The 53,111-nt window shown below is 36.9% G+C and overlaps 8 protein-coding genes across 10 annotated transcripts; 5 read left to right on the top strand and 3 right to left on the bottom strand.

Annotated features, from left to right (window-relative positions):
• Positions 1 to 871: 871 nt before the first annotated feature.
• LOC147287781 (Putative AT-hook DNA-binding family protein) lies at positions 872 to 2,016 on the top strand. The gene is made up of 2 exons (XM_086241408.1): positions 872 to 1,030; positions 1,186 to 2,016. The coding sequence occupies exon 2, from the start codon at positions 1,194 to 1,196 to the stop codon at positions 1,995 to 1,997; it is 804 nt and encodes a 267-aa protein (XP_086097534.1). The 5' UTR covers positions 872 to 1,030; positions 1,186 to 1,193; the 3' UTR covers positions 1,998 to 2,016.
• Positions 2,017 to 2,122: 106 nt separating this feature from the next.
• Positions 2,123 to 3,958, bottom strand: LOC147287780 (Pentatricopeptide repeat (PPR-like) superfamily protein). The gene has a single exon (XM_086241407.1). It carries the CDS (start codon positions 3,901 to 3,903, stop codon positions 2,302 to 2,304), a length of 1,602 nt encoding a protein of 533 aa, XP_086097533.1. The 5' UTR covers positions 3,904 to 3,958; the 3' UTR covers positions 2,123 to 2,301.
• A 3,618-nt stretch (positions 3,959 to 7,576) lies between these two features.
• LOC147287779 (uncharacterized) lies at positions 7,577 to 10,299 on the top strand. 2 transcript variants are annotated; one of them, XM_086241523.1, is made up of 4 exons: positions 7,577 to 8,053; positions 8,998 to 9,510; positions 9,600 to 9,630; positions 9,724 to 10,299. In XM_086241523.1, exons 1-4 carry the CDS (start codon positions 7,975 to 7,977, stop codon positions 9,899 to 9,901), a joined length of 801 nt encoding a protein of 266 aa, XP_086097649.1. In that variant the 5' UTR covers positions 7,577 to 7,974; the 3' UTR covers positions 9,902 to 10,299. The 2 variants fall into 2 exon arrangements, with proteins under 2 accessions (XP_086097649.1, XP_086097650.1); XM_086241524.1 differs by having other exon boundaries at positions 8,993 to 9,510.
• A 1,216-nt stretch (positions 10,300 to 11,515) lies between these two features.
• Positions 11,516 to 12,506, top strand: LOC147287778 (Plant basic secretory protein (BSP) family protein). Its single transcript, XM_086242458.1, is given in 2 exon segments — positions 11,516 to 12,196; positions 12,199 to 12,506. Coding segments are annotated over 2 exon segments (897 nt in total). The 5' UTR covers positions 11,516 to 11,595; the 3' UTR covers positions 12,495 to 12,506.
• A 3,963-nt stretch (positions 12,507 to 16,469) lies between these two features.
• GPAT1 (glycerol-3-phosphate acyltransferase 1) lies at positions 16,470 to 18,859 on the bottom strand. Its single transcript, XM_086238937.1, has 2 exons — positions 18,104 to 18,859; positions 16,470 to 17,503 (listed from the first exon to the last, which is right to left on the bottom strand). The coding sequence occupies exons 1-2, from the start codon at positions 18,857 to 18,859 to the stop codon at positions 16,613 to 16,615; spliced, it is 1,647 nt and encodes a 548-aa protein (XP_086095063.1). The 3' UTR covers positions 16,470 to 16,612.
• A 2,660-nt stretch (positions 18,860 to 21,519) lies between these two features.
• On the top strand, positions 21,520 to 25,634 carry LOC147287776 (Phosphoribosyltransferase family protein). The gene is made up of 7 exons (XM_086238938.1): positions 21,520 to 21,726; positions 22,706 to 23,021; positions 23,345 to 23,440; positions 23,602 to 23,670; positions 23,760 to 23,888; positions 25,103 to 25,199; positions 25,288 to 25,634. Exons 1-7 carry the CDS (start codon positions 21,614 to 21,616, stop codon positions 25,419 to 25,421), a joined length of 954 nt encoding a protein of 317 aa, XP_086095064.1. The 5' UTR covers positions 21,520 to 21,613; the 3' UTR covers positions 25,422 to 25,634.
• A 597-nt stretch (positions 25,635 to 26,231) lies between these two features.
• LOC147287775 (protein MEI2-like 2) lies at positions 26,232 to 34,218 on the bottom strand. Of its 2 annotated transcripts, XM_086238935.1 has the most exons (13): positions 33,818 to 34,218; positions 32,535 to 32,588; positions 32,270 to 32,413; positions 31,711 to 32,180; positions 30,441 to 30,599; positions 30,232 to 30,348; positions 29,949 to 30,100; positions 28,873 to 28,964; positions 27,811 to 28,744; positions 27,608 to 27,692; positions 27,451 to 27,519; positions 27,122 to 27,301; positions 26,232 to 26,902 (listed from the first exon to the last, which is right to left on the bottom strand). In XM_086238935.1, exons 2-13 carry the CDS (start codon positions 32,575 to 32,577, stop codon positions 26,786 to 26,788), a joined length of 2,562 nt encoding a protein of 853 aa, XP_086095061.1. In that variant the 5' UTR covers positions 32,578 to 32,588; positions 33,818 to 34,218; the 3' UTR covers positions 26,232 to 26,785. The 2 variants fall into 2 exon arrangements, with proteins under 2 accessions (XP_086095061.1, XP_086095060.1); XM_086238934.1 differs by having other exon boundaries at positions 32,535 to 34,218.
• A 12,983-nt stretch (positions 34,219 to 47,201) lies between these two features.
• MPK20 (MAP kinase 20) lies at positions 47,202 to 53,058 on the top strand. The gene is made up of 10 exons (XM_086242671.1): positions 47,202 to 47,752; positions 49,213 to 49,621; positions 49,953 to 50,080; positions 50,198 to 50,257; positions 50,685 to 50,834; positions 50,971 to 51,126; positions 51,335 to 51,546; positions 51,653 to 51,754; positions 52,095 to 52,258; positions 52,351 to 53,058. The coding sequence occupies exons 1-10, from the start codon at positions 47,729 to 47,731 to the stop codon at positions 52,803 to 52,805; spliced, it is 1,860 nt and encodes a 619-aa protein (XP_086098797.1). The 5' UTR covers positions 47,202 to 47,728; the 3' UTR covers positions 52,806 to 53,058.
• Positions 53,059 to 53,111: the final 53 nt, after the last annotated feature.

Below are 53,111 nucleotides of genomic sequence, written 5' to 3'. Positions count from 1 at the left end.
GGGGGGGGGGGGGCTGTTGAGACCACCCTAACCTACTAAGTTGACCACCCTATTCAATTTTTGTCTCTTTTTGCCCATTTTGCCCCTGCATAAAAAAAAACTCACCCCCTCAATTTTGGCCCGCCACCTCTTGCCGCCGCTAGCGCAACCCCACCCCCTCCTTCCCGCCGGCGCAACCCCACCCCCTCCCTCCCGCCGGCGCGACCCCACCCCTCCCCTTCGTCGGTCGACCCCGCCCCTCCCCATCGCCGGCGCGACCCACCCAGCCCTCCCCTGGCCCGATCTCCCTTCTCTCTCTCTTCCCTCTCTCTGCCATCTTCTCTCTCCCCTCTGTCTGCCTCCCTCCCTCACTGGACCACCATGGGTGGCCGGCGTGACCCAATAGACCTCCAGATCGGGGGTCGCGCCGGCCACCCATGGTGGTCCGGTGAGGGAGGGAGGCAAACAGAGGGGAGAGAGAGAAGATGGCAGAGAGAGAGAAGGGAGATCGGGGGTGGGGGGGTTGCGCCGGCCATGGGGAGGGGTAGGGTTGACCGGCGATGGGAGGGTTGGGGTCGCGCTGGCGACTGGGAGGGGTGGGGTTGCGCCGGCCACCCATGGTGATTCGGTGAGGGAGGGAGGTAGAGAGAGGGGAGAGATAGGGAAGAGAGAGAGGGGAGATGGGGTGGGTGGGTGGGTCGCGCCGGCGGTGGGGAGGGGGTGGGGTCGCGCCGACAGTGGGGAAGGGGTGGGGTTGCGCAGGCGGCGGGGGGGAAGTGGTGGCTGGCCAAACTTGGAGGGGTGAGTTTTTTTTTTTTATGCAGGGGCAAAATGGGCAAAAATTGAATGGGGTGGTCAACTTAGTAGGTTAGGGTGGTCTGAACAGCCCCCCCCTTAACTGAGTTGTATGGTTTGTGAATGATTTAAAGTATAATACATGTGACATATGGGTATCTGTTGGAGAGGGCAATTAACATGAAGGAAAAGTCAGTTGGGAGGTAGGCAGTGAGAGTGATAATTGGGGTTTGATAAAACTAGTGATAATTTTGAGGTTGGTATCACTTAAACATCTCCTAATTTTGGATCATTCTTTCTGGTTTGTATGATAAAACAATTGGCACAAATGTAGCTATTTAAACCCACATTCTGAATACAGCTTATGGTGAATATCTGGTCACTCACTGCAAAGGGTGTGTGCTCCAACAGGTGTAGGAATGGCTGGAGGTGCAGATCTAGCAGTGCCTTCTGTTGTGTCCAAAACTGCAATTGATCGTAGCCAAGATGCAGATAAAAGTAATCAACACCACCACAGGCCTGGCTTTGATGCAATACTCATGGCACCCAAATTACCAAAGGCAGTGCCACCAGTTTCTTCAGCAGCTGAGGGGGAGACTATCAGGCGCCCTCGTGGCAGGCCGGCGGGTTCTAAAAACAAGCCGAAGCCACCCATCATTGTCACCCGCGACAGTGCTAACGCTCTTCGTGCACATGCAATGGAAGTAAGCTCAGGCTGTGATGTGAGTGAAAGTTTGACCAACTTTGCAAGGAGGAAGCAGCGTGGCATATGCATACTGAGTGGAAGTGGGTGTGTAACCAATGTCACACTGCGGCAACCAGCTTCCTCTGGCGCAATTGTGACTCTCCACGGCCGGTTTGAGATTCTCTCGTTGCTCGGGTCAATCCTGCCCCCTCCAGCCCCGCCCGGGATTACAGGCCTGACCATCTATCTAGCAGGGGCTCAGGGGCAGGTTGTGGGTGGGGTGGTAGTTGGTGCACTCATTGCTTCAGGCCCTGTTGTGATCATGGCTGCATCTTTCATGAATGCCACTTTTGATCGCCTGCCACTGGATGAAGATGAAGTAGCTGCAGCTTTGCAAAATCAGCAGTACCAAACTGGTCGTCACCACCACCTGGATATCTCAGATTTATATGGACTTCCACCAAACCTGCTCACTAATGGTAATGTGCCCCCTGAGGTGTACTCCTGGGCATCAGGCCGAACCATGTCAAAAACTTAAAAGCATGGTTTGCTGCAATTCATGTCTCTATTATTATGTGGTGATTAATATTCTCCAGATGTGTGTTATCTCCCCTGTAGCATTAAGCTTTATTGAAAGAGTATGTATCTTCACAATCAAATGCCTTTAGATTACTGCTTGTTCTTCTTGTTAATGTATTACTTCATGAAGTATATAAATCATGTAACGAGTGCAAGAGCAGCTATATAAAATACAGTGGGGTTACTTCACCTCTGTTAATGATTCTATATGTACCCCTATACCTCAATGTGTATTAGTTTGTGCACTAGTACAAAAATTTAACCTATCTCATTTCTGGTACCATAAATCCCAACTCATTCAATAGAGAGTATATCTCCGGGGCTTTGTGATGTAGCCTTCCACCAGCTATAAACTCATGAACCTCGCCATCCACTTCGATCAAACTACATCCTGGTTCTTTCTCTATCTTCTTCTCCTTCATGGAAAGCCTTTCCTTCATTGCTTCCTGAAATTGACTAGAGGCAGCATAAACGTTTGACATAAGCACATAACCACAGCTGTCATTTGGATCCAATTCAATCACATGCTTCGCTGCCCGTTTAGCCATCTCAATGTTTCTGTGCTTCCTACAAGATGAGAGCAAAGACCCCCAAATAATGGCATCTGCTTTTATTGGCATACTATCTATAAGCTCTTCTGCTTCTTCAAGTAGTCCAGCTCTGCCCAACACATCAACCATGCAACTATAGTGCTTTATTGATGGTTCAATCTTATATGTTGTTGTCATTACTGAGAAATAATCCTTAGCTTTACCCACCATGCCCGAGTGATTACACGCTGTTAGGACACCAAGAAAACTGACACCATCCGGTACAAAATTTGAAGATTCAAGCTTTGAGAAGAGCTCAATTGCCTCTTCCTCACAACCATTAGTGGCTAGGCCCATGATCATAGAGTTCCAACAAGACAACCCGGGCTTAGGGGCTGCCTCAAACACATAAACAGCTTTCTCAATGCTTCCACACTTGCAGTACATATTTATAATTGCTGTGGTAACAATGGCATTCAGTTCAATATCATTTTTCCTTATATATTCATGAATCCACTCCCCTTGTCTAATTGCTCCTAAGTGAGCTGAAGCATTCAACAGGCTCACCATTGTAAACTCACTAGGCTTAATCCTTTCCTTCTGCATTCCACCAAATAAATCCAATGCCTCTGCACACTTACCATTCCTAACAAACCCACTAATCATAGAATTCCAGGAAACTGAATTCCTCATAGGCATCTTATCAAACAGCCTTTTCGATTCACTGACTTCACCACATTTGGAAAGGCCCATTATCATAGAATTCCATGTCACAGGGTCACATTCCAAGTCTTCATCAAAGAGTTTTCTTGCTTCACCCAATAACCCACAATTTGCATACATGTGTATGATTGTGTTTCGTATAAACCGATCATTTTCAAGACCCAATTTTATAATCCTTCCATGAAGCTGAGCTCCATCATGGGCCAGACCAACTTGAGCATAAGCCTTAAAGACTGAAGGGTAAGTCAATCTTTGTGGCTCAATAGTTGAAGTGACCAACATGTCAATGAAAAGAGAGATTGCAGTTTGTGGGGTTGGGCTTTGAGAGAAGCCTCTAATGATGGTGTTCCAAATGAAGAGGTTTGGATTCTGGATGTGTCTGAAAACCATGAAAGCATAGTTCATGTTTCCAGCTGGGGAGGCACAGAAGGCCAAGACACGGCTGGCGGCAACAGTGTCATTGGCTAGGCCAGTTTTGATGAGGTGGGCATGGATCTTTTGGAGGTCTTTCATGGTGGAGCATTGTTTTTCTAGCATGGACAGGTGTGGTCTGTCTGAGATGAATTTGGATATGGAGGTTGAAGAAGTGAAAGAGCAACAACATGGTGTCATTTCTTTGTGGCTCTTTTCCGAGTTCTATCTAATCTAATCCTCTCGTGGGGGGATGTAGAGTAGCAAAGACTGAACTGTGAAAGAGGGGACAAGGGGTCGAATTTTGTAGGGAATGTTGGTGGAACAAAATGGGTATGGTACTTGTGGTCACGGGCTCACAGCCCAAATTTCCACCATGGATTTTGTTTGCAAGGAACTGTAGTTCTGGCCCATAACCCGTTTTTTTTTTTTTTTTTGGGTATAAAGGAATCCCGAAGCATACGAGAAAGTTCAAATTTGGTACGGGTAAAATGTTCTCTACCACTTCTATCACTGGAGCTACAAAGCTTACTATTTTTACTAAAAATGAAATTACGTGTGTATATATATTACATTATTGACCGTATTTCTCAGTGAAATTCATACAAAACTCACTTATATTATTGAATTTTGTATGAAAACATTACATTTTACCATGCTCGTATGCTATTAATAAGAGAAATTCATGCTATTTGCTAGGAAAAATATAAATACTTTTTAGAGGGCAAAATATAAAAAGAATAATGCTATACTTACCACATTTCTTATACCACATTCTTATACCATCTCACGTGTCATTACTTTATTGGACAGAGTTTTTCTTTTTCATTTTGGGTTTTTATTTTTATTTTTTAGTATCCAATGTATGAATGCCATGTAAGTTGCCACATAAGGTGGTATAAAATTATGGTATAAAAATGTGGTATATCTAGCACTACTGATATAAAAAAGCAAGTTGAGGGGGGGGGGGGGGAGAGGTTTTCTTTTTGTTGAGGTGAGAAAAAACAACTAGATATGAAAATGAAGGTTAATAATTAAACACCCAAGAGATTATTGGACAAAGTTTTTCTTTTTCTTTTTGGGTTTTTATTTTTATTTTTTAGTATCCAATGTATGAATGCCATGTAAGTTGCCACATAAGGTGGTATGAAATTATGGTATAAAAATGTGGTATTTCTAGCACTACGGATTAATAAATTATACACATAGGTATATTTCGAATTCAATTGGTCAAAAGTGCAAGCGTAGGATAGGTTTTTAGACGGTCCGCTTTATAAGGACTCATTGCACCAATTCAAATCACTTTCTTCATATATGGTGCCCCACATAAAGATCTATGATACATATATATTTATCCTAATTAAAACTCAATCTGTGACTAAGGATCAATGCTTTATACTAGGTCTCGGTATTCAAGAAAGAAAATAGACTAAAACTTGAAGAAAATCATTTTAACGAGTTTGTCTGAGTATAATGTATGACATTCAAACATATTTAATAACGAAAAATTTATATCTTATTAGTCGAAAGGCCAAGTCTTCGTGGTTGGTTGACAAGCCTTGTAGCTATATTATGGAATCATTACCTACCAGCTCATGACTACAAACATGTTAAAGTGAAAAATTTCACAAGCTAGCATCACCAAAATAAATAACTAAAGAATGTATTGCACATTTGCACCCAAAAAAATGAAAGGAAAAATATGCAAAGAAAATCAATATGCTTATGCAGTAGGTAGTCACAGTTATGTAACAACCCAACCACACAAAGCCTTGCCAAAAAAGCATCCCCATCACAATCATCAAAAACTGAGAGAGAGAGAGAGAGAGAGAGAGAGAGAGAGAGAGAGAGAGAGAGAGCTTTACTAACACTTAATTGCCACTTTTAATAAGTTGCAGAGCATTCAAATTAACCCAGATATAAATTGTACAAGTACTCATGGTAGCTAAGCTTAGAAGAGACTTGTAAGTTGTAAATGTAGAAACCTGCTGTGGAAGATGGAATATGGCATATGGTTGGTTAATGGCTACTAGATTAAGTCGTATCAAACAGCAGCAAAAAGGGAGAGGCAGAAAAAAAGAGAAAGGCAAAATGCACACATCACGACCATCATTACAATCATCACTTACCAGCCCACAGACCAAACCTAAATTCCAAACAATTCTCTCTCTCTTTACCTTTTTCTTCAACCTTCTTCTCTATAGCTACCTTTTCCCTCCTTTTTGCACCCTCCCTTGCTTGCACCTCCCTACACTACACCCCCCCCCCCCTCTCTCTCTCTCTCTCTCTCTCTCTCTCTCTCTCTCTCTCTGGGGTGCACTTATTTTTTAAAACATATAGAGCAAATTACATATAGGTACCTCAAGTATGCACCATATTTCAAGTTCGTACCTCAAGTTCAAAAAGTTGCATGTCAGTACCTCAACTTTCATTTCGTGACAACCACGTACCTCCGTCATCTTTTTCGTCTGTCAGACTGTTAAGCGCCTACGTGTTACATTGACATGGCTTACAAAAAGTGTCACATAGACAAAAAAATAATAAAAAAATCAATAAACTAAAAAAAAAAAGAAATAATTGAAAAAAAAAAAACCAAATTTTTTTTTTTCCCAAGTTCACCCCCAACCCGCAGCCCACCTCCCTCCCCACCATTTCCACCCTACCTACAAAAAAAGAAAAACACAAACCCAGATTCAACCTCAACCCACAACCCTCCCTTCCTTCCCAGCCACCCACCCCGCTGTCGAACCCACCACCGACGGCGAGACCATCCCGATTCGTCTTCCTCTCTCTCTCTCTTAGCCGCCCACCTAGATTCTCTCTCTTATCTCTCTCCCCGATCTCTGCCCACCTCAGTGCAGTTCTGGCACAACAGGAAGGTGATCCTCGTATAGGGGTTCATCTAGTGGTTATGGTAATGATAATACTTGATTTTGTGAAGGATGAACATTTGGGTTTTCCAATGATATAGCATCGACCACCTGGTTGGGGTTGAATTTGTCTAGGTGCGAACTGGGTTAGGTTGATTTTGGGTTAATTTTGTTACATTTTGGTTTTTCTGAGTCTTTTAGGTGCGAATTGGGATGGGTGGCTGTCAGATTAGCCGTCGGTGGTGGGGTCGGCGGCAAGGTGGGTGGTTGGGAAGGAGGGGACGGTTGTGGGTTGAGGTGGGTCTCGGGTGGTGGGGTTAGGGGTTGAATTTGGGTTCTTTTTTTTTCTTCTTAGTTTTCTTAGTTTTTTTTTTTTTGCAAGTGAGGAGTTGCCATGAATAGTGGGTTGGGGTTTTCGTCGGTGGTGGGTTCGGCGGCGGGGAGGGTTAAATCTGGGTTTGTTTCTTTTTTTGCAGGTGAGGAGTTGCCATCGATAGTGGGTTGGGGTTGTCGTCGGTGGTGGGTTCGGCGGCGGGGTGGGTGGCTGGAAGGGAGGGGAGGGTTGAATCTGGGTTTGTTTCTTTTTTTGCAGGTGAGAAGTTGCCATCGATAGTGGGTTGGGGTTGTCGTCGGTGGTGGGTGGAGATGGCAAGGAGGGAGGTGTTGCGGGTTGGGGGTGAATTTGCAGAAATTTATTTGGTTTTTTTTTTCAATTATTTCATTTTTTAAGGTTAATTGATTTTTTTATTATTTTTTGTCTATGTAGCACTTTTTGTAAGCCATGTCAGTGTGCCACGTAGACGCTTAACGGTCTGACAGACGGAAAAGCTAACGGAGGTATGCAATTGCAACAAAATGAAAGTTGAGGTACCAACTTGCAACTTTTTAAACTTAAGGTATTAAGTTAAAATATAGGGTAAACTTGAGGTACCTACATGTAATTTGCTCAAACATATATATGGATATTTTAAGTGCATGACAATTGACAAAGGGGTACAGAAACCTCTTCTTTTCAACAACATCATTGATGCTTCTCTAGTTTAGATATATCTGCTGCTCTTTTCTTCCTTTCAAACCAAAGAAAAAGTATAACTAGATTGGAGACAACCCAACAAGAAGAAGGCACCAAAAGAGAAGTCACCAAGAGAAGAAGAGAAGTAGAAGAAGAAGAAGAAGAAGAAGAAGAAGAAGAAGAAGAAGAAGAAGAAGAAGAAGAAGAAGAAGAAGAAGAAGAAGAAGAAGAAGAAGAAGAAGAAGAAGAAGAAGAAGAGGAAAAAGAAGAAGGCACCAAAGAGAAGAAGTAGAAGTCACAAAGACCAGAAGAGAAGAAGAAGAAGCAGAAGAGGAAAAAGAAGAACCAAGGAGAAGAAGGAGAAGGCACACCAAAGAGAAGAAAAAGAGGATGGTGGCGATGGGTGGAAGGTTTATTAATGGTTTAATCATAGGATTCCTGATCCTATTGGGTCATTTCCTCTGTTCAGGTGACTTCCTTTGTCTTGTTTTGAACTTTGAGTTTGCTTCTATTAGAATTTTATATTTGGTTTTCTTATAATCTAATACGACTGCATCTTAATTATTTTTCTTTAGTTAATATATATATATATGTGTGATAATAATCCCACTAGCTTCTTTTTCTTTTTCTTTATTTTTTTTCTGTCTTTGACAAGTAATTGTTTATTTCTTCCTCTTCCCATTAACTTTCACTAAGAATCTATGTGTTCATTGAGAATCTTTCTTGTGGGTCAGAGTTTGGATATTGAGATATGAATGTGTAATCTTCTTGCTCTGAATTCAAATGTGGATTGCCCTGTTCAGACTATTTATTTTTCAAACCTTATAATGATGGTTCTCAGGTTCATGCTCATCATAGGTCCTTTATGGAATCAGATATATATGAACTAGCTCAGTTCAACATTCATTATCTTTTTACCGATCCAGTTCTTCAAGCAGTTACATGATTACATTTTGAAATCTGCAACCTTTCCTCTTGGTAAGACCCCAACTGGGGTACACCCTATATTGGGCTAAGCTTTTAAGTACTATTTTCTTTAAAGTTCAAAAAGAAAACTTTGTTGCTTGAGCTGTAGCTCAACTCACATTGAGGTATGATGAGAGAATGGTAGCTCCTAAGTTTGAATTCTGTTGTATATAAAAAAATTAAAGAAAAAAGAAAAGGAAATTTTGTCTTCCTATTACCAATAAGGGATCAATTGTTCAACTAGTCTTGGGTACCCTCTACTTGCTTAACTTGCCCACCTAATTGTGAAATATGATAACTTTGTGGCTTTTGAAACTATTTATGGGGTTTCTGTCAATTTTAATTCAGGAACCATTACCCAGTTCAGATTTGGCACCATTACTGCCAATGTTCAAAAGTGCCAAATAGGATAAGTAAAGCTTACTTTAGTTTTCATTTCTAGTACAGGTTTGAAGTTGACAAAGAAGGAAATGAAAACTGGACATATCAAAGAACAAGACCATGAAGAGAAACAGCTACAATTTACTAGTTCAATTTCCACTACTCAAAAGGACATCACCACTCCAATAACAACAGTTCCTACAATAACTCCCACCACTCCCACTTCATCAACACCAATTGTAAACCCAACTTCCACCCCAGCAGATTCAACCTCTCCAGTCACAGCAACCCCTAGTATCACCCCCTCTACTACTACCACATCATCCCCTGCATCCACTGCTGCAAGTTGGTGTGTTGCTAGCCAAAGTGCATCACAATTAGCCTTACAAGTTGCTTTAGACTATGCTTGTGGCTATGGTGGCACTGACTGCTCAGCAATTCAGCCCGGCCGAAGTTGTTACAATCCAAACACTATCCGGGACCATGCTTCTTATGCATTCAATAGCTATTATCAGAAGAACCCAGTTCCAACTAGCTGCAATTTTGGGGGAACTGCTGTAACTACTAGCACTGACCCAAGTAGGATACCATCTCTTCTTTTTTTTTTTTTCTTTTTTTTAATTTGATGTCACACGCTCTATATCTTATTTTTGCAACATTGTTTTCAGGTACTGGGACATGTCAATTTCCATCCACTAGGTAACTCTCTTATCCACCTCTGCTTTCTTATGTTTTCCTATCACCTTTTTGGGGAGAAAGAACTTATTTGTATAATATACATTGGGTTTGCAGCACAAGTTCATCCGTCTTAAACACAACAAATTCAAGCGGCTCAACTGTTTTTGGTGCAGTACCTTCTGGCCCTTCTGGCCCTTCTGGCCCTTCTACCTCAACAGCAGCAGCTACAAACTCACATAGCCTGCAAAATTTGTTCATCATGATGTGTCTGATGGTGTTGTTAATCCCATAAAATCTCTATACAAGGATGGGAATTGCATTCAGTTCCAGGTTCAGGTCGACTTCCCCATCTATTGGTGTTTTGGGGGATGGAATGAAGCATATATATTAATACGCGGCCTTAGGTCTAAATTGAGAATCTGAGCTCTTGTACTTGATAAGTCAATGAGTTCTTATTGATGAGAGAGACATTAAAGAAAGAAAAAGAGACAAAGCAATATGATAGGTTCTTGTAGTTGTAGAGGTAGCAACCCTAAGGTTCTTTTCTTTTTTTGTAGTACTTCAGAGCAATAACATACATATCTTGAAACAAACAACCCAATTAGGCTGTTGAACTATATGTACTTAATAATGCCTTTCAAAAAACTATATTTACTTAATGGGAATGAAAATTTTGATTGGAACTTGGAAGATTGTGCATTTCCTTTTTAAATGTAGCAGCATATATAGAAATCATTTATGGCAGTGTCCTCATATGTAAATCAAATTGCATAAGCATGGAATTGATCAGGCAATAAAAGCTACCTGAAGATGTACTAGAACTACAGCACCAATTGTTGGCTTTGATCTAGACCTTGAAAAAATTATTTGAGCTTGAGCCGACCTTTTTTTTTTTTGGCCAAGCTTGAGCCGACCTTAAACTTGATAAAAAATACAGGCCGAGCTTGACCATCTTGGTATTCGGTTCGGCTCAGCTCCATTTACACTCCTACTCGAGTCAAATGAACCAAGTTGCTTGAGCTCATTTAAAGAACGAGCCAAGTTCGAGATTATAAAAAATCAAATGAGCCAAGTTAGGTTTGAGCCTAAAAAAAATCATTTGAGATTGAATAGAGCTTGAGATCAATAGAAAATATACAAGCCGAAGTTGACCACCTTGGTATTTGGCTCGACTCGGCTTATTTGTGCCCCTCCTCGAGCTCATTTGAAAAACAAGCCAAATTCGAGCTTGCGAAGAATTAAATGAGCTGAGCTGACCTTGAGCCCAATAATATATTAATATTCATTCGAGTTTGAGCTCAATAGAAAATATACGAGTCAAGCTTGAAAATCTTGGTATTGGAATCGGCTTATTTTTACACCCATATCTGTAGAGTTAATTACACTTACACCTCCTTCTGAGATTTATGAACTTTTTGCATACATTCTCTGGGGTTTTAATAATTATACATACACCCCTTGAGGTTTTAAAACTGTTACATATAACCCCCTATAGTGAGACAAAAATGATGAGAAATTATGCAAAAAAACATGCTAAGGGATTAAATAGCCTAATAAGATTATTCAAGGTGTAAGGTCCAACCTGAATACAAATATTTTTATTTATTTATTTATTTATTTTCTTTTGTAAGGGGTTATATGCAACAGTTTTAAAACTTCAGGGGTGTATGTGTAATTATTGAAATCTCAGGGATGTAAATGTAATTAAACATCAAAACAAAAAGAAATTAAAATAGGAATTTCCATTCCTGCTCTGCCGTTAATAACGAAATGGCAAAATAAACCCATAAGTTATATAAATGGTGCAGCACTTTGAATTATAATAGAATATTAGCACATGGGATGGGGGCCAAAGCATTTAGAAGCCACACAATTGATCTGATCAATTTGCTTCATTGCATAAATTGAAAATTCTTGGTGCTTTTGTTTCTTATATATCCATCAATCACTTGCCCTGTTTCATGCTCATACAGTCATACTCTGCATATGGAGCACCACCAATCCATCCTCATCCAACCCCTCATCCATGGAGGACAACCCAAAACAAAAACAACCCATCTCTCACCAAACAACGATGACCCTCATGACCACCAGCACAGCGGTAATGGCATCACCATACGTTTTCTTTCACTTATTTTCATCGGAGTAATCTCATTGTGGGCAAACCAGGAAGCCTCCAAAGGCTTCGACATTACCATCATAAACGACGCCAAACGCTCTCCCGCCGGCAAACGCTTCAACCTCTTCTACATCTCCAACGACAAAGCCACCCGCATAATCCTCAACACCAGCAATTTCATCGAACACCTTCTATACCCTGTTGACAGCGACCACCCCAAGAAGCACGTCAAACATGTCGCTCTCAGGCTTCTCAGCCTCAACTTGTCCGACGACAACATGGGGGTCGTCGTTCACTCCTCCAGCGAAGAACCTGACAATTTTACCGTTAACATAAGCCCTTCGGTGATGGAAGAGGCCAATGTGAACCGCGCATTGGTCTCGGCGATCGAACGGGGCATGTCACGCGTGCGGCTCTGGGGAGGCGAGTCTGGTGCTCCGCCAGAGCTCGTGGCCGGCATGGTCGAGTACTAATGGCGGCCGCTGGGTTCGGTCGCATGAAAAGTTATGGCGGAGGTGGCGCCGCCGCCAAGTTGGCGGAGTGTGAGGGGGTTTGGTGGGAGGACAAGGACCCTAAAGTGGTGGCGCGGTTGTTGAATTATTATGAGGGGTATAACAAGGGGTTCATCCAACGACTTAATGGGGCCATGAAAGACAAGTGGCACGATCGAACGGTGGATGATGCATTAGGCATGCCGTCACAAAATTTGTGTCGATCATATGACTTTTCAATGTACAACTCAGAGTTAGGGACTGTTTCACACTGATTCATAACCGGCAGTGTTTTTGTTGAAAACGTTTATGCTCGTAAGAACTTACAAATTTAAAAAAAAAAATTCAAGTACTTCATGCAAAAGTATTTGGACGTGATTTTTGAGGAAGCACCTGATAAGTGTTTCTCAAAAAAAATTTAAAATGATTTTATAATGTAGAAGTATTTTTATTTATTTCTATCAAACGCAATTAAAAGTGTTTTTATCAATGTAAAAGTACTTTTATCAATTCTAAAAACAGTGTTCAACAGACCCTTAGTATGTACTTTTGTTGTTATTGCATGATTTATAGGTAGGCTTAATTATCAATTTACCACCCAAAATTGTAACTCATTCCCACTTTACCACCTGAAAGTTTTTTTGTCCCACATTACCACCTGTAACTTACATCCGTGTCCCATTTTACCTTATTCCGTCAACAATTCCGTTAAATTCCGTTAATGCTGACGTGGCGCGCTGGATGTGCGCCACGTGTCACATTTTTTTTTTTTCGCATTTTTTTAATTTTTATAAACTTTGAAAATTAATTAAAAATAGCTCCGAACTCAGAAAAATACACGAAAAATTCCTACGGACTCGTCTTGACTAGCACTAATTTACTATAAGGTTAAATTACCAATTTGCCCCCTAAAAATTTTCAAAAAAATTAGAAAGTCCAAATTTATTTCTAAAAAATTAAAATACTCTAGACTCTTTGAAAATTCATAGAATAATCTCCCGAACTCCAAAAAATATGAGGTCTGCACCGTTAGTCTTCTAAAAACTAACAAAACCTTTCTCGTGAACACATGCTACCCAAAAGACCTCTTGGTCTTAGAGAAAAATAAAATTCCCTATAAAATAAATTCTAGAAAAATTCTAAAATTTATGTAAAGTCTCGAAATAATTCTCTAAAACAAGCTTTTGGTAATTTTTCAAAATATTTTTGAGAATTTGTCCAAGAGTTTACAAAAATTCTAGAATTTATTTAATAGAGGAAAATTTATTTTAATTTTTTAGAAATAAATTTGGACTTTCTAATTTTTTTTTGAAAATTTTTAGAGGGCAAATTGGTAATTTAACCTTATAGTAAATTAGTGCTAGTCAAGACGAGTCCGTAGGAATTTTTCGTGTATTTTTCTGAGTTCGGAGCTATTTTTAATTAATTTTCAAAGTTTATAAAAATAAAAAAATAAAAAAATGCGAAAAAAAAAGTGACACGTGGCGCACATCCAGTGCGCCACGTCAGCATTAACGGAATTTAACAGAATTGTTGACGGAACAAGGTAAAATGGGACACGGATGTAAGTTACAGGTGGTAATCTGGGACAAAAAAACTTTCAGGTGGTAAAGTGGGAATGAGTTACAGTTTTGGGTGGTAAATCGATAATTAAGCCTTATAGGTATTAGTTTGTGGGATGTCACATTGTTAAGCCACGCACACACAGACAAAGGATCGATGTATAATAATGTCTTTGGTCCTTTCTTTTTCGAGCAATGCACGTGATGTCTTCTTCTTTTGTTTTTGTTTTTGTTTTTTCTATTTATGCATCTAAGAGATTTGATAATTGACTTGTTACACCTTCGTGCCATCTAATTTCATATTATAATAGCTGTCATTTTTAAGAAAATTGAGCTAGTTCTCTATGTTTTCCAACTTCCTTATCTATAAGGTAGGTAATTAATTAAGTTGGTATGGGTAAGAGTGCCTACATTCAGGTCAACAACTCTCAACCTCAGCCCAGCCAAGACTTGACCATTTGTTGCTGGCCCAACTTGATTATAATCATCTAATTTGATCCAATCCAATTCTCATTAGATTGGATTGCAAATTAAATCTACAAACCAATTAACGGATCAGATTCTTGATCTCTTATTGTAGGCAAATTCTTAAATTGGTTGTCTGATGTGTATGGTACAATTTTATTAGTGGTAGGACCTATGTGTACTATTTATTTTAAAAAATTGTAAATTTTATTTAAAATATACACACATATTATTATTTTATTTGATATCGTAACAAACCGTGACATGACCATCCTATTAAAAATCTATCTTTATTGTATCATCTCAACTAATCCTTTCATGTACCATATTCTCAAGAGAGGTGGGACTTATGTAGGTTATGTGTGTGTGCCGTAAATATTGTCACGAGAGACTTTCATTTATCTTTCAATTCATTATAAGAACACGACACTTGATAAGGTCAAAAAAACTTATCTATCTCATACATTTGTTTCTTTTATTATAAAAACCTAACACGTAATGAAAAATATAGACATAATCAAGACTGCTCTAAGACTAATTACTTAATAAGTTAATACAAAACTAACCACAATGTTGGGCCCACCACACAATGTAATCTCAAAATCCGAATTATTTATTTTTTAGGCCCTACTTCAAAGATTATTCCTGTAAAAAATCTTCAAATTCGGAAATAATTTAGTCATTTGATTATAACAACAATTATTTATATGTTTTTATCGAAAACATTGATCGTCTATATTTAATCTCAATTAAATGACTAAATGATTTTCGATTTAATTGATTTTTTGTAATGATAATCTTTAAAGTATGACCTAAATAATTGACGGTTCGGATTATAAGATAAGTTATATGGTGGTCCGAAAAGCATGGTAGCTTTGTATTAACTTACTAACTAGTTAGTTTTAGAGCACTCCTCTAGACATAATATATAATATATATATATATATATACATATAAATGATCACCCATTTACCATAGAGTGAAGAATTCTCCACTCATCTAACCACTTGCTCATCACAGAGCGGGAAATTCAATGACCATGATTGTCTATTTTTTTCGTTCCTCCTTAAAGGTCGTCATTGTAAAAAATCAGTCAAATCGATAATTATTTGGTCATCTAAATTGTGCAGACAAATACAATTTGTCAGATAAAATTAAAATAATATTGACAGTTTTAAACTAACTAAACAATTTCTGATTTGATTAATTTTTTGTAAAAATAATCTTTGAATGGTATCCTAAAATATGAACAATTTCGATCATTCAAATTTATTGCGAGGTAATTAAGTGAGCGACAAAATTCTTGATTGAATGGTGAGCGGACGAACATTTACATAGAAATCCTACTCAAGAACATCCCGAGGCAATGCCACAGACAATGAACGGTCATAAATTCTTTCTTAAAATATAAAAAGAGGATAAGAAAAAGGCTACTCATAAATTGTTTCTCGGATTCAAAAAGTTGCAGACTGCAGAGGATAAAATTCCAACTAAGAAAAGCAGCTTAATTGGTCAGACAATTAAATACTTCTTAGTTCCTACACCGACTACAAACTCCATTATCCTTCAACTGCCTATACTTCAAGCCTAAGGGGTGTCCCCAACTCAAATTTTAAAGGAGTTTAATGAATTTTAAAATTCATAGAATCTATCAAAATCCAAAAAAATTAGGTGAAATTCTTATAGAATTTGTTATGTGTAAAAGTTGAGGACACCCTTAAGTAAGATTCACTACTTTTTTCTTTCCTCGTACATCAATTTTCAAGCTCATGGGTATGTGAAGTGAAACACAAGCTTGTGCAATTAATAATTTCTTTTATTATCAGGAAGAAATTAGAAAATTGTTCATGAAATAACTTCGATGTGTAATGCATGTTGCAAGTTGCAACCATGGTACACTTGCTTCCATATGTTAAATTTGTGGCCAAATCTTATCTTTACAATTGTTGTTTATGTGCTTAATTATATACTATATATTCCAAATTAATGGCCAAATCAGTTTTGAAAAAAATGGAGTTCATTTGCTTATATACTATATATATTCCAAATTAATTCATGCAATGTGAGACTATACTAACAATCTCATCTACGAATGCATAAATGCATAATTTGTAATTTGAACACATGCATGATTAATTTCATTTAATTTGTGAACAAGAACGATAATAACATCTATATCAAACGGCAATAACAACAACAACAATAATAACAAATGCATCCGATTAGAGCCACAAGTGGGATCTAACAAAAATAAAGACCATATATAATATATATGGTTAATTTCCTGACCTTACCAAAAAAAAAAAATATACATATAGAAATCTCATAAGATGGGTGAACTAAGGGGGTTGTAAACCAATTAAGGTTTATTTCTTTCTCTTATTTTTATCCTGGACAATTCCTTCATTCCCAGCTAGCATCAAGTACTTGTCCTTCCTTGTAAGAGTGGTGCACTCAAACCCCAAAGCATCAGCCAGTTTTCTCTGTATATAGTTAGCCACTTCACAGCTAGACTTGCCCCCAGCACAAGTTAACTGTTTTGGGAGCTTCCCTAGCACCTCAACATAGTAGCCAGGCCTGGGGTTCATCAAGAAGAATATGGGGTCCAAGCATTTTAGCCCACTGGCTGTAGTCCCATAGAACATGGTCACATGTGTGTTGATAGCCACAGGCACAATCTCATCAGCCAATTCAGCAAACAGTGAGCTGAACCTCAACAGATATGGCTCTCTGCAAGTTGTTCCTTCAGGGCACACCACCAAATCACCCTCACTCAGCAGCCTCTGCATGGTCTCTCCATCTTGGTTTCTGTCCCTTATTAGCCTCACTGTCCTAATTGGGGCTATGATCTCAGACATTTTGCTTAGGCTGTATGTGACTGCAGTCAAGGGCTTGCCCAAAGCTGTGCTGAGGAAAACTGGGTCTAAAAGTGTTCTGTGGGTGCACACATAGAGGACTCCAGTTCTGTTTTTGTGATCTGATTTTGAAGAAGTGCGCCCTTTGACAGTTAGGTTCACACCAGTCCAAGAGGCCAATGCAAGTGCTAACTGGTAGGGAAGGAATATGCCCACAGAGATTCTGAATATGGCTAGGATTATTCCAAGAGGGAGCCACATGAACATGGTGAGAGTTGCAGATGGGGTGGGCAGGAAAGCTAGCCTTCCATCATGAAATATTAGAGGCTTTGGGTATTTTTCCCTTGGCAACACTGAACTTGAACCAATCTTGTTGTCTTCCTTGTTCACTACATAAGCTTCCTGTACAATCAAAACCATAGAAATTAATAAGAATTAATTAATTGATAAGAAATTTCACTACCACATGGCCCACATCTATATTCTACACATAAATATGTAATAGCTAGACTCATGCATCAATGAAACATTATATAATATAACCTGTACATAATATTTGTCAGGTTGTTGACCAAGGCCAAAATAATATAGATTATATAGATGTGATGTCTTAGATTAATTTAATTGTTTTATTGTATTTATACCCAACAGAAATTAATTGACAAGTCAGAGTGTGCATGCAAGAAAAACAAGATAGAAAAGTGTGCAAGAAACTTTTCCTTAATAATTAATTAATTAATTCAAGGAAGGGAATTCTTGTGCGTTTACTTATAAATTATATGATTAGTGAAAATGGTTATATGATGCAATTAGTGTTAACTTATAGCCCAATATCTTCTGGACTACTCTAAACCATAAAAGTTGATATGTATAAGAACCAAACTATAGGTAGCTATGGGGTTAAGTATATAGGATTAACCATAAAACTTCACTAATATGATATTAATTTCACATTATAAATTTAAGGAGATATTTTGAAACCAGCTAGTGTTGTATGTATACCTTGCAAAGGGAGATAAAGAGACTGTCATGGAGGCTTGAAGTTCCAAGTCCAATATCTGGCTTTTTGTCTCCAAAGTGCTCCTTTACAGCTCTGTGCTTCACAAGAAAACCAGATTTTGATAACAGACCAGTGAAGTAGTGCCCAACTGTTTGCAACTCAGTCCCCATAACATCACCAACATCCAAATATTCCTTGAGAAATCCTTCAACCATGACTCTAGGGACACTTGTGAAGACAACTCTAGACCCTGTTGAAGCCAAAACCTCATAGGCTTGACGGTTGAGATTTTCAAGATAAAACTTGGGCAGGACAGCCCTGCCAACACTCTCCATGTCCTTAATCCTAAGCCCACAAAAGGTGATGAAAATCATGACCCTCAGTTTAAGCTCATAGTCCAAAACCCACAAAATGGGGGATGATAAGAGCAAGAGGAATGCTCTGAAAATGCTACCACCTTCAAAGGCAACCAACATGAAGTAGGGGAAGAAAGAGTAGTGGGATCTCAAAAGGGCTCCATGAATGTCACAAACAAGTGTGTCAGAGCCTCTGCCCTCCAGTCCACACTTGGTCACACTAGGGAATAAAGGAGTAGCAGTAGTAGGTTGCTGTGAGGACCTAAGAGGTGGTGATGATGATGAGTTGCTTAAAAGGAAACCATAGTTTCTCACTTTCCTTGCAGCTCTGTGACATGAATTTGCCAACAGCTGGTACCAAACCCAGTCTGTGAGCTTGAGAAGTACCATTGGAAGGACCATAGTTTTTTGTCCTGCCTATACCAAAGATGTTATTTATGGGAACTCTTAATATGACAAAGAAAAGAGAGAGAGAGAGAGATGTAAATGGGAAGGGATGTGAAAAAGAGAAAGGGTTGCAGTGGGTATTTATAGGAGTCACTAAAGAGAGAAAGAGAGAGAGAGAGAGAGAGAGAGGAAGGTTGACCAGAGCATTTGGTTAGCCACACAGTTAGCATTAATTGCCACCTCAACATTTCTATTTCTACTATTTGTTCTTGTATATTTTCTTATTTGATCATCTTTGCAAGTGCCTGATCAACATGCTGCCAGGCAACATCCTTGGATTGCTTGCAACAACAGTAGGTTGGATTGTTGGTGACCGCCTTAATTGGCAATTTCTCTATTTCTCTCTCTCTCTACCATTCCGATGGCATTGGAATGTGAGCACATTTTTAAGGATGCAAATATTGATGAGGCTTTTTATTGTTTATCCACATGAGCTTCATCAATGAATCACATTTTCAATCTTATTTTATTCCAGGAGGACCAATCCTGAGTTAGATCACCCGTATCCATCTGATTTATTGACTTTTATAACCATTTAAGAGATTGCAGAAAGTCAAATGCCATCAGTAATTTGCAACTACTATTTGTCCTTTGACTTTCTTTGGTAATAACAAATTTTGGTTTTCCCAACAGGCCAACAGTACTGCCATTGATATTCTGAGTCCTTATAGCATCATATGATCACTGCTATTGAATTTGGTTGATTAGGAAAATATATGACCATCATATAGTTTGAAGATTTTAGGTTCCAATCAAATTATGAAACTTCATGGGTTAGTTAATTTAATTTTGTGACTACAAAGTCACTCTTTTAGAATTTTTATGAGTCAGTACAAAAATTCTTAATTTACAGATTCTTGTCTGCATAATAAGTATATAAATTGACAGCATTGTATGTGTGAAGTCATCCACACAATTATTCTTTATGTTATACCCTCAAAGGTAGTTGACACCTCAACAGCATTTTTCCTCTTTTTTTTTTTTTTGTAAATAATTAAACAAACAAAACATTTATATGAAATTAGTCAGAGATTTCAGTATGCATGATTCTTTACTTGATAATAATATATGCATGATTCTGCCACAAAATCTATGAAAACCCAATGGTTTTATTTTCCTTTTTCTTTTTTTTTTTCGGGTATGGCAGTTAGGATCATGCAATTCTGATTAGCAGGTTGGTGAAGTCTTAATCATTTGATATGGATGTTTGAATATTATCATGCATGTTGTTTGCATGGAGTTAACACTAGAAGATATATTCCATGGCCAAAAAAAAAAAACACTAGAAGATATATTCACAAATCTAAAGGCGAGTTTGGTGTTCTGTTTTTCTTAGTGTTTTTCTCTCTGTTCCTGACCAATGAAATAGAAATCATTCCATATGGATGTTTGACAGATAGCTAGCAGCTATAACACATGACATGCTTTCCAATCTATCAAGGCCAAGTTTGGAAAGAGAGATATGCGAATTGGCCCAAAGCAATAACATAGTGACTCACCTAAAATAAATTGGGCTTCAAAATTAGATTATCTGGATCATGAATTGGCCCAAAGCAATGACATAGTGACCTTCAATGGTTTTTTTGTGTTTTTTTTCATTTTTTTATAGAAAAAAGACTTCATCAATGAGAAATATTCGAAAATAGTAGATGAGGGCCATGAGGCTAAAGAAAGTCATCCTCCACCAAAACATGAAAATCAAGAAATAGAAGGTGCCTGCTTGTGTAATACTGTAATGTGTATCACCCAAAAATCAAATGATCACATACACATAGGACCCACCATAAATAAAGAGCACACTTTATTCTAAAGAGGCATCATTCATTAACAAGACAACAAGGGTGGGGAGTGAACCAAAGTTTGAGATCGATGCTATTCCTTCCACAAATACACAGCACTTTCTATTTTCTCACTAAATAAATGTAGGGATGGTTGGGAATTTATTCTCTGCACACACACCCCCACATGCATCTTAATAAGTAGGTCAACGTACAGAAAAGATTTTACACGTGGAAATGTGGCATGCACTGCACATCAGAATTGGACAGTCAACACTGTTCTTATCATGATGACTCTTTTGAAATTTGAGTCTTCTCTTGAGATCATTTTAACACCATCACAATAATTTAATACTTGAAAGTTGAAACCAAGTGTTCAAAGTTCAAACCAAATCCAAGATTGCGCATGTCCTATCCGATGTTTGGCCTTGGATTCGTTCAACTTAATGGATGATTTAAGATAAGAGTAATTCCAAGGGTTTCAAAAATGTTAAATCGCATGTTAGTAGAGTTTAAATAGGCATTTAAGTTAATTAAAATGTTTGAAATGTCATTTATGTGTAAAATACAGGTTTTTATATTCAATTTTTTGCTAATAATTTAAATAATGTTAATTAATATCATATAGTCATATAAAAAGTATATAATTAAAATCATCAAAAGTAAAAGTATAGTGTCAAAGTAAAAATTTCGAAAAATATAAGGATCAAAAGTGTCATTTCGTCGAGATAAAATCTATTACATAGTTGGATTGTGGACCTATGGTTGAGCACGGGTGGAGCCAACTAATAAGAGTAGCCAAACAGGTCTTTCAAGTTAGTACCAAAAAAACAGGTCTTTCTCAAGTTACAACATACTCTCTCTCCCTAAACCCTCTCTCTGTGTGTGTCTGCGTGAGTTTGTGGGCTCTGTTCCTCTTAGATAGACGGCAATGGACAAGTCACAGAAGCAAGTGTACCTATTCTACTGCGCCGAATGTGAAGACCTTGCTCGACAGGTCGCTTCTCAGTCTGACCAAATTACCCTCCAGACTATAAAGTGGAGGTTCTCTCTCCCTCTCTCTCTCTCTCTCTCTCTCTCTCTCAAGCATGTTTGTTATGTTTTTTTTTTTTTCTTTATTTGTTCTGCTTGCTAGTCTGCCTTATCACCCATTTGTGATTTCTGCTTGCTGTTCTGCTTTATTTTGTTTTTTGTCTTAAATTTTAGATGGGTACTTTTTATTTCAGCTCACTTTTTACAAAGAAAAAATGGGTACTTTTCTTGTCATTTGTTAATTTTTTGTATGCAGTATTGCAGTATTGCAGTGATACAATGAATAGAAACAGAATAAGAAACCAAAAGAGGGAAAGGTATGATTTTGTGTAAAGCTGTGCAGTGTGCACACAGGAGTGTTGAAAATTGGATGAACTTGAATGTTGCTTAGATTGATTAGTGGAGGCTAATAAGAAAAGAATCATTTACACTGGAGAAGGGTAATCGAGAAAGATTTATATCAGGGTTGCATTTTAGTAATTACTGAAAATTGGACTAGCCCATTGTGTTTTACATAAAAAATTTCATTGAATCCATTGTCAATTTGTCATATATGCTCTAGTCAAGACGGATGGCACTCACCACATCCTACACTAAGCGCTACATTGAATGTATATGCTCCACATTTTCTCTTGAAATAGAACTAGCATATATGCTAGGTACCTATCCTCTACCGTGACAGATTTAATGCATAGCAGACATGTATGTAATTACTAAGCTGTGATACAAGGTTTTTGTTCTGTCTAAAGTCTAACTTATCATTCTGGTTCTTTTGATCCAATGTATTGCAATTGAGGAAACTTGAATACAAGTCTCCATAATACCTATAGTAATATTAATTACATGTATGTGATGACAGCTATGTGATACAAGAACCTCACATGTACAACTAGCATATGTAATACATGAATATATCATGTCAGTTACAGGAGGACATGAATTTATTCTGTGTAAGATAAGTGCGAATACTTACTGGATTGTATTTATACAGGAATTTTGATGATGGATTTCCAAACATTTTTATAAACAATGCACAAGAGCTTCGAGGCCAACATGTTGCCTTTCTTGCATCCTTCAGCTCCCAAGGAGTAATATTTGAACAGTTGTCTGCAATATATGCACTCCCCCGGTTGTTTGTTGCGTCCTTCACATTAGTATTGCCTTTCTTTCCAACTGGTTCCTTTGAACGAATGGAAGAAGAAGGGGATGTAGCAACTGCATTTACCATGGCAAGAATGCTATCAAATATTCCCATATCAAAAGGTGGCCCCACCAGTTTAGTCATCTATGACATACATGCTTTACAGGTTTGTTTGCTTATTCTTTTTTCTTCTCTTTTTCTGATGCACGAGATTTTTAATATGTAAATTGGTCACTTTTTTTGATATTTTCTGATATGAATACTTTTATCATGTTATTTGTACATGATGCTACTGAGAAGTTTGTATTTGTAGTTCACTCCAGTTAATTTTTTCTTAATATTTATTCTTTTACAGTGTTTGACCTCTGTTTGAAATTCTCATTTTCTCTATTTTTAATCACGATGGGAGTAAGACTGTATATTGTTCTTTTTCATTACAGTTTTGGGTGAATATTTATGCGTTAATTACTTAATTTTCAATTTATACAGGAAAGGTTTTATTTTGGGGACCATGTTTTGCCTTTGTTCGAGACTGGAATTCCTCTCTTAAAGCAACGTCTCCACCAGCTTTGTGATTCTGATAAGGTGAGTCTGCTGCACCATCTTCCATGTGTCTCATAATGCTTTTTTCTATGCTCTTTATAATCATTTCTTCAGTTTCCATACCTTGTCTAGGAATGCTTGCTTGCTAACCTACAGTATTTTCTGTATTTATGATTTCCATTCTAATTATAGTTCCCTTCCAGATAGTTGTTGCATTTCCTGATGATGGAGCATGGAAGCGATTCCACAAGCAGTTGGATCATTTTCCCATGGTTGGTCTGAATTTTTGCTTAAAGTGGGAATTAGTTCTATTATCTATTTCAAATATAACCTTTGTGAATTGGTCGTTGTTTAATGGCAGGTGGTATGTAATAAGGTTCGTGAAGGCGATAAGAGGATAGTTCGGCTCAAGGAGGGAAATCCTGCAGGTTGTCATGTGGTCATTGTTGATGACTTGGTGCAATCTGGAGGTACTTTGATTGAGTGCCAGGTATTTTTTCAATGGGTGACCCCTATTTATCAATGTGTTTTGCCGTTGAACTTTACATATTTTTAAGCCTGTTGCTTTAGAATTTTGACATGTTTATGTTCTTTCAAGATTGCTATTCCTTAGTTATGAGAATATGGTATCATTTATTCTGGATGTAATAGAGCTAGCTTTTTATAGCTTGTCCTAGGTTGTGGACCTCTTGTCCACGACTAGGCAAAATTTTTGTTAACTATATTGACTTTTATTAATAAAGTCTTTGTTTTCTATCAAAAAAGGAAACAAAATGAATAAAAAAATTTAAATTAAGTCCTAACCTAATTCTTTTTCCTCATAATTCATGCAATCGCTCTACTCCCTAGTATTTCTAGCACATACACATGTGGGTTATGGACATGACATGATATAGAGAGACATAACTGGTGAACTGAAAATTATGGATATGAAATGTATAGCAGGGCCTTTTAATTGAGTTAATTACACTTACACCCCTTGAGGTTTATCGTCTTTTCACATACATCCCCCGAGGTGTCAAAACTGTTGCATATAACCCCCTGCAAGAGAATATTTCTATTGAGGTTGAACCTTACACCTCGAGTAATCTTATTAGGCCATTCCACCCCTTAGCATGCTTTTTTGCATACTTTGATCATTTTTCATGTCACTGTAAGGGGATTACATGCAATAGTTTTGAAACCTCAGGGGGTGTATGTGATAAGATGATAAACCTCAAGAGGTGTAAGTGTAATTAACTCATTTTTAATTACTATTATATGCCTATTGTCACCTAATGTTTGAGCTGCATTTGATATGAACACTTCACGTCAAGACAACATATATTTAATTTCATACTTTGGACATTTAGAAATTACGGAATATGTAACATTAACATGCTTCAAAGAGTGGGGCGTCAGATTGTTGAGTCTTAGAAGGCCATGTACTTGGTCATGTGGTGTGTTACAAAGTATATATGGTTCCCAAAAAAGTATCAAAAAATAGAATTTAAGTTTTCCTGTGATTGCTCTTTTTTCAATGACTTTGCTTTGTATTTTAATGACATCATGCTTCAGTTGGAATTTTATGGTCAGATCTCATAGCTTTGTACCGTGTGCATATCAGAATTCTAAAACCATTTCAAATATTTATGTTCTATGCTTGTGCAACCTAATTTCTTAAATTTGCCTTGATCATTCCTTTTGTCTTTTTGATTCTGGCAGAAAGTTTTGGCAGCTCATGGTGCAGCCAAGGTTAGCGCTTATGTCACCCATGGTGTATTTCCTAAACGCTCATGGGAGCGGTTCACTCACAAGGATGGTAAGTACTTGCATGCTATTTTATTGTATATATGTCGTCTCCGTATTCTCGTGGTCTTTATTGCCAATTGATTTTAATTGATTTTCAGAAGGATCAGAGAAGGCATTTGCCTACTTTTGGATCACAGACTCCTGCCCGCTTACTGTCAAAGCCATAGCAAATAAAGCTCCCTTTGAGGTGTTAAGTCTTGCAGGTTCTATTGCTGATGCTCTACAGATTTGAACGAATAGAAAGTAAAAATATAGTTTGAATATTATGCATAATTTATAACAGCATTGTTTTACTGGGCAAGGCCTGCGATTGAAGATGGCTACTTCACATTTTATGTTACTAATGAGTAATGACGCATGACTCAAATGCAATTTGCTATCTAAAGGTTCCCTATAATGTTAGAACTTATACTATGATAAGTTTATGATTCTGTGCTTTGTAATATGTCCACAAACACAATGATTTGGTGGAGTTCTGGAAAAGCGAATTATGGGTACGACCGTACAAGGTACATAATTATAGGATGCGGTTCCAAAAGAATTATTTTGCCCATTCATCAAAAACTACAGGAGCAAGAGCAAGACAATTGCATATGCCCCCCAAACTTCAATCAAGTTCTAAAGTTTTGGTTCCAAGGATGATGAAACCTTGTCCATCTGGTTCCATAACTTTAGCTAATGACAATCTTTTCTTTCCTTAAATTTCCCGAAATTGATGTACTTTGAAAACTTTATTCGCAACCAATCCGAAGATGTCAAACCAATCATGCTAAACCATGCATTAATTCTGCCCTTTCTTTTGGCTTGGTCTTCTTGAATTGAATTTAAGAAAAAAATCGTGTTACTAATGATGTCCAACATGCAACCGTGCCTCCCATGACTCATTAAACATGGGTCAACGCAGTGTCCATTTTTATGCGTGTTGGTGTTCGTGTCATGTTTGTGCAAGTTTCACCTCTTTTACACCTATGAACTTCCATAAAAATGTCATTTGAGACATGATTTTGTGTGTGTGTGTGTGAGAGAGAGAGAGAGAGATAGAGGGAGTTCAATATCTGTACATCCATATATTTAATCCAATACAAATTTTCTTCAGTACATGACAACCCAGATACACTATGAACAAGATGATTCTGTTTGTAGGTCCCTTCTATACAACTTTTTTTTTTTCGAACACCCCTGAATCCCTAAACCCAACAGGGCATTTAGCCATATAAACACGTAATCGTATTTGCAAATGGGATTTAAAAGACCCAGAACAAAAAAAACAAAAGGAGAAATTCTGCACAAACCGTGGAATGGAGTAATGCATATGGCTGCAGAGACTTCACAATTCAGCAATATGCTTCACCTTATTCTACTCCCTTGGTTGAATAACAATTTGCACTCTACAAATTAACAAAATGCTCTCTGCCGCTTTCCCTTCAATGATTCCTCAGGAAATATCATAAGTATCCAGCACTCAAAAGCGGACACTAGCCATAATGATTTATTATATGCCCCGTACTTTGACTTCTCTCTCTACTTTGTACACTTAACTATGCAGAAGTTAGCAGCCCTATCCCTGCTCAAGCAAGTAAGATTACCGATACATTGTTAACTGTTCTCTGGCTTCTCATCCAGATTCCCCTTTGGGCTGTCCAATGAGTCGCCCAAGTAAGAGCCATCTGGCTGCCGAATGCATATGTTTAAATTTCTCGAAAGGAAAGTTTCCTGGAGGATGCACAAACACATGGATATTCATCAGAGAACAATATGTGTTACAAGACAACTTCATTACAGAGGCTCCTAATGATCCTAAGGAATCTTATGCACCAATGCTACAGTATAAATCAGGATCATTTTTTTTTTAGAAACCCATTGTAACTCGAGAATTCTTGTATGACATAGCAGAGTCCATATTGAGATCAAAATTTTGAGAATCCATATTACCTGATCACCAGCCTCTTGGCCCTCTGAGTGGAAGAGAATAGGCCGGCAACGTTTGTCCTCATTCATTAGGCTTGAATTCTGAAAATGAGTCACAAGGGCAGCTTTTCCCTGGATTCGTGCATATGCCAGTGAAGCAACTTTTTCACTGTTAAACTTCTCCCACTTCTTCCCATTAAATGCCTGCACCAATTTTAATGGTATAAGTTCCCATTAGTTTGCACTCTGAGTCATATATCAGGATAATGTTCTTCAGTTCTTCCTAGAGAATAAAGCACTCAAATACAGAGAGACTAACAGCAAACAAGTGTTTCAAAGGGACCAAAACTAACCTCATAAAAGGCTACAATGTGGGAAGGTGACACCATATTGATGAAGGCATAGCCCACATTGCACTTATTCTGCAAAAAGAGACGAGTAAACATTAGCAATAGATCAACTTGAGGAAATTATAGAGTACTCGCAACAAATATTAGTACAAAGAATCACCTTAAAGTCAATTGGCAGGTAGAGAAAATCATATGTACCGCTGTGATTTTCATCAATAGCAGCCAGCAGCATTTTTGAAGTGTACCTAAAATGAGAGACAATATAGGGCAAAATGATAAAGGTATTCAAAACTGTAACCCAACAAAATTAGAAGATAAAAATTGCAAGCATCTACTTTCTAGAATGATTACGATTTGTCTTACTTATTCGGGATGTTTTTTATCATTAAAGTAGTCCTAGTATCTTCGCCACTGATAATTTTATCTAAATCAAGTTGAAACTGCCTTTTGCTATCTATTTGATTCCCAGTATTCTCAATCCGTCGACTTCTACCACGATCAGCCAATATCTCATTGATGGTTGCTGCTGGGCCAGTATAGGAACCATTCCCAAGGTACACAGGACCAGGCTTTGGCATTGGCATCATTCTGAAACTAGGCGAGCCATTTTCAGTAATATTTCCTGGAAGACCAACACCACCACTCAAAGTTCCACGACCACCCATGTTCATCATGTAATTCCCGTTGCTGTGACTTAAACCCATGCCCCCAAACACTGGATTCATGAAGGATGTTTCTGGTGACTCTGGGAAATAGCCAAAATGTCTATCCAGAGGAACACCAGATGGAGCAGATCCCACATGATGGTTATGTGAACTGAGGAAAGAGCCATGCCGGCTAGTCAATGAAAAACCTTGTCCCTGTCCACTGGAAAATGGATGCCCCACAGACGATGTTGGCCAGGCAGAAGAATTATGCTCAGCATAAGGAGTCGGACTTCCCCAGAGAAACTGAGGACCTGATAATGTTCCAATCCCTGATGAATTTGAATTCGACTCGCCAAATGAGATGGGACCTGGACTTGCACTTAATTTCTGCTCAGGAAAGGAATGAGGATGCTGATAGGCTGCTCCCTGTGTTGATGTAGAGTTACTATATATCTGATTTGTATGGTTTAACCTTCCTTGGTCCTTACCGATAGGTGCAATCTTTGCAGAGTTAGATACATGAGCTGGGAGAATGGAAGCTAACCCAGGCAAATGGTTGCTATCTACAGGACTGAGGCTTCCCAGACCTGGGGACTTACTAAAAGCATGCTGATTTTGTTCAACGGGGCTTCCAATTTGTGCCCAGGCACCTGTCACCATGGTAGCAAAGCCATAATTTAACTTCTAGCAGACCATGCATTCCCAATATCCAGGAATTGATGAAAATAAGCAGAGATAATTGAGTTCTCAGATCAATGAAGAATGCAAAGAGATCTACCTGGAGGAGAGTTGGTTATTGGTGAACCCACTGGATGTCGGAAACTCCGAGCCTCATCTTGCTCAAGCTCTTGACTTAATTGTTGCATCAAGCTAGACATAAAAGTACAATGATATAATTCCCTACTCAGCTTAATGAATTAATATAAAAAATATATATCTAAGGTTATGGGATTCAATAAAGGTTATAAAACATGAAAGTAGCGAAATCTATACGGCACACATAATGAAGGGCAGGAGACATGGGAAAAAAATTATAAAGTAAAAGGAACAGAAGGTAACAGCAGTTAAAGATAGAAGAAACTGAACAATTCATGAAATACATGTGTTGCAAACTCTCTATGAAATATGAGCTGGTATCTGCAGATTCTACACATAGTACAAGATATATGTATAAAATAGGTCAGTGAAATAGGCTCCAAGATCCTGGGATATGATTCCAACAGGAGAAAGGAAGCCCAGCCCAAATCAGAAGTGGGACAATTGTACATCTTTTCTATATTTCCTTAGTTTTCAGATCCTTCACTTAGGTTTGAAGTTCCAACTGCACATTCCACGTCAAGCAAACCATTTATTTCTCAAGGCTCCTTTTCACAGGATGGAAGTCACCTCGTGACAACACATTTATTTTCTGTGGATGTATATTTTTGAAGTCGCCAAACAATTAGCAGCCATATATTGTTTTATACAAAATATTTTTAAGATTATGTCCTGTAATCTGAAAATCATGAAGGAAGATCTCATAAACACCTAAAGTTGAACATCAGTACAACACTTTTATTTGAAGTGAACATGAACTTTTGTGTATGGTAATTGTCAGTGCTTCAATACAGTTATCCAACCAAAGAAAATAAAAAATTCTATTCACTGAATCAAGGCTTTGGAAATTTGATTTTTGTGTAAGACGTTTAAAGGAGAAAAATTAACAAATGAAAGCACCATTAATCAAATAGGCTTCGCCTCACGATTTGCTATATTCTTACGAAATTATTAAGATATTAAAATTCAGGGCAATGCAACCCTAAGCTTAAATTGTCAAATTGTTACAGAACCCACATCAAGTAAATTGATACTTACTTTCTACGTGCTCCACCAGGGCGGCTGGGTTCGAGCTTTATGCGCTTCCCAGCTATGTCACTCCTATTTAATGCCCTTAAAGCTGCCTCTGCAGCTCTAACATCATAAAACTCTATGAATTTATGGTGTCTCTTGTGTGGCGTTTCCCTGATCTGCATTTTGTGCTCAAGAAAATTTAGATTTTATACAATCAATCAAGATAGTGAAAAGGTGCACAACTGCACATACAAGGTGACAACAAAAAAAAAAATCATATATAACATATTTTTTAAAGAAGTTACACCTCTTTGACTTCTCCATAGGCCCCAAATATCTGTCGAAGGTCATCATTTGACACTGATGCATCCAAATTGAACACCACAAGAGTCCCTTGGTTAATATCCTTTTCTGACGGGTTATCCTGAATTCAGCAGTGAAAAAGATGCATTATGAAAGTGTTGATTGAATCACTAGTACCAAACCAAATTTTAATAGTAGACATTTTATTCAAACCTTGGGAATTGAAAAATGAATGTCAAGTTTTCTTCGTCTCAAGGGCTTGTTCTGTAATGCACGCATTGCAGTGCGAGCACCTCGGATATCATAGTAAGATATCATCACAAAGCCCCTATGCTTGCATGCAGTGTATAAAGTTCTGATATCCCCATATTGCTAAGAAAAAAGGGAGAGCTCCATAAATCAAACTAAGCATTAAGAGTATCAAAATAAAGATGAAAAGTTGGATACACACATACTTATAAAAACGTCAAAAAAAATCCCAAAAAACTGAAAAAGCACTGCCAATACCCAATTGCAAACTCTGTTTCTCAATTCTCACACACCGAGAGCAAGCTTTAAAAAAATGAAAGTCTTAGCAAGGGAAGGCAAACCAGTGCGCCAAATACATTATCTACCAAAACATTGTAGTTGGCAAAGAACATCCCAGTGATAAGAAGAATGTTAGCATAGGCTTAAAATTATCTTGAATGAGTACTGGGAGTACAGTACTACAAATTCGCTACAAAATGAGGTCTCTAACTTTAGAAGGATAGTTCCTAAAGTAGTAAACCTGAAACCTACCTATGTCTTTACACTGAGTTAGCCAATGCAAGTTGAAACAATAAAGGAACTTATAATTATATAGACCAACCCAAGAAAGAGAGCATGATGAAGTCCAACTCAATATCAACCAAATATGAAAATCCAAAATCCAAGGGAATGAGCTACATAACAAGTTGGGCTAGAACATTAACTTGCATGGGTGAAGTTACTAAAGAAGGGAAGGCCATCTCCATGATATCAAAAGTTCATTGTTTGATGTTCTCTGCAATAAGGACCTTGATGCACTTTAAGAGTCTTAATTTCTAATAAGGAATTTTAGTGGGGCAATAGACAATGCCATTGAATCAGAAAGCTACAATTCATTCTATAATTTCTATTCCATTTCATAGAAAAGTCTCACCTAGAATTTTTTTATATTCTTTTTTTATTTTTCTTATAAATAAGAATCCCACCTAAAACTTTCATCTGCAACCTAAAAACACAATGAAAATCTTTTTCCTTTTGAGAAAATCACCATGGTCTCAAATTTCATCTCACCCACCACCCCCACCCTAAAGTAAGAACTCTAAAGTAACCCCCACCCACCCACCGACCCGGGAAAAAAAAAAAAAAGGGTGAGCGTTAAACCGAATACATAGAAAACAAGGAGATCAACAAAATAAGCAAGGCACAGAGGCCAAGTAAAACAGACGATTGTAATGAAATAACCATTATAGAATACCTCAAACAGAGATCTCAATTCAGAGTCCTCAACATTACTATTGATATTTCTAACGAATAAGGTCCTTGATGGATGCTCTCCATAAGGATGTTCCCCGGCCACTGTTCCCGCACCATTTGGAAGAGCAAAATGACCAACCCCATTTGGAACAACCCCATCAGAAATGCTTAGTTTCGACATACCAATACCGAGGCTCTCTTGGGATTCAAAATCCAACTCCATTCCACCTCCACTGCCAAAGAGATCATAATCTTCCAAATCTTCCAGCTGACTAGGCAATCGACTTAGATCAAAATCATCCATTATGCCTGCTAAGAGCTCATCTTCATCATCAGGAAGCATGATTCCAAATGCATTTGACTCAGAATTTTCAAGTGGATCCTTAATCTCATTTTCTTGGTCAACTTTGTTTAAATTGGGCGAGCTATCATCAACAGACTGACCCAAATGCTCCAAATCAGAAAAATTCACTGCATATTGAGAAAACCGAGCCTCAACTCTCAACAACCATTCGACAGATAGGAATAACATTTATGTTACAAACAAAACTTAAACGTACACTTTTCATGTGGAAGGACAGGCAATGAGCTCGAAAACAAGCTAGCATCACTTGAAGCATGATATGCCTCAGTTGCACGAAGGATCCCCCATGCAGTATTCTCCAATTTTCTAGGAATGTTAACCGATGGAATCTTAAAGGCCCCTACAAAAAAGTTACAAATGGCTGATCAAGATAATGATCATGCATACACAAGCAAAAAAGTTACAAATGACTGATCAAGATAATGATCATGCTTCCATCAGTTAACAAAAAGAGAGGGAACCTTCAGAACGGCCCAATATAGTATCCTCTAAATGTTTCTCCATTGAATCAATTTCTGCAAACACAAGGACAATGAAAAATGGAAGTTAAACTATCAGAAAGCTCTTAAATGTATATTTCTTTTAAAGTTCAGAAAACATGCATATGTACACAAAGATACATCATATGCATCAATGAATATAATAAAGATAATAAATAAATAATATCAACAGAAATCAGCATGGTGCAAAGAAATGAAAAACAAAGGAATCAATTATTAATCCTGAAGCCCAATCATGTAGTGCTCTATACATTTCATAAGGGTTTTTAAAACATGATTTATAAATGAATTAAAACCCCAACAGTAAAAGACTTTAGCTGAGCTGCATAATGTTTCCCTATTTGTTCAGTCAGCCAATCAGGAATCAACTTAATGTGACTCAGCATGTACATAATTGGAAAGCATCAATAATTGCAATCTTCATTTTAACCAAAAAAAAAAAACCATCAATAATTGGAAAGGTGAACATCAAAATATGTACAAAAATGTCGGAAGTATCAAAATTGGAGAGGTACATTTGATCTCTTAAGTATACATACAAATTTATGATGTTCTTTTCCTTAAAAAAAAGTATGCATGCAAATTCAGATGCAGGCAGATAAGAATCTAATCAAGGGGGAAAAGTATCAATCAGGACTAAAGTAAAACATCCACCAGAATTACCAATGATCGGATTGATTGTTATGATAACAGTTTTGTATACCAATAACAGAAGGGTCTATCAAACTCAACACAAGTTTTCTAATTGATGGAGTAAAACAAAACCAGCTTGACATATTGCCTCATAAACAAAGTTCGGGCTGAAATCAAATGATGCCAAACCCATATGATGTGCAAACATAATCGACTGCGAATTCGGATGGAGAAAGTGCAACAGAACAACTCACTAGCTCATAAATCCAACTGGGTACCAAGTGAACAAAGCTCTGAACTCAAATTTAGCACGCAAATTTAACAAAGGGACTTCAATGTTAAAATACCCATGTACGCCTACCTACTTCAGAACCCAAATTAGCTTCAAATTATTCCACTTTCCCTCAAATCTCACTAGTCAAATGAATCTCACAAAACTAGAAAAACCCACATGCAATATCAACAATCACATGCAAAAAAACAAAACTTTATAATTAAAAAATTATAAGAAAAAAGCCCAAAAATCCTAAATTTGATTTACCTCAAATAATTCAGGAGCCTAGAGAAAAGGGGGAAAAATGGAGTAGAGAAAAGACATAGAGAGAGAGTACCTTATAGAGAGAGTAGTTAAAGCAAAGAGAGTAGTTAAAGAGAGTCCATTGAAGGTGCGTTATTTGGCATACTGAATTCAGAGTTGTTTGTCATGATCAAGAAAAAAAATTGTAGAGAGAGAGTTTCGTAGAAGCAGAGATGTTTGTTTCTTCTACTCCTCTACTTCCTCCACTCTCGCCGAGAAACGAGATAGAAAATGTAAGAAATTTTCTCAAACAAAAAGAAAATTGACAGAGAACCCAAAAAATAAACAAATAATAAAAACTGAAACAGACGCAATGATTGGAGCCAAGGACCAAGCAGTAGCAGTACATCAAAATAATTTTTTCTTTTTTTCTTTTTTATTTCAGACACTCGCACACATGCACTGATACACACAAACCATAACACAAAGCCCTCTCTCTAAAACTAGAAATTCGGCTGCATTTGAATTTCCTTTCGCGTCCGTTGACACAGAGCATATAAGATATGATCATATGACACACCACAATCCAAAACTCAAATGAAAATTCAGATAATTTCGCGGGAGTCTTTGACCCTTGTTGTTGTTGGAATTACGCAACTGCCATGCTTCCCTCGCTTTCTCTGCTACGTGGCCGCTGATGAGTGGTTGAGAGGGTCTGGTGGGGCCAAAAGTATGGGGACTTGGGGAGCTAGAGAAGGCTTGTCTGCTGATGGTTGCAGTGGATTACTACGCTACTTATTGTGGTGGGCCTGCTGACGTGTTGTTGCATCGGCGAAAGGGCTGGGTTCCACTGCTTTTCCATAGGATGCCCCGTGGAATAACTGGGTCCAACCAAATGTTACCACGTTTCTTTGATTGTGGATCGGCTTTGACCGTGCCCGCTTGGTAGGTTTTTATGGCCCAACACACTGGTATTGGGCTGGACTTTAAACAGGCTTATATGGTTTTATAAAATAAAAAAATTGGTGTTCTTTCGTCAACAGATATATTGTATGGTTTAATTCTATAGTTCTATATTGTAGATTTTATGGTCAACCAATATATATAACAGGAATAATAGTTTCTTTAGCTATTGTTGATACTAAAAAAGATATGACTCAAAATTGAATATTGTTACTCCATTTAAATGAAATTTTTTTGAAGGTTTTTTTTTTTTAAAGTCTATTATAGAAAATAGGCTTTTTTAAGGCTCATTATCAAAAAACAAGTTCCAATGCAATACACTTTAATGAAATCACCTGTAAAAATGCCCAACCTTTTTTTTAACATAAGGAGAATTGTCATTGTCCAACAACGACAATTATGTTTTTTTTCTCATAAACATGTAAAAAAAAGCATAAAACCAACACACAAAAAAAGCTTTTGGAGAAAAAAAATTCTTAATTTTAATAATAACAAATAATTGGCACTATCCAATATTAACTATATGAGACTGTTCGACAATAACAATCAGCACAAGAGCTCTATATTAGTGATTCAACAAAAAGCAAGATCTGGAGGCCGATGCCTACTTCCAGATCGGTGGTAGACAAACTCTAATCTGGACCCTCAAGGCCCTAGCAATGGTTTTATAGTGAAGAGAAGAGAATAGAGAGATAGAAAGAGCAAAATGGATGGAATTGACATAGTACCTTCAGATTAACATTCGGATCTGGAGGCTAACGTGTTCTTCCAGATCGGTGGTCGACAAAGTTCAATATGGACCTCAAGGATCCAACAATGGCTTATAGTGAAGAGAATAGAGAGAGAGAGAGAGAGAGAGAGAGAGATAAGCAAAGTATAAAGAGAAAGGTTGTCAAGGAAGAAAGAGACGAGTAGCAAGGGTGTGGTCTTGTCGGACGGTGAAGGTTCAATCAAAGAAAGAAAAGAGAGAGGTGATCAGAGAATGAGAAGGGAGGGAGAGAAAGAATCACTAGGTTTTTTAAAAGGTGAGTTTAAAGCTAATTAAGTGGACTCTTTTATGATATGGATAAAGTAGATGAGTTTAATTATCATTAAGAGTCGTAGATGAGTTTAATTATCATTAAGAGTCAAAAAGTGGACTTTATAATCATTATATGTTTTTTATATTGGATTGTCCTAGGATAATCACCTCTTATATTTATGAGTTCTACTTTTGAAAATGAGTAAAACTCATAAATATACTCAATTCAACTTAAAAGGAAAAAGAATATTGTTGACATCGACAAATCTATAAGTTTGCACTCTTTAAAAAGAACATAATCAATTTCTTATTTAGAAAGAACATAATGAATTCCTTATTAGTAAAATGATTGTTTTTGCTATTACATCATGTTGACAATTATATAGTTAGAACAAGAACATGAACTAGTAGATATAAGAGTAGGACATATTCTTCTTTAGTTGCTAGGTGAACCTTGGTAATGGCTTAAAGTTTGTCTTTGTTGTAAGCTCCATTAACCTTGGTGTCCTTAACTCTTTAACTTGATTTGAAGGCTTATTTTAAATTACGGCCACCCCTGCACATGTTCTCCTTCTCGCAACCTCTGTCATACGGGTTGCTTGGTGGAGGCAAGCAGTGTGAACCAGTACGTACAATGGGGCTGGTCATGGACTCATGTCGAATCGTGCCATAACCAAGACTCGTGGCAGGAGTTGTTTCAATGTAAAGTGAGCACACAAGGAGAGCAACAATGCGTAAAGTGAACGCTTGGACATGGCCATTTATTCAGAACAAATGGGTCAATTGGTTGGTCTACACTTACTAGATAATGAGAACTATAGGATTGGAGGACGTGATGACGATGGGATTGGGAAATTAAGTTGCCATTTAATGTGATAGTTTTTGCCAATTTTAGATAATGTATCAAAGTGAACTTAACTTGAATTTTCTACATTGTTATTGATTGTTGGCTAAACTTTGAATTAGCTGTTAGGTAATTAAGAATAAAGTTATTCCAAACTACCTACTCTTGTCCACAATTCTCAAACTACATAACACATATGCATACATGAACATACCGATAAAATAAGGTTGAAATTAAAGATTGCTCATCTTACTAGAGCTCAAAATTAAATATGTTTGATAAAGTTAACAGAAAAGAAGAAAGTTTGAGTGTTAGATTTCAAATGATAGAGCAAATAGAGCCCCTAAAAAGAAATATCTTAACATATTTGTGGTCATAGTGAGGAATTTAATTATACTTTCAAAGAAGAAATTATGTTGTTCATATTAGATAACTATGAGGCCCTTAGAAACTTAAGTTATCAAGGAATGTGCCAACAATATATATCAAACAAACACATTTCTTCCTGTATAGCCCTAACCTACACGTGGAGTGCATACATATACTTACATACAAAAATAGTAGAGAGAGTTAGGGATAGAGAGTTTGAACCTAAAACCTCTTGCAAGCAAGGTTTAGATACCATAACAGACAACCATTATACTTCAAAAGTTTAAACTATCAAATAATTAACTAACAATGTATATATATCAAGCTAACATATCAAAATTAAACTTTTTCTTTTCTTTTCTATTTTTATGCGAAAGAGAATTCGAATTTGGAACTTTTCCAATATTGCGGAGATAAACACAACTAAATCAATAACTACTTTGAGTTTGGTAAGTGTTTGATTGAATTCATGTCATAGACATATATTTTGAAATGGTTCATGGATATATGTTGCTATTCAAGATCATTGTGGGCCCCAGTTTCTATATGTGTAGATGGGCCATTATATGTGTATGTGAGCAGATTGGCGAATTCAGTTCTTGATTCTTCTGTCCATAAGGTCTCAGCTGCATGATCATCGTAGGGTAGAGCAGCTTGGTAGCTTACTGCAAGGTAGCAATAATTGAGAAGTGGGTTTTCTGTTTTGGGTCTGAGCAAATGTAACAGTTTATGGATTTTTGGGTTGAAAACATTGGGAAATTAGGTAAAAAATGAGCCCAAATAGATCTCAAGAAGGAAAGAAATATCAAATGAAGCCCATTTATAGGCCTAAGTAAGGTAAGGGTTCAACTTTATAGGGCCTTTGCGTGAAACATAAATTATGAAACTCAGTCAGTTGGTACAACAAGAGTTTTTTCTTTTCTTTTTTTGTTTTCTTATTCTCTTGATGTAAACGCGTTGACAATTCATCCCTTTGTTGGAGTCTTGTAAATCTAATTCATCACATGCAAAACGAGTTAAGCAAAGTAGAATACAATATAATAAACCTCTAAAGCTGCTCTTACCTCTCTGTTCACATTGGTTTTGTCTTCAAGACTCCTAAAATTGGATAGCCAACTCTAACACAACATTTTAATCGATTGTGAGTCACTAATGTATATAGATCTTATTATAAACAAAAACTTATTAATGAATATATGATTGATTTATGTGTGTTTCGCAAGTGTAAACTTCATATATATTAATGATAGATCAACAACCATCCAATTTTATCATAATTATAAAAATAATAACAAATAAATGATTGATGTACGAGTTTCAGTACAAAAAAAATTAACGATCGACAATTATTCACGTACAAATTCTTGTACACAAAAACTAGCGATGGTTATTAAAACCTTGAGAGATGAATGAGATTGAAGATGACACCTGAACCCCAACTACCCCAAAAGAAATTAGAAGACAAAACTAGAAAGAGTAGATGTTGAGCTTTGGCATTCTTTGCCCAAAAGACAAAAGATTTGGGTAGTTGGGGTGTGAGAAAATGGAAGTGGGGGAGCTACTACGAGTCTACGAGGCCACATCCACATGCCCAAAATGTGGAGCCTCGGCCCTTCGGGGGATATTTGTTTTTGTGGCAGCATTGAGGTACTTTCATTTCACCGTCTGTGGTAGATGATGAAGTTGCAACATTGCAATCATGCATGCGATATTGGCTCTGCAATTTGCCACCGACAGGCTGTGGGACCCACTCTAGCTGACAATTTAAGCTGTGGCCTGTGGGATCCCACTCTCTTTCCGACGGTCACTTGCTCGAGGGAAGTCCACGTGGCCACGTGCATGGACTCGTGGAGGAACGGACAGGGATATACTTGTGATGGAGGCTAGGCATATCCTTTTCCCCAAACAGTTCTACAGTATTTCTCTACGTATTTGTACTGGTATCATTATACGTACACGGGTCAGGAGCAAATACGTAATTTTGACTCTTTATGACTACGGAACCGTGCAACATGTGACGATCACCCGATGTGGCAACGTGTCATACTGCCATTGGCTGTTGTTTTGCGATGGGATTGCTTTGCCTGCAATTGCAGTATTATTGCATGCGTTGGCATATCTACTTTGATCGTCCATTAAATTAGGCTCGTCAAAATATATTAAAAATTTTAATTTATGTGGTACGTAGCTGAAGATACATATAGTGTCATGTGAACATCTTATGTACATAAGTGTATTGGGTGCCATGATATATACATGTTTCCAAATGCATGCTACTATATTTATCCTTTTGGGAAGGTTCTGTGCATGTCTCCCAAATAGTACTTTTTTTTAAGCCCAAAATCTCTCCCTAAAGTTTAAGGAACTATAATGTGTTGGGGCAATATTTTAATGGATCAATACCATGTAGGATATTGAATGGAGTCAATTGTCTTCATTCTCCCTCTCATATGGATATAGTGATTTAAGAGGTTATCAATTGTTACTTTGTTGCTATCTATAGTGGTTTAAGAGGCTAGGTTAAGACTTTCCTAATAATCTCATATACGAAACAAAATCATGTAAAAACAAATAAGAATCAAGTGACTGAGATAACTACAACAGTTTAATGCTACTTGATTTTGGCATTAATGCTTGACTTCTAAATTTCTAATCTAAACCTTGAGATCAATCTATATACAAGTCAATAATTTATTTTCATGATTTTATAGAAGTCAAATTCAGGAGTTCGATATTACTATTAATTTAAATTTGTGAGGAGTAAACAATTAAGCAAGTCTTCGTTAAGAATTTAAAAGTGGAGATAAATGTTGATTAAGAAAAGGTGGATAAAGAATGAAAGACCCTCTTCACCTCATATGATAACTAGGAATGAATGCTCTAACTCCCTACCATGCGTGTCCACTAGATGTGCACTTATATGGCCTATTCTTTGTACAAGAAGGAGCTTATGGGGTAATAATGTAATTAAAGGACCAATTACTAGTTTTTTAATTAGTAGTCTTAGATTATTAAACAACGGATACACAAAATGATTGAATGAAAATGACATAATTTTAATTTGGTGGGCAAGATTCGGTCCTCAACCTCCTTTTTCATGCGTGATTGTGAAAGCAAGTAGTAAACTAATTATAAAATCCTTTTGTGGCTATCATGCAGACTTGCAGAGTTTCACGGCAAGGTATTGGACATTTGGACAAAGCAAATTTATATATTTTATATTCAATTCATGCTTTTTTCTAGCTACATATGTGTTTGTCTTCGATCTGCTCTGAACCACAAGGAAATATATAATTGTTTTCAGCAAAAAAAAAAAATTATAATCTAATATGATAGAGACAACCAAACACCCAAAAAGTAAAAACAATTAGAGAAAACTAGAAATTCAAAAAAAAAACCATAAAGGGCAGGAGATAAAAAGAGAGAGACAAACAACTTTTCCTTTTCTTTATAGAAAAAAAAAGGGTTTTATTTTCAATATTTAATAGGATTAATGGATGCCTACATGGCTACATGTCCCACATTTTAATAAAGAAATGCTGCTATTATGCCTCCCAACTTTTGTACGTGGTTGGCCAGCCTCCACTTCAAACACTTTCAATGTGATTTGAAGTGATCGATCAAGATGGATTTAGCTGATCATGGACTTATTCTTGCTAATTAAGCTTTTATTTAAAAATTGAGTTGCCGCTGCAGACCCAATTTTGTCCTCTGCTCTATAGTTTCAAACTTTCAATATCTTCTTCTTTTCTTACTTTTTTTATAGTAAGGAATTAATGTTGGCCGGTGTACGTAGAACCCAACTTCTTTTTAATATAGTTTATTAGTTTCCAACTTTATGTGGGTTTTATATGGATTCCACGATACATATTATGGATCTCGTTTCATGTACCTGAGAGATGGAACAAAAACAGTTTGAGATGAATTGAGTTCTAAGACATTTTCCTTGTATATATGTAGCTTTTAAAGAAGACTTAATTATCGATTTACTACTCAAAATTGTAGTTCATTCTCACTTTGCTACCTGAAAGTTTTTTGTCTCAGATTATTACCTGTAACTTATATTCGTGTTCCATTTTACCTTGTTCCGTCAACAATTCCGTTAAAAATGATGACCTAGCGCGCTGGATGTGCACCACGTGTCACATCTTTTCTTGTATCTTCTAATTTTTTTTTATTTTCCTATTTCTATAAACTTTGAAAATTAATTAAAAATAGCTCTGAACTTAGAAAAATACACGAAAAATTCTTATTGACTTGTCTTGACCAGTACTAATTTACTATGGGGTCAAAATCCCAATTTTCCCTCTAAAAATTTCAAGAAAATTTGTAAAGTTCAAATTTATTTCTAGAAAATTAAAATACTATAGACTCTTTGGAAATTCATAGGATAATCTCCCGAACTTCAAAAAATATGAAGTCTGCACCGTTAGTCTTCTATAAATTTCCCTATAAATAAATTCTAGAATTTCTGTAAAGTCTCGAAATAATTCTCTAAAATAGGCTTTTGGTAATTTTCAAAATATTTTTGAGAATTTGTCCAAGAGTTTACGAAAATTCTAGAATTTTTTCTAGAATTTATTTAATAGAGGGAAATTTATTTTAATTTTTAAGAAATAAATTTGGACTTTCTAATTTTTTTGGAAATTTTTAGAGGGCAAATTGGTAATTTAATCTGATAGTAAATTAGTGCTAGTCAAGACGAGTCCGTATAAATTTTTCGTGTATTTTTCTGAGTTCAGAGCTATTTTTAATTAATTTGTAAAGTTTATAAAAATAAAAAAAAATTTGAAAATAAAAGCAAAGATGTGACACGTGGCGCATATCCAGCGCGCCACATCAGCATTAACTGCCAGGTCATCATTTTTAATGGAATTGTTGACGGAACAAGGTAAAATGAGACACAGATGTAAGTTACAGGTGGTAATCTAGGACAAAAAAACTTTTAGATGGCAAAGTGGGAATGAGTTACAGTTTTTTGTGGTAAATCGATAATTAAGCCTTTCAAGAATGCAATATAATCTCTTTGTGCATGCACATAAAATTCTCTCATTTCATAATTTGCAATAACTATGTTTCAGTACCCCTTTGATTTCCTGCAAGATTTATACGTGAGAATTAAGTCTCACCTGCCCTGCCCCGGGATACCATTAGGTGGTATTCCCATCATCTCCTCTCTCTCTCTCTCTATCTTTCTCATCTCGATATCTTTTTCTCTCTCGATCCCTTTTTCTCTTTCTCTCTCCCCAGTAATACCACACAGGTAACATCCCAAAAATAAGTAAGTTTTATTCAAGATTTATATATCATATCTCAAAGTTTTATTAATTATTTTAGCTAGTAAATTTGATCGTCTTATATTCGAATTCTCACGAATAATTAAGTTAATCTAATACGTACATATAATTTGTAAGTCATTGTATGAATTTTAGTCCACCTTAAAGCATTAATTATACATATATGAAGATCAAGTGAACAAATCATGAGGGTTTTCCTAGCCTCATTAATAAAAAAAAGGATAAAAATAGGTTTTTCAGGTGTTTACAACATGTAGTGCATATGGAACTGACAATCTTCATTTCTTGTCTAATGTGTGCAGTGTTTTTAAAAACGCGCCTCAGGCGCGCTTTAGGGCGAGGCGACGGCCAATAGCGCACGGCGTCGCAGGATTTGTTCTCCGGCAGAATCAAACAAAAACAGAACCAATCGCCTTGGCGTCGATCGGCCGTTCTCCGGCGGAATTAAGGCGGTGACCACTGGGTTTTCTTTCTTAGGCCACGGTGAGTCCATTGGTGCCCTCAATTTGTTCATCCGATCAACGACGAGGGAGAATCGAGGATTTGTCCAACGGTGTCTTGACCATTCACCACCCCAGACGCCGAGAGAGAGAGAAGGAAGGATGCCGGAGAAAATAAATATCAGAGAGAGGGTGAGGTCGCGAGAAGAAGAAGAAGAAAAAAGAAAGAAAAATGGGGTTACTGGGTGAGGTCGCAAGAAGAAGAAAACAGAAAGGGAGGGGGGTGTGACGGGTGAGGGGTGAGGGGAAAAAAAATTAATTTTTGTATTTTTTAATCTAAGCCATTCATTAAATTTAATGGCCAAGATTTTACACCCTCATTCATCCGCACACTTTTTCATCGGCAACAGAGCCTCTCCCTTTAATAAGTTAACCTAATATCTTAAATAATATTAGCTAATATAGGTATAAATATATTTATGGGACAGTAACATATTAGAGTTCGGTGGTCTAGTGGATAAGGCACTGCTTTTTACTTGGTCTTGTGTTCAAATCATATTTAATAATTTGTTTTTCAATTTATTTTTTAGTTAATTTTTTTGAATTTTGGGTCTTATGTTATATATATATACTTTTATATATATATTTACCTATTTATATATGTTTATATATATATTTATAATTTTTTTATTATAAAAAATGTCCCGAAAAGCTTACGCCTTAACGCTTCGAGGCTTACGCCTCGCCTTTTATGACTAAAACGCCTCGCGTCATGTTTTTGCGTCTGAAAACACTGAATGTGTGGCGTGATTAGTCAAACCATATAAATATATGATAAATATAGAAAAACTCAGAATTCAAGTTTGGATCAGTTTCATTTCATGCATCATATTGTGGCTGCTATATACACTAATCCTAATTATTAACCTGTAGGTGGGGACCCAATCCTTCTGCAAGTCGATCAAAAGGGTGGTAACTTGGAATTCGTAAATGTGTTATATAATTTCATATGAAACTTAATTAATGCATGTTGAGCATTATTTTTTTTTGTTTTCCATTTACATTAATCCAACATGAGAAGTCATATTTAATTAAGTTGGATAAAACGTCCATGTTGGAAGGTGTGGCCCTTGCTTTCAAGTACCCATAATATATATATATGAAGTACCAAACGGAATTAAAAAATTTAGTATTAAATGGTGTAATGTGTATGTATCTGTATGATACAATGCATGCTTTGTGCAATAATTGTCTTTTCATAACTCACATTCATATTGTGCTTGTCTAAATTTATACTAACCAATTAATCAAATACATGCACATAGTTTAAAAAACATGCATATGGTTAATTAACCATACATACATACGGATATATGTGTAAACCGAAGCAGACAAATTAATGCATGTACATGCATTGGAATTTAAATAGCTATTGAGTATTATAAATAGCTTAGTATTAATCAATCGTACATTTTATTTATTTTCAATTCCTCATCTATGCTACATTATATATACATGAAACTAAAATATAGAATATAAAATATAAATTTTTTTTTGTGGTACTTTTATGGCAAATTTAGCATAATCTATAGTTATCACAATTGCGTTAGGTCACTCACATTGATCAATTTTTATTTTATAATTTTCTAAATTAGAGATGTCTTCAACTCATATTTTAATGGATTTTAAAATTCATAAAATCCATCAAAATTTAAGGGAATTGGCTGAAATTTATTATGTGTAAAAAATTCATCCAAATCCATTTAAATCTACTAAAATTCATCATTTAATGAAATCTATGAGTTTTTTAGGACACTGAATTTTATTGAAATATATTAAAATCTGAGTTAGAAACACCTTAGTTACTTTGGAATCCATTAAAATCTAAATTAAGGACACTTATATTTCAATGGACTTTTAAAATCTATTAAAATCTAAGTTGAGGACACCCTTAATTATCATAATAACTAACAAGAAAAGAAACAAGAAAACAAGAAAATACATGTGCTGCACATAGTAGATTGTGTCTATAATCTCTATATGTTCATATTTGAAGCTAATAATTTAGGTGGGGTTCACCCCTAAAACCATATTAAATATAAGAGGTATGACCATTCAAATTTTGGCACATGAAATTACAGTTTATGTCATTACGTACACACTACTTGATACAGACAATTATAATTCATCAAATTAGGTGGATTCTTAATGAAAAGTGAAAACTACCCTCTTTAATATATGCATTGCCTTGAGATCACTCCATCACATACTTTGGCATAATTTTTCCTTTAGAAAATTATTTTAAGGTTGGATTGGACGATTTTTCTTGATGAAGGAAGGTAATATTGAAACATAAGAAAATGTCCATAAAATCAAATTTAATACAGGTTTTAATAAAATTATATACGTCAAGAAATCTAAAGAGTAAAGACTTATATCGAGTACCAAACTTGATTATAGTAAAAGTTTTATATTATATACACTTCTTATAATTTCAAATGTACCAAAGAATGAAAGAAGCATGAAATCAACCAAATTTAATTAGACTGGATTCTTACCTGAAATCCTCTGACAGTTCTTCAATACGATGATCTAATCAAATCTATTGGAGTTACTTTCTTTTCAAACTGTTGGAGATAAAAACAAATAGAATTTAGTTTAATTTTAGAAATGGACTACTATGTAGACATTTGAATATATATATATATACACAGTAATGATCACTCGCTCATCATAAAATGGAGAATTTCTCGTTCATCTAACCACTCGTTCACCACAAAGCGGAGAATTCAATAATCGGAACCGTCTATTTTTTAGGTTCATCCTTAATGGTGTGTTTGGATGCAGAAAAAAAACTTGGAATTTAAACAAAACTCAGCATTTAAGAAATTACATGCTATAATTTCCTTATTTGGGTCCATAAATATAGAATTTCGTAAATTCTATATGGAAAAAAACTTGGGATTTGAAGACTGTAAATTCCAAGTTTAAATTCCACCTAAATTGGTGTCATTTTCAAAATTTCAATTTTTATATAAAAAAAAAAGTCGTGTCCACCCATCACCTTGCCAAATTAATTACAATACCACCACCACTACCACCATGTCGCCGCTACCACCACCACCACTGTCACCGCCACCGCCACCTTTGCCGCCACCATCACCACTGCAACCACCGACACCACCTCCGCCGCCACCACCACCACCTTTGCCACCACTATGACCACCACCGCCGCCACCACTGCCGCCACCTTTGCCACCACCACTACGACCACCACCGTCGCCACCGTTACCACCACCACCACCGACACTGCCACTGCCACCATCACTATCACTACCCGCTGCCACTACCACCAACACCACCACAGCTGCCACTATTACCACTACCATCGCCGCCACTGTCACCACCACTGACACCGCCATCACCGACACTGACACCGCCGCCGCCGCCTCCATCACCAGTGCCATCACCATCACCATTGCCGTTGCCGTCGCCACCACCTTCACCGCCAATGTCGCCGTTGCCACCACCTCCAATACCCCAATTTTTGCCATCACCATTTCTCCCCTCGCCCGTGGGCCATCACCCCTACTACCATCATCAACTTATCACAAACATCATTTTTATTGTTGCCACCATCACCATCACTCTTTTATAAAACTACTATAATTTTTGTATTTAAATTCTATTATGATTACATTTATCCAAACAAGAGAATTTACAAATTCTAGAATTTTAAATCACGTCATTTTTAATTCCGTCATTTGTGAATTCCTTAGTAGTTTCAAATTACTTCATTCAAACGCACCATAAGGGTTAAAGTTAAAATAATGTTGACAGTAATATACTGGCTAAATAGTTTCCGATTTGACTTATTTTTTGCAAGAGTAATCTTTGAATGATGTTCTAAAATATGAATAGTTCCGATCATTGAAATTTGTTGCTAGGTGGTTAGGTGAGCGGAAAATTATCTGCTCTATAGTGAGATATATATATATAAATAAATACATTTTTATCGATGAGTTCATTTCTCTTCTATTTTTGGTTATAAATTCATAGGTCTTCTATTTTCGGTTAATGTCATCATGGTGATTATCCTTACCAATTATCAGTTATCAATTTATCATAACATAAATCCAAATCACTTATCTACGTGGCACTTTCTAAACCTCCCACTTGTCCCACCAACTCCCACTTCCACCTATCAAAACAGGCCACCTGTCCAGAAACTGTCGCCACCTAACTCTGTGAATTGTGATCAGCAAAATCCAAATGAGAGCAGAGCAACATAGCAAATTCATTCTAGAACATGGAATCCCCAGACAGGAATCTGCCAATTTTCCACGTCATCACTCAAACTCAAACCGCATTATCCGAAACAACCCCTACATTTCCTCACAATTGCAACCCACCAAAAATATCCTTAATATCCTTATCCGTATTCATACGGTTTTACTTTTTCATACGATTACGAAAGCATACCACCCCATCTACTTGACCCCCTAGATTTATTCCTCACATCCCTCAACTCTCTCTCTCTCTCTCTCTCTCGCTCTCTCTGAGTCCTCCGACTCTCACCCCTTTTGTCGGTGTTATCAGATCTTGCAGCATACAAACTCTGTGGCTCTCTTACTGTTCTTCCTTTTTCTTCTTGTTGATCTTCGAGACTAAGTTAAACAACAACAGGGTCTTGTTAATTTTGTGGGTTTTGCATCTATATACAAAATGTTAAAGCTTTATGAGTTGGGCGCTGTCTGGTGGTAGTTGGTGGGGTGTCTTATTGTTCAGAGAGTGAGTTTTTGAGATTAGAATTGGAATTGGAGGAGTGCATGAGGGATTTGGTTCTGTGCGTTCTATGTTGGGTGAAGGATTTGGGGTTGAGAATAAGGTGGGATAGTGGACTCGTGATCAGGAGCAGGGGTAGGTGGGGCAAATGCGGTTGAGTCTTTGTGGGATTTGAGACTTTGTGCAATTTGAGACTTGGGTTGTTTCTATTTATACTTGATCTCAACTCGGTAAGAGCTTTTTGGCTCAGTTTTTGGAGATTTTGAGTTCTGGGTTTGGCACAAAAATGCAGCAGGATCACAGCAAGAAGGTGACTTTTGATTTGTTTTTCTTATTTATTTCTTCAATTTTCCATTTCTTTAATCTGTGATTAGCTTTAGCCTTTAGGTAATTGTATGGAAATAATTGTTGTCGGTTTTCAGTTTTTTTTTTTGGTGGATGTGTTTTAATTATTGAAACGTGATATGATTCATTGTATTCGGGATTTTTTATTTAATTATATATATTTTTTCGTTTCTGGTGAAAGTTTTGATCTTTGTGCAAATTGAGCTTGGAAATTGCTCTAGCATTGGGGTGGGGCGGGGAAGTGGTAGATCATAGCTTCAAAGCTTATGGTTTGTGAAAAAAATGGAGCTTTTTCATTTGCTGATTGAGTGGGACATATGTTAGCTGAAAATGTAACATAATTACTGGGTTTGATCTTTTTTTAATCTATAAGTAAGTGCTTATTGATTTTTGTTTTGTTTTATATAACAATCCTAATGGATAACGGCAAAGTTAATGCGAATTTTCCTGAAAGATGTGTTTTCATTCTTATTCTGGAATGTTATTCATTGAATTTAATTTTTATGCTTCTCTTTTGAGCTCATTATATGCCAATTCTTTGTTCTCTCTCTTGTTGAGTAGATTCCTATCTACTAAAGTGATATTTCTCTCGAGGGGCCTTTAAATATCTTGTTATGCGCATAATTTTTTTCTTAATGTTTTCAATCTTCTTTTTGGCTGTAATTTCTTTAATAAGAAATGAATTATTTGGTCCACTTGAATTCATTGTTATTGCATATCTTGACTTCCAAAACTGCTGGAATGGTTTTAGGAATTTGAGGTATTTTTTGTTCGTCTACCTTTTTTTTTTTATTTTTTTTGGAGGCAAGCTCTGGGACTTTTGAATATTGTCCTTAAAATTATCTGATTAGAAAAATGTTTAGTCATCACAAGGAGGATGAGTAAAATCTTATACCTGCACGTATAGTTACTGTAATGGGAACTTGGTACAAATAAGAACAATTATATGGGTTAGTAAGATGAATTGTGGTTTTTTTGGAATGGATGGTAATGTATGGTCAAATTTTCAAGGAAGGAATGTAGTATATTTATTAATTGTATTCATTACATGCTATCTTATGATTCCTGTTTTACCAAGAGTGATAGCATATAAATATTTCTGTACTACTGTCGTACCTATGTTTGCCATTATGAGGTCTTTGTACAGACTTGTTGCATTGTCATGCATAAATTCACATGCTCATTTTTCATGTACAAATTATATTTAACTGTTTTTTGATATTTCTATCCTGCTATTCAGGATTTTTTAATGTTTGTTGTGATAGTATCATAGTTCATGATGGCATAATTATATCCATGGAAGTTCTTGAAGTCTGAGGGTAATATATACAAAGAGGGGCCCCTTTTGATTTTGATTTGGAGAAAGCTTTGACTGATTATAATGAGTTATATTGCATTCTGATCTGACTGGGTGCAATGCTACAGAATCCAACAGAGATGGACTTCTTCTCCGAGTATGGTGATGCCAATCGATACAAAATTCAGGAAGTTATTGGAAAAGGAAGTTATGGTGTTGTTTGCTCAGCAATTGACACCCATACAGGTGAAAAAGTGGCAATAAAAAAGATACATGATATTTTTGAACATATATCTGATGCTGCTCGTATTCTTCGTGAGATAAAGCTTCTCAGACTTCTACGACATCCCGATATTGTTGAAATTAAACACATTATGCTTCCACCTTCTAGAAGAGACTTTAAAGATATATATGTTGTTTTTGAGCTCATGGAATCAGATCTTCATCAAGTTATCAAAGCCAATGATGACCTGACACGAGAGCACTACCAGTTCTTTCTGTACCAGCTGCTCCGTGCATTGAAGTATATTCACACCGGTATTTGTCACTCTAATTTTTTTTCTACCTCTTTTCTCTTCCACAAAAAAAAAAAAAACACCATGTTGGGGTTGACTGCCTGGCATAAAGATCACATTTATTTGTGCATTTGTGTGTGCACATAGGTTCTTGTTTTCTCTCGTGTTTCTAGTGGTTCATTGGCTCTGTTTTGCATGTAGCTTTGCATTATGATTGTACCATTGTGTCTGGGATATCAATCTAGTGGTTCATTGGCTCTGTTTTGCATGTAGCTTTGCATTATGATTGTACCATTGTGTCTGGGATATCATTGAATGTGGAACATATCTGATACTTAGTTACTTGGCTGCAGCAAATGTATACCATCGGGATTTAAAACCGAAGAACATATTGGCCAATGCAAATTGTAAGCTAAAAATATGTGATTTTGGGTTAGCGAGAGTTGCATTCAATGATACGCCTACGACAATATTTTGGACGGTATTCAATTCGTGATGTTATTTATTTTATCTACTTTAGAGTTTTGTTCAGATAGCATGTGATAACTATTTTAGATATAGTGCTGATGATTCTTCACCTTTAATGTGTCATCTACAGGACTATGTTGCAACTAGATGGTATAGAGCTCCAGAGCTTTGCGGCTCATTTTTCTCTAAGGTAGAGTTTCACATAGAGTTTCTTAAACATTTTAAAAGTGAATGGAGTTTAAATAAGGCATGGGTTTACAAGTAGGTTGATCTAAAACTAATTACTCAGTTGCATCTTTGCTGTCATTCGGATAAACTGCATCTAAATGCAACATAAATTATCTCCCCTTCTGTTTATTTCAGCTGCATTCTTACAACTGTTACTTCAAAATTCCGGCATGTTTCATGGTTTTGACAACTTAATATTGAGATGGAAGAGTGAAAAAGGAAATCAAATAACTTATTATTTCAATATTGAGTGTTATATTGCAAGGTGTAGGAGAACTGTGGCATGTCTACTGTTTTTGTAAATTACTTTCTATATGCTTCTAGTTCTTGAGTATTTGAAAAGTATTTTTCTTTTCTACTTATTAATTTGTGAAAACGTGTAACTGCAGTATACACCTGCGATTGATATATGGAGTATAGGCTGCATCTTTGCTGAGGTATTAACAGGGAAGCCACTTTTTCCTGGAAAGAATGTTGTTCACCAGCTGGATTTGATGACTGATCTCCTCGGGACACCTTCATTAGATACTATATCTCGGGTATAGAAAACCCCTCTTTTCTGATGCAATGCATTCTATTGCCCTTTTTTATTATTTATTATTTACTTTATTTTGTTATATAAGTTTGTGCTCTATTTATGCTCATAACAACAACCTTCTACTTTGTTGAATCCAGGTTCGAAATGAAAAGGCAAGGAGATACTTAACTAGTATGAGGAAAAAACAACCTGTGTCATTTGCACAAAAATTTCCAAATGCTGATCCTTTTGCATTACGACTTTTGGAAAGATTGCTTGCCTTCGATCCAAAGGACCGGCCGACTGCTGAAGAGGTTTGTTATTGTATTGGACTATCTACTTTCTGTCTACAAAAAAAAAAAAAAAGACTATCTACTTTCCTTGTGTTTCCTGTCACATGCATACCAGTGCATATATCTAGCCGTTTGCTGGAATTTAGGCATGATATGTGTTTAATATAGCCTGTGCGTATATCTAGCCATTTGATAGTAATGTGTTGAATATGGGTTTGATGTTTGCCAGACACTCGCTGATCCTTACTTTAAGGGACTATCAAAAATTGAGAGGGAACCTTCGTGCCAGCCAATTACGAAGATGGAGTTTGAATTTGAGAGGCGAAGGGTCACAAAAGAGGACATACGGGAGCTAATTTTTCGAGAGATATTGGAGTACCATCCTCAATTGCTCAAAGACTACATAAATGGAACTGAGAGGACTAATTTTCTCTATCCAAGGTTCAACCAGCCATAGTTGCCTTCAATTTTCAAATATTGTTGCATAGATTGAATAAGGTCCTTTATGTTGCTATCTTGCCCTGATTTTGTGTGTATTTGTATGCAGTGCTATTGATCAATTCAGAAAGCAGTTTGCACATCTTGAGGAGAATGGTGGTAAAAGTGGTCCAGTTATTCCACTTGAACGAAAGCATGTGTCTCTTCCTAGGTAATATATCGTTTCATTTTGTTTACTTTCACATAGTTACAAGCTGCTATCAAATGTCATATGCCGAGTACACATACACAGTAATCATGGTGATAGTACAAGGTCGGCCTTATCATTAGGCCAGTTAGGTCATTGTCTAAGGGCTCCATTATGGAATGTCCTACTACTGCCTGATCTTTCTGATCAACCAATCCCCTTTTTCAGGGATATGTCCTTGTTAGGTATTTAGGAATTAGTAGTTGGCCGAATGAGCCCATCCCTCAGACCTGCATGTATGATTTATATTTTTGATTGTCCATGTAGTTGTGATGAAAATTTCAATTGCATCACATTTTCACAGGTCTACAATTGTACATTCAAATATGGTTCCCCCCAAAGAGCAACAAAATTATACGTCTTTGAAAGATCAGAAAAACGCTGATGAGGTATACAAGCATTCAAGGGATACAGAAGGAATTCATGTAAATCTATCAAGAAGTCAAGCACCACAAAGAATTTCTTTGGGTACTCTCAATAACCTCCTTGAAAGAATTTGTAGCTACTCCATTTGTTTCTTGTGTCCATTTAGTTTAACTTGATTTTGGTTACCTATCCAGCCAAACCAGGAAGAGTTGTTGGGCCTGTTGCACCATACGAGAACGGAAACATCATCAAAGATGCCTATGACCGAAGGACACTAATCAGAAGTTCAGTACTTCCCCCTCAGGCTGTCCCTCCCGCTTATTGTTATCGCAAACCCAGTGCTGGAAGACAAGAAAGGTCTGCAGCGGAAGTGGAGAGGGACTTGTCCTCGCAAGCCAAGCATGCTGCTGCAGAGTGTGGCATGGCAGCGAAAGTAGCACCGGATGTAGCTATCAACATCGACTCTAACCCATTTTTTATGACTCGGGTGGGAGTCCCCAAGGGGGAACATGATGACCGAATTGCTATTGACACAAACTTCTTGCAGCAGGCGAAGGCTCCATATGGTGGCATTGGTGGTGCTGCCGCCACTGCTGCAGCCCACCGTAAGGTTGGAACTGTTCAGTTTGGCATGACAAGGATGTATTAGGAAAGCATTTAGAGAGTGTCCGGTTATGGAAATGTTGCCTAATGAAGCAGTTCATGCTTAGGAGGAAGTTGGAGCATAGTTCAAGCATAGGAGGAAGGCTCCTTGAAGGGGCTGGATGAGCAGCACTCGGAGGGAGGTTGTAAGCAGGTGAGGGAGTGCTTTGCTTTAAAGAGCCAGCTTTCTCTGGTTATGTTAGATACAAGTACATTTATCTTGCTACAAGAAACTATATATATGTCAGTAAAATTATACATTCAACAAATTCATAAGAGGGCTGCTATTTGCACACCTCTAAATTTCTTTTTA

The sequence above is a fragment of the Dryas octopetala genome, chromosome 4 (genome assembly GCF_963921425.1).
Source record: "Dryas octopetala chromosome 4, drDryOcto1.1, whole genome shotgun sequence".
In the NCBI taxonomy this organism is placed as follows: Eukaryota; Viridiplantae; Streptophyta; class Magnoliopsida; order Rosales; family Rosaceae; genus Dryas; species Dryas octopetala.
This window is presented reverse-complemented; position numbering and strand designations above follow the sequence as displayed.

Excerpts from the sequence above, each read along its gene's own strand:
- LOC147287776 (XM_086238938.1), top strand. The coding sequence starts at position 21,614 with ATGGACAAGTCACAGAAGCAAGTGTACCTATTCTACTGCGCCGAATGT. Across the intron at positions 23,441-23,601 it reads AGCTTTGTGATTCTGATAAG|ATAGTTGTTGCATTTCCTGA; the intron begins GTGAGTCTGCTG and ends GTTCCCTTCCAG. Across the intron at positions 25,200-25,287 it reads GCGGTTCACTCACAAGGATG|AAGGATCAGAGAAGGCATTT; the intron begins GTAAGTACTTGC and ends ATTGATTTTCAG.
- LOC147287775 (XM_086238934.1), bottom strand. The coding sequence starts at position 32,577 with ATGGAGAAACATTTAGAGGATACTATATTGGGCCGTTCTGAAG. Across the intron at positions 30,101-30,231 it reads CCTATGGAGAAGTCAAAGAG|ATCAGGGAAACGCCACACAA; the intron begins GTGTAACTTCTT and ends CACAAAATGCAG. Across the intron at positions 27,693-27,810 it reads ATAAAAAACATCCCGAATAA|GTACACTTCAAAAATGCTGC; the intron begins GTAAGACAAATC and ends CTCTCATTTTAG.
- LOC147287779 (XM_086241523.1), top strand. The coding sequence starts at position 7,975 with ATGGTGGCGATGGGTGGAAGGTTTATTAATGGTTTAATCATAGGATTC. Across the intron at positions 8,054-8,997 it reads GGGTCATTTCCTCTGTTCAG|GTTTGAAGTTGACAAAGAAG; the intron begins GTGACTTCCTTT and ends TTTCTAGTACAG. Across the intron at positions 9,511-9,599 it reads AACTACTAGCACTGACCCAA|GTACTGGGACATGTCAATTT; the intron begins GTAGGATACCAT and ends CATTGTTTTCAG.
- MPK20 (XM_086242671.1), top strand. The coding sequence starts at position 47,729 with ATGCAGCAGGATCACAGCAAGAAG. Across the intron at positions 50,835-50,970 it reads CATTAGATACTATATCTCGG|GTTCGAAATGAAAAGGCAAG; the intron begins GTATAGAAAACC and ends TGTTGAATCCAG. Across the intron at positions 51,755-52,094 it reads AAGCATGTGTCTCTTCCTAG|GTCTACAATTGTACATTCAA; the intron begins GTAATATATCGT and ends ACATTTTCACAG.
- LOC147287780 (XM_086241407.1), bottom strand. The coding sequence starts at position 3,903 with ATGACACCATGTTGTTGCTCTTTCACTTCTTCAACCTCCATATCCAAA.
- GPAT1 (XM_086238937.1), bottom strand. The coding sequence starts at position 18,859 with ATGGTCCTTCCAATGGTACTTCTCAAGCTCACAGACTGGGTTTGGTAC. Across the intron at positions 17,504-18,103 it reads TCTTTATCTCCCTTTGCAAG|GAAGCTTATGTAGTGAACAA; the intron begins GTATACATACAA and ends TTGATTGTACAG.
- LOC147287781 (XM_086241408.1), top strand. The coding sequence starts at position 1,194 with ATGGCTGGAGGTGCAGATCTAGCAGTGCCTTCTGTTGTGTCCAAAACT.